Source organism: Enhydra lutris, unplaced genomic scaffold (genome assembly GCF_002288905.1).
Source record: "Enhydra lutris kenyoni isolate GAN:26980312 unplaced genomic scaffold, ASM228890v2 scaffoldscaffold9, whole genome shotgun sequence".
NCBI classification, from domain to species: domain Eukaryota; kingdom Metazoa; phylum Chordata; class Mammalia; order Carnivora; family Mustelidae; genus Enhydra; species Enhydra lutris.
In genome coordinates, this window is record NW_019154093.1 from 23994633 (window position 1) to 24059223 (window position 64591).

Here is a 64591-nt window from a genome sequence, read left to right on the forward strand (position 1 = left end):
TAAAAAAGCTAAAATTAAAAAGACTGACCATGCCCTGTGTTGGTGAGGATGTGGAGAAACTGGAACTCTCATACATTGCTGGTGGAAAATGTAAAGTGATCCAACTACTTTGGAAAGGAGATCAGCAAAAAACTAACTGCACACCTGCCACCTACCCTCCTCTCCTGGGTATTTACCCCAGAGAAACAAGCGTGTAAATCCATACAAAGACTGTAATGTTCCCAACCACTTTATTTGTTTTGGCCGCAAACTGGAAAGAGCCCAAATGTCCAACAACAGGAGAACGAATGAGCAACGGTGATGTGTCCACGCAAATTTCGAGCCTGACCAAATTCTACAGTGGAACTATGTGCCGTTTACCAGATTAGAGTTTGGAAGAAAATAATTAACAATTAAGTGCAATACAGAATCCTAGATGGGATTCTGGAAAGAAAAAGAACATTTGTGTAAAAACTGGTGAGATCCAAATAAGGTCTGTGGTTTAGTTAATAATAGGGTGCTGATGTTAGTTTCTTGGTTTTGAATATTCCACTGTGGTTATGTGGAAAATGCTAATGTTAGTGGGAGCTGGGTGAGGGGAGTACGGGAACTCTATTTGGTCATTGCAACTTTTCTGTAAGTTTAAAATTAATTCAAAATAAAAAGTGAAGAAAAATATACATAATAAAACCTTTTTAAAAGATTGCTTTACCTTTGGGGCACCTGAGTGGCTCAGTGGGTTAAGCATCCGACTCCTGATTTCAGCTCAGGTCTTGATCTCAGGGTCATGGAATTGAGCCCCATGTCAGGCTCTGCGCTGGGCGTGGAACCTGCTTAAGATTCTCTCTCTTTCCATCTCCTTCTGCCCCTCTCCATCCCCTGCCTGCAGGCATGCACACATGTGCTCTCTCTCTCTCTCTCAATCTCTCTCTCTCTCTCTCTCGCTCTCTCTCAAAAAAAAAAAAAAAAGAAAGAAAGAAAAAGATTGCTTAACCTTATAGAATAAATAATTTTTTCAAATACATTTGCGAGCTGTCCCATTACTAACAATCACTGTCAGCATAGGGCAGGTTAGCAGTTTTGGAATGCTTGCCTTTTTGGAAGAGAAACCTGTGTGACTTTAAATGAGGCAATTCCTTTAAGTCCTTTGTCTTGAGATACCCATGTACTCCTCTGAGTTACAAAAGTCACGCAGGCTAAGAAGGTGCGCCCAGCCATAACGGAGTGGAAGGTTCTCCGGCTGCCATGGAAGGCTTCCTTTCTAGGGAAGGTTGGAAGTGCCACAGGAATGAACGCCCCCCCAGGAGCTGTCCTCAATCTGACCAGTGGCGTTAGCCAACTCGCTCCTTGCAGGACACAACTCTGACGTGTATGTTTTACTCTGGCTTTGAGAGTTTCTCCCACACGATTCAATTCCCGCGGCCCACAGTGGTAACCCAGTGACAGCACACACTTTCTTGGCTGTCCCCTTTTCCTCCACCTACTGTTTTGTTTTCTTCACCACCCAAATGAACAGCTTGCGCTCCAGTCCTCGTCTCAGGGTCTGCTTCTGACCCAGACCAACGCAAGCACTAACTAATGTATTTTTCCAGCATCCCACTGTGTCACCTTGCCAGACCGCTGGCTTGGGCATCTCACTTCGGAGACTACTGCTTTCCTCCTGTCTGTCCAGCTCCTTACACACCTGCAAGACAGCCCCGTCCAGCCCAGGGCGGCCATGCCTGCAGAAGGACCCTAGGGACGACTCCCAGCTGAAATCCGGTTTCCCTGTGACCTTTGCCCTTTTGCCTGGGCAGGGCTATAAGAGACAGAGAGCTGAGGTTTGTTAGCTGGGCTCTACTGGCCTCTGGGGAAGGGGGACAGGAAGTCAGGGCTCTTAGCTTTGCCCTCCTTGAACCAAAGTGCAAACCCTGTTTGCTCTATGTCGGACTAAAAACTTGGGAGAAAGAGAGGTCCACAGCAGGGGAAAGGTTTGCCCACCTTCAATTCCAGTTCCAACTCTTGCAGCAGTCCGCAAGAGACTGGGGTAAGCCCTCTGACACGTACATCTTATAAAAGTCACCTCAGGACCTGACATCTCCCTGGTTGCTTAGGAGGGTAGCAGTTTCTTCCAGTTGAATATGAAGTCCCAGCAACTGGCCCTGAACAGGGCAAAAACTGACTTTCCTAAGCCATGTCACCAGACCTGGGACTCCAGCCCCATCCTGCAACCTGGATCTCAGGTGACATAACAATGAGTGGCCATCTCCCGTGGGCAGTCTCGTTGCTGCCAGGTAGCTGGTCGTCTAACACCCCCGCACGATCAAGCCCAGCTGGCTTTTTGCAAGAGAAAACAGGCTCAGAGAAGGGACGAGTTTCCCCAGGTTGCACAGCACGTTCGCTTTAGCTAGCAGAGTTCACAGGAGGAGGCTTTTCTTGGCTGTGTTAGGCTCTCTGTAACCGAGGGTGATGGTTTGGACCATCAGGAATCCTATCCAGTGCCTTATACCTCGAGTTCACAGTGACCCCAGGCACAGCAGCCAGGCCAGTGAGAGGGGAAGCCCCTCCTGTTCAGAGCTCACATCCTGAATCCTTGTAATAACGGGCTCCTCACTGCCTGCCCTGGGCCTCAGCGAGCCTGGCCCTTGCTGTTGGCCCTGCCATGGTCCTTTGGCCCTAAAGGGTTTCACCTTCTCTAACTTGACCATTGGCACTCCATCCCCGAACCCACCAGGAGCCCACCCAGAGTTACCTCATTGGGACAAAAAGATGCTCCTATCACCCAGGAAATTCCAAGGGATTTAGGAGCTCAGAGTCGGGAATCAGGGTGAAAGGCCAAATATTAGAATCAAAGTTGTTCCTCGTGCTCTTATCACTTAGGAGATTACAAAGGATTTTTTTCAGGAGCCCTGTGCCAAGAACTAGGGATAGAGACCATTATATATTTTTTCTATTACCTTGCAGTGTCCCATTAAGAAACTCACTCCCTGGGACTGCTCCCTAGGGAACCTCGTGGGGCAGGAGAGGTGACGGACAGAGTGGGATTCAGCTATTTCGGGGTCCGTTGGGTCAACGATCTTCACACTACCCGTCTTCAGCTGTTCAAGCTGTTAGAACAACTTACCATAGACTGGGTGAATTAAACTATTTACATGTCACAGTTCTGGGGCCTGGCAAGTTTAAGATCAAGGTGCGGGCAGATCCCGTGTCTGGTAGGAGCCCTCCTCCTGGTTTGGGGATGGACATCTTCTATCCTCACATGGCAACAATCAAAGAGGGACCTACATCTCAGAGTCTCTTCTTCTAAGGACACTGATCCCATCACGGGGAGTCCACTCTCATGACCTGCTTACTTCCAGAAGGCCCCACCTGCCAATACCATGACATTAGGGATTCCGCACACACGCCTCTAGCACCACCGAAATGCCCCTCCCTAGATCCCTAGAACTCCACAGAGCCTCACTGCTCTTTCTCAGGGCCCAGGCAGGCCCCTGAATGATCCGAGTAGTCAAACAAGATGAAACCTGTAGACCATTTAATCACCAGCACAGAATTAGGAAACCTAGTTTAAAAATCAATCTACATTTCCCTTGCATAGCGTGAGTTTTCACACTACTAAGCCAAGTGTGGAAAACCAACGGTCACTACTCTGGCGTGAATGCATGTGTGTGGACACCGTGTGTGTGGGCCGCGGGTCTGTTTAAGCAAGAGGGGCTCTGGTGGAGGGAGAGGCCCTGAGTCAGAGCCCAACGCTCCGTGCCTCCCTTCTCAGCAGATCATGCCGTGAACCCTGACCTCCCGCTACAGCTGAGGCCCAGCCGTGGGGGCTCATTGCACCATGCCCAGAGCCGGAGCCACTGTCTCAGCTGGGGCTGGCTAAGGCTCATTCCGGACTTCTGTGCTGCAAGGTGAGATACAGCTCTGTGCCCTTGTTGAATTCCATAATAGCATCCACGTGACCTTCAGGCGAATCACTGGACCTTCCTAGAGCTTCACTTTGTCGCTTGTAATATGGGGGTGTAAGCCGACCTGCTTCTGGTAGAGGATGAAGATTCGATACGAGATGGTGTGTCGTGTGATATGTAAGGCTTAAGATACTAAATTTATTTCAAGGAATGTTAAAGGTGTTTTCCCCTTTCAAGGAGAGTTCACAAAAATTCCAATTTGTGAGACCGAATGACCAGAAATGTCCTAAAGTGTTCTTCTAAAGTTAGGATGGGACTCTCATGTTACACGTATTTTAGGGAAATGTCTGTAGTGTGTATCCATGTGTATGAACCTTAGCTCTTCTATCTCTGCTTTTAGGCCTTACAACCAACTCGGGTGACTTTAAGAGTCCTAGCAAACACTCCCAAGCAGTAGTCATTCAGCTACAAAGCTCATATTTCTTGCTCCTGGAACAGACCAGGCCGGGGGTCAGGTGAGGAGCAGCTTTACTCTTCCAACGAGTGACCCTACCAAAGCCTATGGCCCGGTTATCACTGGTATCCAGCTGAGGGCAAGTGCCCAAACCTCACGTGGGAGGTCTTTCCCAATTCTGTTCACGTCTCATGAAGATAGGAGACACCTGAGTGCAAGGGAGGCTGGGGAATGCAGTTCTAGCAGCTTGAAGGAGGGGGTTTAGTGACCAAGTGGACAAGCCAGGACGACAGCTCCTGATGACCACGTCCAATGCCCTAAGAAGCTGTCCTCTTCCTGAGCTACCACCACCATTCACCTGGGCCCTTCTCATGGGTCCCCCAGCTTCTAGTGGGATCCCACTCCCACCTACACCAGGTCACACTGACCAGTAGCAGAAGTCCCAAAACGGGGAAGATTGGCCATAATCTCCCGGCCCCACCAAAGCTGGCTCTCCCCCGTGCCACCCTTCAGCCCTTGACCATTGGCAATCAGATCCAGAGCGGGGAACCCACTGGCAGCGAGGCCCATGCCTCACTCCATGTTAAGGTCCCCCAAACAGGAAACGATGAAGGCTGGTTTCCAGGTCACACTTTTATTTTTACAGAAGCAGCAGCCGCGCAGCCATGGGGACGTGCGTGTTCTGGACAGCAGGCACGGCTCCTGCGTTGCCAAGAGCCTGCCAGGGGATGCTCGGGCCCTTCTCCTTGGTCCCCAGGGTCATGGGAAACGTAAAAGCCACACACCATGCACTGCTGCATGCATCCCCCACCCCTTCCCCTTCTGTAATAGCTAAGGAAAGGATGCATCCTTCCGGCAGAAGAGACTGGCTGCAATTCGGGTTCTACAGAAAACCCGCGTGCAGCCAGAGGAACTTGGGGCTCTGGAGGGGAAAGGCCTATTCCTTTACTTTGCACACACACTCACCCCGGAGCCAAGTTTCACTCCCATGAAACCACTGCATGGACAGGGATAGGGCCAGCTACAGGACGAAGCCTGTCGTGTGGCCCACCATGCTTGGGGGTCGGACCGTCGGGGCACCAGATGACGGGAACAGAACATAAACCTGAGGCTGCTGTGATCCCGAGACCTTCCCTTCCAAGCCCCAGTTTCCGGGTGAGGTCTGTGAAGGGCAGGATTTTGGTTTTTCTAGGACTAAGGGCGATAGAGGCTGTTAGCAGCTCTGGCTACCCTCCCAGTGGCTTAAGGAGGGGGGCCCTCTGGCGGAATGCCAGGGCCTTCTGGGCTGGGCCCCTCTGCTCGGGCTAACCATTCCTCCACAAGAAGCAGGATCATCAGTTTAGCGTCGAGTGAGAAGCGCAGGAGTCCACCGGGAGGGCAAAGGCCAGAATTCACGCACTCTGCAGACAAGTTGGAGAATGAGGTTTCTTATTTTTCTCATGCCCCCTCCAGAGGCCAAATGGGTAAGGGGGGCTGTTTCCTTTGCCTTCTGAGTGCCACGAATGCACCCAGCACTCACAGGACCACATAGGGACGCCTGGCAGGGAGCTGGGCCCACGGGGGTATGGCCAAGCACCGTCGGGGAAAGCCTGGCTCCATCGGGATTCTGGCAACCAGCAGTGACAGGACGGACCCTTTCCTGAGAGCCACGGGTGTACTTCTCCCAGAGTGATGGGACAGCTGGCCTTGGACTGAAGGAAGGACCTCACGTGAGACACAACCCCCATGTCCACGTGGAGGGTGGGTGAGGGGCTGCCGCTCGGAGATGACTCGCCCACGGTCGCTGGGCTTGCTGACAAGACAGCGGGGACAGAGCCTCCCCGTGCACTGCTCACGCGCGCGCTCTCAGCATATCGCTGCTGGGCAGAGTTCACTCCATCCTCGCTCCCTACTTGACCTTCTCAGGTGCTGGGTCCTCCACGGAGGCCGGGCTGTTCTTCAGATGGACTCGAAGAACCAAACAGGCTTTCACAAGTCAGGGAGGATCTAGGGAGGCTCCCTTCCTTCTGGAAGGGAAACGGGGCTAATTTTCTCTGAGCTTAGCTTGTAAGGCACTGAAATTAACTACAGCTGAGGGCAGGGGAGAACCAAGGGAGGAGTGGTTGGAGAAATCAAGCTGCTGATCTTTCCTCTGGGCCCCACAGTGAGAACCTGCACCAAGTCTCCATCTACTTGCTTGGTAGGGTCCACCCCCTCCCCCCACTGCATGCTGCAGAGCAGCGTAGAGGCACCCCCCTCGCCCCCGTAACTAGGCAGGCTCTGGGGACTGGAAGAGGCACGGAGGGTTGGGGAGTCAAGGATGGGCGTGGGTGCTCCGGTCTCAGTTCAGAGCGGGAGCCACTCCGCCTGGGCTGGGACAGGAGCCAGCCCTGAAACGTCTTCTCCGAGGGCATGGTCCTCGCTGAGACGTGGGTGACGGCTGGGGTGGGTGTGCAAGCCTGAGCCGGAAGGAGGAAGGGGCAGGGCGTCACCAAGGACGGCAGAGGGAACTTTGGATGGGGACCTGGCTTTGGCACAGCACACTGTGGGCCTGCCTGCCCTGTCTGTTGCCCTCCGGAGACACGGGGTAGAGAGAGAGGCACCTTCCTTCCTTCTCTCTGTGAGGGGTGCTCCTGGCCGGCTGAAGCAATAGCGGGGGTGACTCTGGACCGTCCCCTTCACCCTGCCAACCAAATCTGGGCCCAGGTGACCTCACACGGGGCCCTCCTGGACTTGGTGCTGAACCCACAGCTCGCCAGGCAGACATGGTGCTGAGTGGGAGGCCACAGCTGGCACAGCAGAATCCTCAGGGTCCCTGGCGAGATGGCCACCAGTCCCGGATGTCCACGGCCGGCAGGCAGGCAGGCACTGTGACCCCGTTTCAACAGATGGGCAACTGGGTACGGAGGGGCTGGGTGACCCGGCCAGAGTCACACAGCTCACGAGGGGCTGAAATGGGAACTGGACTTAGCAACATCTGACTCCAGAGCCCACGTCCTTTGCCCTCCACTCGGCTGCCCCTGGGAGCTGGAGCTAGCCATCGGGGCAGTCCGGGTGGGATTTCTGGAAGGGGTTCTTTCTGGAAGCATGGATCTGGGAGAGTAGCCAAGCTTGAGTGAAGAGAAGATGCCTCCTGGACCTGGGGACAGGGCCCCCCAACATGTCCATTTCCGGGCGGGCCCCCGCTCAGTGCCTGGCGGCCTTGCAGATCTTGTCGTACACCTCGGGGAAGGCGTCCTGGCAACCGAGACGCTCCCGCAGCCTGTGGTACAGGGAGCCGTCGAACATCTCCCAGAACTCCTCCCGGCTCATGTAGCAGTCAGCATACAGCATCTGGAACCTGGGAAACACAGGAGGGTGAGGCTGCCTGGAGGGGAAGGGGCCAGAAAGGCCCCCGCTGGGTCCCTGACGGGCTGCAGGAAGCGCTCATGGAGGATTTCCCGTTTACCACCTGCTGCCCAGGTGGGGTGGGGGCGGGGCAGGAGTGCTTGCCCCCACATCCATCACCCCCAGACTTTGATCAAAGCCCTGTGTTGTCCGTTGCCCTCCACTGCTCAGGAGGCTCGGCTTTCTGTCACCATGGACTTGGGGCTTTCCCAGACCTGGAATCATACAGTACTCCTTTCTCCTGGTTTTTTCAGTCTGCATAACTATTCTAAGATGTGTCCACATTAAGTCCATCAAGGGTTTGTTCCAGGCTGGTTTCTGAGCTATGCTGTCCTGGGCCTCTGTGTGTGTGTGTGGCTTTCAGTCACCGCTCCCTCCCTCCTTCGCTGTGCTCTTCCAACTCTGAGCAACAGCCCAGAACCTATCTAAAACCACATCACTATGTGCCCTGGGACGCAGAGCAGTGGTCCTGGGGCTCTGTGCCGAGCACCTGTGGGATGCCGGCATGCTTACGGGAGGGGTGCAAGGAAGGGGGTGAGAAATCCCACCTGCAGACTTCCATAGGGTGCTTTCCAAACCAGAGGGCGACCGGGGCTCCGCACTCCCTCAGCAACCAGCAGGCCTGGCTCTGGGGGTGCCTGCCTTGACCTTCCTCTACACCCCCAGCAGCAGAGCCCTGGTGCTGGTGGCCTGGGGAAGCAGGCCACGCTTGGGGCCACTCACCCATGCACGCTTCGGACGAACTTCTCTAACTGTCGCATGCAGGACCGGGCTTCAAAGTGCTTCACACGTGGTTCCCCGTAGGCTCCAATGTCGACATAGAGCTCGGCCTCGTCTCCCTTGGGGTGCACCAGGCCCGGCTGGCTGGGCAGGATGAACGGGCACAGCCAGATGGGGTAGACCTGGGTGGACCAGGGAGAGGGGCATTGGTGCTTTTCCTGCAACAGGGGCCAGGCTCAGGGCGGGCCCATTCCACCCTTACCCAGGGACCCCTCCCTTTGCCCACTGCTTCACTCCCAATCCCCGAGGCTATGGCTGACAGCAGCAGCCTCCCATGCCTTCTCTCCTTTCAGGGCCATCACGGGGCAGGCCCATTTTACAGCCGGGAACACTGAGGTCCTGGGCGTCCCAACCCCTGCTCACGTGGATGTCACTGTGGAAGGTGTGCACTGCCTGCAACAGGCATTTCATGGGCACCAGCATGTCCTGGACCACGTGGTGCTGCTCATACAGCTTGCGCAGGGTCTCGCCTTGGGTCAGCTTCAGGAGCGAGATCTTGGGAGGCACCATCCATCCAAAGAGGTAGCGGAAGACGGGGTTGTTGCCGAAGGGGATGATGTCCTGAAAGACAAAGGTTGGCGGTGGAGAGAAGGGCCAGCAGGGCCGAGGGTCCCGTGGGCCAGGGCTCAGGTCCTCGCTCAGGGCTCCATGTGCACTCCTGTGTGGAGGGGAACAGTGGTGCCCAGGACTGGCCCAACTGGGTCTGGGTTTGAGTCTCAGCTCTGGCCTTTACCTGCTGCGATGACCTTGGGCTAGTGACTTTAACCTCTTTGGGCTTAGTTTCCTTATCTGTAAAATGGGACTGGAGGGAATAACGAAATACTGCCTAGAAGGCCTGTAGCCCAGTGCTAGGAGCAAAATAAGATCACTGTAATTGTGCTGTGGAGGTCAGGGTGGCTGGCACACAGAAGGCACTTCGTCAGTGGCTGAGAAATAAATGTTACTGAATGAGAAGAGCAATTATGGGAGAGCTTAAGCAATTCCCCTCAAGTCACAGCCAAGGGCTGCTCTTATTGGTGGGGGCGGGGTGGGGGAGGAGGTCTGGCTCAGGGTCAGCCACAGGCCCACTGGTTCACAGCATCTCCCGAGGGGCCCCCTCGACTCCTGTGTAAAATGTGATGGCTCCCCACCCCTCCATGTGCAAAAACAAACTCTCTGTCATCTTTCAAGGGCAAGCTTGACGGCTGTCCTCCAACCCTGGGGCAGAACAAGCCACTTCTCTCCCATGCCTGTGGCCCTTCACAGCCTGCCTGCCTCCTCCAACTCAGCTTCCCCAGAGACCCTCCTAAGCATAGGCTGGCTTCCTCTTCTGTGCTCAACCCACCACTGGGAAGGAGCCCCCTCCCTCAGCACTGTTTCTGCCAATGCCCCATGCCGCCCACCAGCTGGTCACCCTGCCCCAACAGCACAGACTTGGGGTCCCTTCCGTCACTATCCTCCTCCCTTGCTCCAAGCCTGTCTTTTGGAATGTAAAGGAATGCTCTTGGCTTCAAGAGGGCTACCCCACTCTTTTTTTTTTTTTTTCTTAACGAGGAGTGACTTTTTTGTTTTAAGATTTCATTTATTTATTTCAGACAGAGAGAGCGAGCACCTGTGCATGAGCTGGGGAAGGAGCAGAGGGAGAGAGACGAGCAGATTCTGCGCTGAGCGCAGGGCCAGATGTGAGGCTCCATCTGACGACCCGGAGACCAGGACCCGGGCTGAAATCAAGGGTCAGATGCTCCACCGACTGAACCACCCAGGTGCCCCCGAGGACATTCCTTTATTCATTAAATAATTACGAGGTGCCTATGAGGTCTGGTATGAGGTTCCATGCTGGGTGCTGGGGATACCAAAATAACTGAGACATGGTCCCTATCCCTGTCCTGAGGAGTTGAAGAGACAGGCCACACACAGGACTACAGTGGGGGAAGAGCCAGGACAAACAGACGCAGGGCCCACATCAGACTAGGGGTCGGGGTGGCTTCCCAAAGGAACCCAGGTGCTAAGCTTTGCAAGCCGAGTGACCCTCCCTCCTCTCCCCTAGGACGAGCACTCCGACTGGCAGCACACTCTTATGAGGGAGGGACCCGTCTGTGCCTGGCCCTGCCCAGCTCTGCAATCCAGGCACCTGCACGGACGCTGGCACATGACTGGAGGACACTGTGTAGCTCGGCTTTTATTGTTTCCTCGCTTGTTTTTGGAACAGCCACACACACCCACAGTAGAAATCCCAGCCATCCAAAGGTCAGGCCTCCTCTCACATCCTCCCCGTGTACCCCCTAGTCCTGACCCCACTTCATTCTTCCCCAACTCAACTTCTGTCCCCTCCCCAGAGGCAGCCGTTGTTAGGAATGATCTGTGTCCCTTCCTAGAGACACTCGCTGCGTTGACGTGTGGGTGGGCGTAGATACCGACAGCTCACAAGTGGCGGCATCTCATAGCCTCGTGCTTCTCCCCTCCTCCTGTGCCTCGGTGCATAGCCAGCCAGCACACGCTTGGTCGTGGGTGCCACCCCTGCTCTGCGGGGACCCACACACCACAGCTCCTGGGACAAATCTGGTCCACGAATAAAGCCCTGCTAGGACACAGCCATGCCCCCGCATTTCCGTGCTGTCTGTGGCTGCTTCCAGGCTGTAAGGGCAGAGTGGCCTCTGGAGAGACCTCACAGTCCACAAACCCCTAACGGTCATTTGGCCCTTTCCAGTGTGCTGATCATTGCCCTCCTGTGTGGATGGACCCTGCTGACTTAATCAGTTCTGTACGGATAAGCATTTAGAGGATTTCCAGACCATTCCAGTGAGTATCCTTTCTACATGTGTCTTAGCCAAAATCCTAGAAGTGGAAAATTCTGGTTCAAACCCTGTGTGCCATTTTAATAGGTTATCTCAAGAACGGGTGACAGGGCACACGCTCCCACACGACACCAGGGGGCGCTGTTTCCCCACGCCCAGGCCAAGCGGTGTTGTCAAACTTCTGCCTTGCGGCCACCCTGCCGATCAAAACTGGGACTCTGGCAGTTTTGTTTGGCCTGGCTTTAATGGAGTGAGGCCTGTCATCTCTCTCACGTTTAAAAGCCATTTATATGTTTCTCTTTAAAACAGTTAGCCAGAAGTATCAGCTAGAACCATTCCTTTTCCAGAATCTCAACTCAGAAAAGTTCAAGTGTTTAACAGTGAGCCCCGCGCTCCTCCTTTCGCTCCTGTCTACCCCATGATTCGTCCCTCTGCCTCTGAGTGACCTCAGGCCCTGTGTCCCTGGCTTCAGTTCCAGTCTCTTGCTCTCGTCTGCCTTTGCCGTTTACCTGTGTCCAGCCTGCTCTGCTCTGTGGGATCCCATGACAGGTTCAGGGGGCCTGGCCCAAGCCAGGCCCCCAAGCCCCAAAGGCAGGCCCCATGGCAATGGCATTCGAAGAAACCGACCACCAAGAACCCTATCTAACACTTCCTCCTGGTGCTACTTCCCTGTATTAGCCAACCACTTATGCTGGCTGGAAAGGAGGATGTAAAAGGGAAGGGAAAGAGGGAGCTGCCCAGAGTCCTCTTTCTCTTCAGTCCTTGCTTACTCACCAGTAAGCCACACTAGAGTGTTGGTAGAATGTGAATGTTACCAGGAAGGGAGATAAACACAACTGAGGTAGTTTCGTGCAGCACCTCCACTGGGCCACTAGGAATGAAACACATTCACGTGAAGAGCTCAATACTCCTATATTTCTACTGAAGGGATGAACAGTAAATTTGTTCCAATAATTTAGATTATTTTCTTGGGGGGCACCTGGGTGGCTCAGTGGGTTGAGCCTCTGCCTTCAGGTCAGGCCATGATCCCAGGGTCCTGGGATCGAGCCCCACATCCGTCTTTCTGCTCAGCAGGGAGCCTGCTTCCCTCCTCTCTCTCTCTGCCTGCCTCTCTGCCGACCTGTGATCTCTGTCAAATAAATAAACAAAATCTTTTAAAAAAATTATTTTCTTTACTTAGAACATTAAATAGCAAATTTAAGAGGGACTCTCGTAGGATCTTTGACAGTCCTCTTTCCCTGCTTTTTGCACTGGGCCCTGCAGATCATGTGGCTGGCCTTGACCCCGCCCCCCCCATATTGCTGATTAACTGAACTGGGTGAAGGAAGGCCTGGCACCGGAGTGACAGGATTGGATGAGAGGTTCAGCACCTGTGGCTGATTAAAGGGTGGATTCAGCACGGAGGAACCAGGGTGGAGGGCTGCCTGAGGGAGGAGAAGTTCACCCCCAGGGAGGGGGGAAAGGCATGTACTTGACATCGCCTTCTTTGTAGAAGTCTGGGCTTCTGCAACTCTACTGTGGTGGATGCTGTGGTGCTCCGCCCGGATGCCCTGTGTGCAAATCTCAGGTGTAAGACACCCATCCTACCAGATTCTTCCTTTCACCTCGGGCAGGACAGCCAGTGCTTCACGGCACATAAATAGAAGACAAACCTCATTATGAATCCTAGCTCTGTGCTTTAAAAAAAAAACAACACAAATTCTTACTCCTGAAACCAATACTACACTATAATGTTAACTAACTTGAATTAGAAAAAAACAACAAAACACCCACAAATGCTTTGCTATTCCTTTCTTCAAAGAGGGTGGAGTGTGATTTGCCTCGCCCTGATGCGAGCTGGACTTGCTCTAACAAGTGGCGGATGGCAGGGCTGGCAGAATGTGAGGACACGGGCCCTGTAAGGCATTGGGGCTCCTCCTCGGTCTCTCTCCTGGACGGCTCCCGCCGCCCTGTCCTGAGGACACTCGAGCAGCCCACACGGCGAGGAACAGAAGCCTCTTGTTAACAACCGTGTGAGAGAACCTTCTGGAAAATAGATCATCCCCTCGCAAGCCTCCGGATGACACTGGACTACAGCCCTGAGCTGGAGCCACCCACATTAGTTCCCCCCCCAATCCCTGACAATCAGAAAACTGTGAGATAACAGAAAATAATAAAAAGAAACAGTTGTTTCAATCCTCTAACTTTGGGATAGTTCATTATGCAGCAAGTTATAATTACACTTGATCTCTTTCTGAGTTGTGCTACTTTGGACAACCTAAGCCTCAGTTTTCCCCATCTACAAAATGGAAAAGACACAAGGACCCACCCTCCTGGGGCTGTTAGGAAATTTGAGATAATCCGTGTATGTTTGGAGTAACAGCTAACATGCAAAGCGATTACTGTGTCCTACTGTTACCTTTCCGATGTTTTTCTCGGGGTCCCTTGCTGGTCCTCTTTCTTTTCCTGTCCCTTAAATCATCTTCTTGCTCCTGACAAAAGCACACCTCCCACAATCCTAGCACTGCTCTTGGCAAGCACAGAGAGGGAATCAGGTCTTTTGCATTTGGCAAAATGCCCACCACAGACAGTGGCCAAGGGAGCTCACCTGGGGGAGGGGGGCGGGTCCCGAGCTCCCAGGCGCTGATGAGCCCTCCACCCCCCACTCCTCTAACCCCTCACCACAGCCCCACCACTTCGGCCTGTGAGACGTGGCCCAGAGTTAGGACAAATCACCTTCTCTTAGGAGATGGCCAGCTCTAACTCCTTCATGCCCGTCAGCCCTGTTTAACCTGGTCGTGGTCACGGCTTCCAGGTGCCCAGTGACCTACCGTGATGCAACACGTCTTAGTCTGACTCTACCCGGCCCTGTCCCCTTATCTCCCAAGCTGTCCTCCATGTCCTCGTGGTGTGACATCAGCAAATCCCCTCTATCCTCAGTCTCTTCGCTCGACATTGTCTCCGTCTGCCTGCTCTTAGCTGGGCCCTGGCTGGGCCCTGCAGGCCTCACTGCCATCATTTCCTCTCCCACGACCGTCTGGGGTGGATGGAGGCGGGGTGCGGGGGGGCTCCTCCTGCTACCTCCTCGCTGCTTCCGGCTTGCTGTTCCTCTCCTCAGCAACTTTGGTGCAAGTTGTACAACATGACCAATGCACTAAATACCACTAAATGGTACACTTTAAAAGGTTATTTCTAGGTTACAGGACATAGAAAAAAAAGAACCCAGGTAGCCTCATTGAGGACCCATGCTCTGGCTCTTTCTCTGCCTGGCTCATCCCCCCACCCCTGCCCCCACCATGTTCAGGTCCCTGTGCACAAGTCACCCCCAGAGAGGCCTTCTCTGTCGTCCCTCTTTAAAATGTCACTGCACCTCACCCCTCCACGCATAACAGCAAATTCTTGCTCACCTTTCAAGGCCAAGCTCGATGGCCACCTCTGACCTTAGGCAGAACGAGCAGCCTCCCCTTCTGGTTCCTGTGGCCCATCACTGTGTCAGGGCGTGTCAGCTTGGTCAGGCTACCGTATCTCAAGGGCAGAGCACATGTGTGTGCACCCAAGCACCTGGCCCGCGCCCCAGCACGGAGCAGCCGCTCTGGGACAGGCTGCTGTGTTCAAGTGAAAGTGGTCTGCTCCTCTCAGAAGGAGAGGACTGTGGTGTCATGTCCACGGGCACTCCCGGTCCCCGGGACACGGTTGCTCTTGCCCTCAGGGAGGGAGTGCGGCCACAGTGCCAGCTGCCCTGGTCCCCTGCCCGTCCGGCTGGGAAACCCGAGCCTCACCTGGAGCTCCCAGAAGATGCTGCGCGTGTGGCGGTGGTAGTAGTGTCTCAAGGGAATGTACTCCAGGCCCTCCCGGTTCGTCTTCAGGTAGTTCTCCACGTGCTTGAAGAACCAGGGCTTGTAGTAGTTGCCAATGCTGTTCAGCTGAAATGACAGAGGGCGTGGTGTCAGCCCACAGATGATGGCCGGACGCCGTCGGGCCGGAACGGTGATACCCGGCTTCGGTTCAGCACCTCTGGCCTTTCCAAAGCTTTCGTGTCTGTCACCACCCTTGGGAGTCCTGAGAGCCCGGGGAGGCTGAGCACCACGGGCACTCTCTCGCAGAGCGAGGTTTTGTGGTGTGCCCAGGGCTGGCAGCTGCCAAGGTCTAGAGAGCTCAACCACCCCTCCCCCTCAGGGACAGAACCCAGAGGGACGCCTCCCCTCCCACCCCCCGCACCAAGTCCCGTGGCCAGCAACACTAACTGACATGGTACTCCCCCTGCCGAGACCAAACCCCACGACCCTCTGGGTGCCGTGTCCCGGTAGGCAGCTCCCCCACCCGCAGAGGAAGCTCCCAGAGTGAACCTAATGCTTCCTGGCACCAGGCCCCCCCGCTTCCAATGCCTAAATCTGATAATGAGACAGCCTTCAGTCCCAAACGGTTCAGGACTTCACCTGCTGGGGGCCTCCGCCTGACTTAGCCCCTCTGGGCCTCAGGGTTCTCGTGCATGGAACGAATTCCGGGCAGGTGCCTTTGGAGAGAGGCAGAGCTCCAAAGCTGGGGCCAGACCCTGGCCCCTGTCACCCACTGGCTCTGTGACCTGAGGCCGGTCACTCTCTCAGCCTCTCTTTTCACATATAAAATGGCAATAAAACTACAGACTTTGGGGGAGGTATTCTGTGTCTATCAGAACTCACACACACATGCTGCAGACACTCAGGCCCCACATCAGACCACCTTCCCGAGGGTGGGAGAGGCTCCCGAGTTTGATGGGGCAGGTGAGATCACACCCAGCCGGGCAGCAGCACCGGGTGAAGTGGGAGCTGAGAGCAGCGGCCATGTGGCAGAGGCCGGATGCTGCCGCGGAACCATCGGGGAGGTCAGGGCAGGAGCAGAGGCAAGATGAGCTTTCCCAGGCGTAGCTAATGGAGGAGACTAATTACATCAACACACTCCTTCACGGGCTGGCGCTGGGCACTGTGTCCCTTTCACAACCTTGCAAGTCAGAACTGTCCTTGTCTCCCCGAGGAGGAGGAGGAGGTGGAGAACAATCAGGGTTGAACAGAGCGCCTGAGGCCACCCAGCTGCCAAGGGGCAGGGCAAGGACTCAAGCCTGTTCCACGTTGCACAACGAGGCCAGGGCTGGGCAGTGGGGAACTTGAACCATGCGCTCTGGAATGTGAGCATTATTAAAACAAAAAACAAAGAACAATCACTATTTTCTCCCGATTCTAAAAACAAAGTAAACGCCTCGTGGGAACTTCAAATGCTGCAGAAATACGCAACTTGGCAGGAGAGACCTTGCAGCCTCGTGGCTCCAGCGTAACTACTAACACCGATGTGTACCCAGGAGGTTTTCTTTTCTGTGCGTTCACATGGTTTTATAAACATGGGATCGTCCTGCGCAGTTTGCTGACTCGCTTGTCCTACAACACACGGGGCTGGTGCTGGGCAGGCCACTCTGAGCCCGGCTTTCAGCTCTAGCAAAATGGAGCTATTCCCAGCCCTGGAGTGGCTGCAGAGACCAGAAAAGCCGACGAGGAAGGCGCCCACCATGGCGCCTTCCCCCTGGGCACAGGGGTCAGTTCCCAGCCCTCTCCCCGTCCCCTCCCCCAGGAGCCTTTGGCCCCATCTCCGGGAGCAACACTCCAGTCCCTCTGGGTGTCCCCTCGTGCAGCAGGCCACTATGCTGGCAGGAATCTGGGGCCACGAGGTGCCAGGAAGCTGGGCTAAAGAGCCTGTTGGTGCAAGTCTGTTTGAGTACGGCTAGTATGGCAGAGCAAAGGACACTGCGTGCTGGCCTCTGCCCGCTGGTACAAGGACAGTGAAACCCAACAGGAGCAGAGCCACCTGATCTAACCCTGGGGTAGGGGGGACTGGCTGCACACCTGGCCGTGGCACCAGCTGCATAATGGAATCGAGGCTGGGGCGTACCTGGGTTCAGGCGCTCCCCGTGCTCCTCGGACTCAGTAGGAACCTTCATACTGACAAGCCCAGGAGATGCCAAAGAGCCCAGATCGTGCGTCTCTCTCAGGGCTCAGGTCCGCTGTGGCAGCCAGGTGGCCCCGTGAGTTGCAGGTCCAGCCTGAGCACTCAGGGAGCATGCCACTCCTTAGCTCTGGGCCTCCCCTGTACATTGGAGTGGGCTGCCTCCCCCAGCGGCTCCTCTGGGCCTGCAGAGGGCCCATCCCAGGGCCGGACACACCGGACAATTCCTGAGCAGCCCCCTCAAGAGGGCTGTTTGGAAGACACGCTCCTCAAATGAGCTGTCTATACGTCTAATGCATCTGCCACTCTCTTCCCCCAGCCCTGTTCCTGATGGGTGTGAGGACACTTTGTACAAGTCTGCAGCCTGGGCACCCAGCTCCTCTCCCACTGATACCAAGTGAACCCTGGAGTAAGACCTTGGTCTTCTAGGGCAATAAGGGAATTGGTTACGGTGTTCCAACATTTAACAAGTTATAGAAACCATGCTGCCCAACTATAACCTTAAGCAGCATCTAATAGAGCCAACAGGTCCCCGAAGAGCCAGTACAGTGGGGGATGAGCACAGAGAGCGGCCCCTCTAAGGGACTGCCTGGGAGAAGGTAGAAAGACATCTGTACTAGATGTCCTTCCCAGGTGACCAGGTGCTAGGTGACCCGCACTGACGCCTCAGCCTGGGTCAGGCAGAGCCAGGGCCTGGGGTGTGACTCGGCACAGGGGCTCTGTGTCCGTGTCCAGTGTTTCTGCTCCTGCTCCAGGATCCCCACCCTCCAGCCCCCACCACAGTGCCCCACCAGGACAGGTCCTCAGTCAGTGCCTGTGAACGCTGCTGGGTTATAGAAGCTGATGTGCCAGGGAACTAACACTGACCTGGGGGTCAGAGACCTGTCCCCTGCTAGCCGTTGAGTGTTCAGGGAAGTCTCCTCCCTGTCCTGGCCTTGTTTTCTTATTTAGAGACGGAACTGTACCAGATGATTTTCAAGTCCTTTACAATTTTAAAAGGTTTTAAGTATACAGGTATAGATCAAGAGCCTTAAGAGTACCTAGCCTTTGACGTACTTTAAGATATTACTCCAATTACAGACAAAAGATGTTCATGGCCACCTTAATTAAAACAAGGAAAGACTGGGGTGCCTGGGTGGCTCAGTCGGTTAAGCTTCCGACTCTTGGTTTTGGCGGAGGTCATGATCCCGGTGTCATGAGATTGAGCCCCGCACTGGGCTCTGTGCTGGGCATGGAGTCTGCTTAAGATTCTCCCTCTCTCTCTCCCTCTGACCCCACCTTGCCGTTCCCTCTCTCTATAAAAATAAATAAAAAGGAAAGACTAGAAGCAACGTGTATTTCCAACTACAGGGCCATGGTTTCGTAAATGCTAGGGCATTCTCTCAACACAGTGTTCTGCAGTCATTAACTGACAGTTTTGAAGGCCATGTAAACCTGTGGGAAGACATGGACCACCCTCGACCGGAAAATGCAAATTTGAACAGAGGGTCATAGCCGAAGACAAACAAATGGAAAAAAGCATGTAAAGAGATGCTCAAACCTCAAAGGTGACCTGAGAACCGCAAAGAAAACGTGATGCTATTTTTAACCCTATCAGATTGGCAAAAATGAAGGAGTGATCGTATCCAGCACTGGCAAGAATGTGGGAGAAACGCACTCTCCCATGCTGTCGCGGGACGTGGGCAGAAGCACCACTGTTCTGAAGGGCTGTTTGGGGGTCACTCTTGGGTGCGCACCATGCTCCGATCCTTAAGACAGGAATTCCAATTTTTGGACTCAGTCCCACAGATGTGCTTGCCCAAGAGGCCAAGGATGGATGTCAGAGAATCTTCAATGCAATCTTATTTGTAAGAGTGAAACATCTGAGGCAAGATCAATGATTGTCAGGAAGCACCGGGTTAGGTCAGTTACACAAAGGCCAACACGAGCCATGTGGGAGGAGAGGAGGGCGTGCCCACGTGTGCACACACACACCCTGAGGAATGTGCCGTTACAGGTGGCTACTCTGGGGGTGAGCCTGGGGGAAGGGACCCACTTTAACTTTTCCCTTATGTATTTCTAGGTTGTGACACTACTTTCATCATTTAAAAACTTTCACGTATGCCCTGAAAAGAGAGGAAATAAATACACCCAAGAGCCGGCCTTGGGTCATGTTTGTCGGTACAGTCTTCTTTCCTTTTACTCAGGTATACTTGCCAAGTCCCTCATAAACACAAATCCTTTCACACGAGAGGAAAAAGCTGCTACTGAAAAGTATACCCAACAAAGAAGTGTGAGGCCTCAAATCCATTGAGCAAACTTTGGTCCTGTCATCTCGTGGAAGTATACAGCACCTCTTAGGGCCTCAGTTTCCTCATCTATAAAATGGGGTTGCCGCAAGGATCAAAGTTTACACCTACCAAGAAGCACACACATATCTGGCAGACCTTCAGTGCAGAGTCAACGGATGCTTCCATCCCCGTCTAAGATAGCTCTGACTGTAGATCCTGGGCCCCAAACCCGGATGGGCCGACTGAGGCCACCACCTCAAAGAACATGGCTTCCAGGCAGGGGCAGGGTGGGGGAACAGGCTCAGCCCCAGCACCCCCCGGGCCTTCCTCCTCCCTAGGCCTTGGCCCTTGGCTGGAGACACCCTGGCCTACCTTGCTGGGCTCTGCTTCGTCTGTCATGACCCCGGTCATGATGACAGCCTCATCCAGGGAGTAGAGCAGCCCTTCCACGAAGTGATTCTCCTGCCGCTGTGATTCCCGGGTGAACTTGTCGCAGATAGCCTCCAGGCCCCGTACCGGCTCAAACCGCAGCCTGACGTACTTCTTGGCGGGGATGATGCGGATCTCGGCAGCCACCAGGAAGCCCAGGGTCCCACAGGACCACGGCACAGCATAGAACAGGTCTGAGTTCTCTGACTAGGAGGCAGAGCCAACACATGCTGAGAGCCTGCAACCCCGGGCCCCGCGGTGGGACGCACAGTCAACGGAGCTGCAGAGACCCCAAGGGCCCCAGCTTACTTCCTTCCCTGTCACTGGCTTGTGTAAACCCTAGCAAGGAACTTCAGAAACAGGACTTTCTGGGCCTGTGTTCCCTCTGCAGCTTCAACTGTCCTTTGGACCAGGGATGCTCACGGAAAGGGCAGCCTCTCCCCTCCACCCAGGTACAGTCCCCAGACCCCAGGCCACCCAGGAAAAGGCCAGGACCAGCACTGCCGGAAGAGCCAAAAACAGGGGATGAAGGGCCAAGGGTCCTAGGCCGGGCTAAGAAAAGAGCTTCCTGAGGGTCAAGGTCAGTTGGGGACATTAGATGGGCCATTACTAAAACTTATAAGCCTTTTACAGTTCATTAGCTGTGGCATCCTCCCCCTGTCCCCTAAGCCCAGGGAGAGCACTAACATTTCCACGTGAACAGTAAGGAAAGTGAGGCTCTAAGAGGTGACATGGGTCCCCCCAAGCGTCCCACAAGTCTGCACAGGGAGGCCAAGGCTCAGGCAAGGTCACCTAACTCCCGACCCAGCATTCTTCCTGCAAGACCTCAACTGGTTCCACAATCTGTTTCTAACCTTATCGTTTCTTGTTCCGGTATTTGTCTTAGAGACAGACAACCAACTTTTCATCTGGCCATTCTCATTTAGGTTCTGTGGGTCTAACAAAGCTCCTTTTGGAAAAGTCCAGCCTCCCCTGGCCCTTCCCCAAGAGGACAGTCTGCTGTGGTCTCTGTTCACGCTGCACACTGTGGTGCGGCTACAGTGGAGTGCAGGGGTGGGGGCGGGGGACTGGAGCTGGGAAGCTCTGCAGCAGGCTGGCAGAAGTCTCCGGAACAGCAGATGCAGACCATCTGGGCCCCCCTTCCTGACCACACTGCCGGAGAGGAGTAATAAGTGGGTGTCTGCCAGGTGCCCAGCTCTGTGTTAGGGGCATATGGCATCTCCTTTCTCCCCGACAGTGCATTTGTCAGATGAGGAAAACGGGTCTCAGGGAAGGGACGTCACACATGAATGTTCGTCTCCTTTCTCTGCTGGGAATAAACAGGTCAGAAAGCAGGGCCCAGGCAAGGGTTTAGGAAAATGTGCTGAATCGCTGTGAATCCTGAATGGGGGTCTCTCTTATCTGAGACTTGGGCTCTCAAGCCTGCCCTGGGCTCTCTTCTGTGAGACCAACCACCCTGCTGGCTCTCTAAAACATCTTCTTGCAAAGAGTGACTCTGTCCCTGCCACCCAGGGGCCCCTTAGCTATGCTCAGAAATCTGAGTTTGTTGCAAGTTTCCATCCTGTCCCACTCATTAGGGTAAAATGCCTTACATGTTTGCATCCCCCTTTGGGCAGCAGAATTATCATTTGTTTCTCCAAAACAGCCCCTCTTCCTGCTTTGAGTTACGTTTCCCAATACTTGGCATAGAACTCTGTGGCTCACGCCCGATGTGCCTGAGAGAGGCAGAATGCTGTAATAAATGTCTAAGGGCATTGATCTGGGAGCCTAATAATTTGGGTTTGAATCCTAGCTGTGTGATCTTGGGCAGGTTTATTAACCTCTCTGTGTTTTTAACTTCCTATCTCTAAAATGTGGCTAATAATAGAACCTCATAAAATTATTCAAGGATTAAATAGCTTAACATATAGGAAGCATTTACAACAGTATCCGAGCACATATAAGGGGCTGTATCAATCTTTGTTATTATTATGGATACAGACCCCGACCGAATAGGTGTGTTTGAAAGGAAGCATCCCCAAGGTCCCTACCTCCCCAGCCCCAGGATCCTTGATGCCCAAGGCAGGCTGGTGGAGTTGTCCCCTATCTCTGAACTCACCGGTGTGCATCGCACAAAGCTTCCATCGGCCAGGACCAGCTCATAGGCCGTGCAGATGTGTTGGAACAGGCCGTATTTGTGGGATGATGACTCGATGCCTGTGCCCATGATCAAGCCCCCTGCAGAGATATGCGTGTTAGCCAGGCAGAGCCATGGGGTGCAAGGTCAGGGGGGCTCGGGTAAAGGAGCTGGGGTTGCTCACAGCACGAGGAAGGTGTGACAGGGCCGGTCACTTGGGGTAGATTTCCATCTCTGTGGATCTGGAGAGCAGGAGAGGAAAGGAGGCGCTCAGACAGGAGCCTGGTGGCTTCCCTGAGGTAGGGGGGCCAGTGAGAGCATGTCAAGGGTGCTCACACCCTCACCTCTAGCCAGAACCCGCCTCAATGCCTGCGTGCATTCATCTTAAGAGGGACCTTGATGAAATGGGGTTGGGGGGGAGGGGCAGGAAGCTGTGTCTCGTGGGAACAGTTCCAGGAACTGCAAGTGTTCCCCCTAGAGAAGGAAAGGCACTGGGGACCATGAATCCTGTGGAAATAGAGACAGACTAGACTTATTCTGTGTGTTCCTTAAGGCAGAAATGGGAGTAATGGACATATGTCACGGGATGTAGATTAGCACCAGAGAGGTGCTGCCTGAGGTCAGAAAGGCAGGCAGCCTATGCCCTGTCTTCGGAGATGGGTGAGCAGAGACAGTAACTTCTGTCACAGAGGGAACAGCGGCGGCCCTCACACCAATAGGAGGTGGGCCACAGTGCCTCAGCTCTGACCCTTGGCCCATCTTGAGTACTCACCCACTGTGAGGTCATCGAGCTCGGGCAACACGGGCAGCGTCCAGCCAATGGAGGTCAGTAGGGCAGTCACCTGACCCATGGTCACCAAGGGCTCCACACGGACAATCTGCTGACACAAGAAGAGAGACCCTGGGTCACTGGGAGGCAGCCAGGGCTACTGGGGGCCTCTTCACACAGAAGAGGTCACCCCAGATCTTCCCACACGATCACGCAGGATTCCTATGTGCTCCTTGCAGCCTCTTGCTAGAACACGACACTGCCTTTCATTATAGTGAATGCGGTTTCTGGTGCTGAGTCTGCTAGGGTTTGACCTTGTTCTTTCAAGAATCTTTACACTTAATACTTAGTTTATGTCTCTTCCAGACTATTGAAGAAATACTGTCTTATTGATGACATATATGAAGTCATCATCCTACTTCTTCCTGTCATCTTAGTGGTCAGTGTTAATGCTGGAGTGTCCTTACGTTCAGGCTCTTTCCATCCATGCCTAAACTGTTATTTTTTATGTTGTAATATAACACACACATGCATACACACACACATAAGTTCAAGCACACATATGCATACCTTTCTGCTTTGCTTTGTAAAATTTAACCCCATGACCATATCCCTTACCATGGACTGTTCTTGGAAGCCACAACTTTTAATGGACACTTCCATGTGCCAACACATGGACTTCCACTCCTAGCTAACACGGAGCAATAGGGACTCCATTCCTCTTGCTGCCCGAAAGCAAGAAACTGACAAAATGAAACAAAGAGTTTTCAACATAGCGGGCATCAGGCAATGAAGTTAATGACCGCTGAGAGACAGGAAACAAACGAGGGGAGCTCTGTGAGCGCCTGGGCTGATTCCCTGGAATCAGGCAGTGCAGGGATCCTGGAAAGGCAGGGGAGCCCAGAGGACTCTGGGAGGAGTGCAGCAGCAGACCACGGTGAATAGAGTTTGCAGGACAGAACACTGGAGAGGAGAGACCTGAACAGAGAGAACTCTGAAACACTGCAAAGGATGCCCACTGAGCATTTAACGGAACACCGGCTGGAGTGTACATTGAAGCCAAAGCCAGGGGAAGGGTCACAGAAAACAGGGCCAGGGGCTCACCCAGGGAAGGAAAGACTATCTGTTCTCACATGCCAGACTGGAAAACCTCTTGGTTCATAAGGCAATGGGTAGAGTATGATCTTGCCTCAGCAACGGGGAATAATTACCCCTAGATTAGACACTCCTCTGACCTCACCTGAGAAATCAAGACCCAACAGGATCAGACTATTTCCCAGTAACAGAGCTGTGTCCCAGAACAAAGCTCAAGAAGATTTATAAGAATACAAAAATATGCAGCACCCAACAAGATGAAATTCACAATGTCTAGAATCCAATCAAAGTTTCCCAGGTATGCAAGGCAGGAACAGTTGACTCATAACGGGGGAAATCGATCTGTTTTGATAAAATTTTTTTTATTTATTTTGATAAAATAGGCCCAAATTTGACAGAGATATTAAAATTAGCCAAAAAGAACATTAAAATAATCATTATAAACCCATAGTTATAGGATACATTCCCCATATTCAAAAAGGTAAGTGGAGACATTAAAGTAAGATAGTAAAAAGCATCATTAAGATAGTAAAAAGAGGGGCGCCTGAGTGGCTCAGTGGGTTAAAGCCTCTGCCTTCGGCACAGGTCATGATCCCAGGGTCCTGGGATCAAGCCCCGCATTGGGCTCTCCACCCAGCGAAGAGCCTGCTTCCCCGCTCTCTCTCTCTGCCTTCCTCTCTGCCTACTTGTGATCTCTGTCTGTCAAGTAAATAAATAAAAATCTTAAAAAAAAAAAAAAGAAAGTAAAAAAATCCTAATCAAACTTCCAGAAATAAAAACAGCGTCTGAGATGAAAGACACACTAGCTGGGATTGACCTTGCAGGAGGAAAGAGCAGTGCACCCAAGCACATAGCAATTGAAACTCTCCTAAAGGAGACACACAGAGAAAGAAAAAATGTTTACAATTTTTACAGGCTATCCGTGATCTGAGCTGTGGAACAATTCCAAGAGGTCTCATATGTGTGTGACAGTCCTCAAAGGAGAGAGAGCAGGGGGCAGAAAAAATACTTGAAGAAATAATGACCACACATTTTCCAAATGCAATGCAAAGTATAATGAATCCCAAGCACAAGAATTAGGAAAAAAATGACACCAAGGCACATCATGATAAAATTTCTCAAAACTAATGATAAAATCTTAGAAGCAGCCAAAGGGTCAGAAGACACGTTACATACAGAGGAACAAAGATAAGGATGAGAGGTTTCTTTATGGAAACAATGCAGGAAAGAAGACAGTGAAGCATCTTTAAAGTATGGGGGAAAACCCCATCAACCTAGAATTTCATACCCAGTGAACACAGCTCTCAAAAACGAAGGCAAGCTCAAATGCGTTAGGATAGATTATCAAAAAGCCAGACAAAAACCCAGTAAATAACAAGTGGAAGTGGGACGCCTGGGTGGCTCAGTTGGTTAAGCAGCTGCCTTCGGCTCAGGTCATGATCCCAGCATCCTGGGATCGAGTCCCACATCGGGCTCCTTGCTCGTCAGGGAGCCTGCTTCTCCCTCTGCCTCTGCCTGCCATTCTGTCTGCCTGTGCTCGCTCTCTCTCCCTCTCTCTCTCTGACAAATAAATAAAATCTTAAAAAAAAAAAAAATAACAAGTGGAAGTGAAGATGTGGAGAAATTAAAACCCCCGTGTCCTGTTCGTGGGAGAGTAAAATGGTCCACCTGCTGCGGAAAACGGTGTGGTGGATCCTCAAGACAGATTACACACAGAATTACCACATAGTCTAGCAATTCCACTGTGGCGTATATACCTCAAAGAGCTGAAGGCAGGGCTCGAAAAGGTATTCATACATCCACGTCCACAGGAGCACTATTCACAACAGCTAAAACGTGGGAACAACCCAATGTCTGCCCACAGATGAATGGATAAGCAAAATGTGGTACATATACACAATGGAATATTGTTCCACCTTAAAAAGGAAGGAAATTCTGTAATATGCTATCACATGGATGAACTCTGAAGCTATTAAGCAAAGTAAGATAGGCACAAAAAAACAAATACTGTAGGATTCCACTTAGAGAATACTTAGGGTCATCAGAATCATAAAGACAGAATCTGTAACGGTGGTCGCCCAGGATGGGGATGAGAGGAGAATGGAGAATTATAGTTTAATAGATATAGAGTTTCAGTTTTACAAAATGAAAAGAGCTATGGGAACAGATGGTGGGAAGGGCTGCACAGCACTGTGAATGTATTTAATATCACTTAAGAAATGTGCACTTAAAAATGGTTAAGATGATTGGGGAGCCTGGCTGGCTCGGTTGGTGGAGCATGTGACTTTGATCTCGGGGTCGTGAGTTCAAATCCCATGCTGGGCGTGGAGCCTACTTTAAAAAAAAGGTTAAGATGAGAAATTTCATGTTACATGTAGTCTCTCAAAATAAAAGTTGGAAAAGATATGGAGGCAAAAAAAGAAATGTTTTCAGACATTTAATAGCTAAAATATTCATCCCTAGCAAAATCGCCATACAAGAAATGTCAAAAGAGTCCCTTCAGGCAGAAGGAAAACGAAACCAGATGGAAATACAAATCCACACAAGAGAATGAAGAAATGGTAACTACATAGGTAAGTACATAAGATTTTTTATTATTTATATCTCCTTAAAAGATATTGGACTATCGAATAATATTGCACTGTGTAGTTTACAACATATAAAACTGTGACAAAAATAGCACAAAGGTGGGGAGGAAAGAACGGGAAGTATATTACTGTAAGATTCTTAAAATATACATGACATAGGATGCTACCACTTGAAGATAGACTGTGATAAGTGAAATGCAAACTATAAATCCCAAAACAACTGCTAAAAGAACAAAATAAAGTCCCAGCTATTCAGCCACCAAAGAGCTAAAATAGGATTTTGAAAATTATTTAGTAATCCAAAAGAAAACAGAAAAAAAGAAAAAGGGAACAAAGCACAAAGGGGCAAATAGAAAACAAAGAACAGGGGTGCCTGGGTGGCTCCATTGCATCCAATTCTTTTTTTTAAAAAAGATTTTATTTGAGGAGGGGAGGAGGGAGAAGGAGACTCTCTGCTAAGCAGAGCCCGATGTGGGGCTCAATCGGGATCATGACCCGAGCCGAAGGCAGAAGCTTTAACCCAATGAGCCACCCAGGCGCCCCTAAAATATATTTTTAATGATTTTTATTTATTTATTTGACAGAAAGACATACAGTGAGAGAGGGAACACAAGCAGGGAGAGTAGGAGAGGGAGAAGCTGGCTACCCGCTGAGCAGGGAGCAGGGAGCCTCATGCAGGGCTCCATCTCAGGACCCTGGGATCATGACCTGAGAGGAAGGCAGATGTTTAATGACTGAGCCACCCAGACACCCCTCAATACCTCTTTCAATCATTGACAGAACAGAGAGAAAATCTATTATCAACCACCTTGACCATAGCGGACATTTACAGCACACACCATTCCAAAACAGCAGAATATGTATTTTTTAAAAATGCACATGGAACATTTACCAAGACAGACCATATTCTGGGCCATAAAATAAGTCTCAGTAAGTTGAAAAGTATTCTGATCATAAAAAGTATGTTTTCTAACAATAACTGAATTAAATTAGAAATCGGCAATAGAAAGATCTCTGGAAAATTCCCAAATATTTGGAAACTGAATAACATGCTTCTAAATAACCCATGGGTGAAAACAATGTCAAAAGGGAAACCAGAAAGAATTATGAACTGAATGGAGATGAAAATATTCAAAATGTGTGGGATGGTTTTAATTAGCAATAATCGCGCCTCGGATAAACCTCATTGGCTACGATACTGCCACTGCGCAAAGCTGTGTGGGATGGTTTTAAAAACAGTGCTTAGGGGGAAATTTATAGCACTAAACACCTATATTAAAAAAAAAAGAAAGGCCTAAGTCAATGACCTTAGCTTTCACTTAAAGAACTAGACCAAGAAGAGTAAATTAAATGCAAATCAGTAAAAGAAAGGAATTAACAAAGATCAAAGCAGAAGTCAATGAAATAGAAAATAAACAAAGTAAAAATAGAGAAAAACCAATGAAACCCAAAGCTACTTCTTTGAGAAGATCAGTACAGTTGATTAACCTCTAGCCAGACTGGTCAGAAAGAAAAGAGAGTAGTCACAAATGACCAATATTGGGAATGAAATACGTGACATCACTACGGGCTTTAGAGGTATTCAAAAGACAGTAAGAATATTATGAATGACCTAATGTCAATTCATTATACAACCTGAAACATACAAACACCTGTAGAGACATAAAATGCCAAAGCTCACCAAGACAAAACAACTTTAGAGCCACAGGGCTATTTAAGAAATTAATTTATAAATTAATTAATTATAACTTATAAATTAATTTACAAATAAATTAATTAATGAATAAAAACTTGCTCACAAAGAAAACTCCAGGGACAGATGGTTTCACTGGCTAATTCTGCTAAATACTGCAGGAAGAAATAAAACCAATTTTATATAAACTCCTCCAGAAAAATGAAAAGGAAGGAATACTTTCCAATTCATTCTTAGGGAGATTTATGAATCTACAGTGATCAAGACAATATGGCATTGGCATACAGATGGGCAAATATATCAACAGAACAGAAGAGTCCAGAAACAGACCTATAGATATGGACAACTGATTTTTAACAAAGGAGCAGAAGCAATTCGGTAAAGAAAAGATTATCTCTTCAACAAAAGGGGACAGAACAATAGGAAATCTACAGGCAAAAAAAATTTTTGTCACCCCTATTTCACACCATATGCGAAAATTAACTCAAAATGGATCACGGTCTTAAACGCAAAACAGAAAACCATAATACTTCTAGAGGACAACAGAATTAGGGCAAGACATCTTAAAGAAGACATCACAAACATGATCTACGGAAGAAATTACTATACTGCACTCCACCAAAATTCAAAATATATGGTTTTCAAAAGAGAAGTCAAAAACTGGGAGAAAATATTTGCAAACCGTGTATCTGATGAAGGACTTGTTTCTAGAAATATAGTAAGAAAACAAACCCAAGAAAAAATTTTAGCTTACGATTTCAACAGGTACTTCACCAAAAAAGATCTACAAGTGGTAAATACGCACATGAAAAGATGCCCGACATCATTAGTCATTAGAAAAATGGAAGTTAAAACCACAAAATGAGTTACCATTACACACCTATTAGAACGACTCAAATTAAGAAGATCGACCATACCAAGTCTACGATCACGTGAAGCCATGGGAACACCCACGGGAATGTAAAATGCTACAGGCACTTTGGAAAATGACTGAACGGTTTCTTAAAAAGTTAACTGCACACCTGTCATATGATCTAGCTACTCCACTTCCAGTTTTTTACCCCCAAAAGGGAAAAGCCTATGTCCACACAAAGAACGGACATAAATGCTCCCGCCCCTTTGCTTGTCACAGCCCCGAACTAGAAACAGCCCAAACGTCCATCAGTAAAGTGATGGACAAACAAACTGTGATCTCTGCATACACCGGAACATCACTTTCAGTAAGGCCGCATGTACTTCTGATCCATGCTTCCTCAGAGTAATTATGCTGAGTCAAAGACGCCAGACAAAATTAAAAAAGGGTACATAATGACTCCACTTATATAAAACTTTAAATACAAAACTAGTGAGGCAAAGCAGGTCCTTATTTGCCTAGGAATGTGGGCGTGGCAGGGAAGAGACAGGGAAGGGGCCAAACAGGGATTAGCAAGGGCCACAAGGAAACTTTTGGGAGCAATGGGTATGTTCACTGTCTTGGTGGTGGTAATGGCCTCACAGCTGCAGACATACGCCAAAGTTTATTATCGCTGGACACCTGTGCAGTATTGCATACCAAGTGTATGTCAATAATGCTGCGTGGATAAAAAGGAAAGACAAAGGGACATTAAGCAACATGGCCAAGGCCTCACATCAAAATGCCAGCATGTGGATATATCGTATCTAATAACTCCTTACCATTAGGATATTGTGCTGTCTTCCGTTAGAAATAAAGGTGTGATAGGAAGGAAGGAAAGAAGGAAGGGGGGGGAGAGGGAGGGAGAAGGGGGGAGGGAGGAAGGAAAGTAAGTAGAAGGAAGAAGGAAGGAAACAAGGAAGGAAGGAAAGTAGGTGGAAGAAGGAGGAAAGAAGGACAGAAGGAAGGAAGGAAGGAAGGAGTGACACAATCCCTCTGTGTTGTCCTTGATTTAAATTTATCTCCTTCTTCCTTGTGCCAGGTTTCAAGAAAAATTACTGGATAGGCCAAAGACTACACACATGTGTAAGGCTATTAACAAGTGGGTCCCCAGGAAGCCTGGGAGAAGGCCCACCCTCCCTGTCACCTCCATAGCCCATAGCACACTTCCTTACTGGGAAGGGATAAATAGGTTCCATTTTGTCTCTCATCTTTGCCCATGATTTCCCCATCCCTTCTTCCTGGGGAACTGCTGACAACCAATGAGTCTCCCTGAGTCCAGTGTGCCCACCTGGGGGATGGGGCTCTGACTGATCTCTTCCAAAGATATAAGGTTTTGAAGGAGGGCAGAGCCTTCCGTGAGGCCCGGGGTCGTCTTGGTTACAGTTGTCTCCCTGTGAGTCACCCCTGCCAGGGATAGTGGCCACCTGCTCGCAGAGCCCGGGAATTGGGCCCCTCTCACCTGTTTCTTGGTGTCCACCTCCAGAATGTCCATCAGGTTGATCATGATGTTTTTGTGTGTCTTCTTGTACTTCCCAACCCGCAGCGAGACCGTGAGCCAGCCAGGGCGTCCTGTGCACATGAAGGTCTTGCTGCCCTGCTCCTTCCATTCCCGCACCTGCAACCGGGGGACAGAGGCTCAGCTGGCCCCGGTGGGGGAGTGGGGAGCCCCAGGGCAGCCTGCAGCCCAGCTTTAAGGGGAGGGAGCTTGGAGGGATGCCCTCACGTGTCAACAAACATTTAGTGAGCACCTGCATCTTGCCAGCCCATGGAAGACCCACAGCCCTTTCCCTCTAGGGAGGCCAACAGAAAGGCTGACGGGCTGCCCCACCAGTGAGCAGGATGGAAAAGGAGTGAAAATCCAGGATCAAAGTGCTTAGGTAAACAACCTGGGAAGCTCACGAAAGGCTCTGTGGTGGTAATGATAGAGCTCTACCCGAGATAACCATCTCCTGGGTGCCCCCCACTGTAGGCACCCACTGTATATTGTCTCTTAACTTCTCACAACAACCCCAGGAGCAGGGGATGGCCAGCCCCCTCCTCTAGGGGAGAAAGCTGAGAAGCAAAAGAACTTGGTCACTCAACAAGTGAAGGAAGGGGCCCAGATTTGTAACCTGAGCTGCCTGACTCCAGGCTTGGGAAGACAGACGGGCTTGTGTTAATAGTCAAGTTAATAGTCAAGAACAGAGTAACAGTCACCACTTACTAGGCCTAGGTGCCAAGCCCTGTTCCAAGCATGTGTATGTGTTAATTCGTATGTCATTTGGAAGGGGAGAGACGGGGCAGGGAAGGCCCACCAAGCCGATGGAAGGAAGAGCTTTTTTGCAAAACCTCCACTGTAAGTGCCCGGGACACATAACGCAGAGAACAAATGGCCTAGGAGATGCCAAGCCCGTCAGGAACACAGGAGAAAGTGTTCCCTTCCTGTAGAGATGGACATCTGTTGCTGTGGCCTCTGACCATCCGTCTCCTCTTCATATGCTTCTAATAGTCCCATCCTCCTTCAGTCCAGGGGAAGCTGAGTCTCCTCCTGCCCCAGAAGGTGGGCCCATGACTAAGGTCTGATTTCATCCTTCTGGCCATAAAGGATGGGCCCAAGGGCCAAGTCAAGACAATAAGGCCAGTTCTAGGAGAGGCAGTTTCTTTTAACTGGGATCGCTGAGCTGGTTGGATGAAACTGCTGGGGCTTCCACGGGGAAATGGGTTTCCCTGAGAATGAAGTCAGCCCAGAGGAAAGCCGAGCCAACAGATGGTAGACAGATGGAAAACTAGAGATGGGGGACAGGGGCTCCTGGATCCAACCATACCTGAGCCAGTTTTATTCCTGGGCTTTTTAGGACCTGAGTCAATATAATCCCTCTCTGCTTGGGCCAGTCTGAGTTGAGTTCCTATCACATGCAACCAAGAGTCGTGAAGGAGAATGTGTTGAAGCTGATAGGACAAATAGGTCAACATGGGGGACAGCTTTCCTAACCTTCAGAGGCCAGGGTGCCCTGTGGATAGAGGTGTACGAGCACAGGAGGGTGACTGAGGAAGATTCCTGTGAAGGGACCAGAAGGCAGATTCCATGATCATCTGGCCCTCGCCTGACTCTGCGATCCCAGGGATTCATACGTCCTCAGTGGTGTGGGAAATGGATTGTGGGTGCTGCATTCCAGCTGCTGGGTGGGCCGCATGAAGGCAGTATGGAATCCTTAAAGCCTGAACCACCGGTTGGACCGGATCCTGATGGGAACCGAGCAAGACTTTGGGCCAGGAGGCAAGTTGTACAAAGTCCCTCTTGAGAGTACATGCAAGCCAGAGAGAGATAGGGAGGGCCAAGAAGAAGGGTAACAAGTCAGGGGCTATTAGCACAGGCCAGGTGTGAGGCAACAGAACCAAATCTGCTGGGTGGAATGGGAAGGGATGGGAAAGGAGAAAGGTCAGAATTCAGGTTCCAAAACCAGGCTGACCTGGGTTCCAGCCCCATTTACCAGCTGGGATCACCTTGAACATGTGACTACCGCTTCAGCCTCAATTTTTCCCATCCGTAAAACAGGTACATCTTCCCGTCCAGTGAGAACGTTTGGCTTAGTTTAGGTAAACAAGGGCTCCTTACCCACTCAATAGTGTGGGGAATGGATTGTGGGGGCTGCATTCCAGCTGCTGGGTGGGCCGCATGAAGGCAGTGTGGAACCCTTAAAGCCTGAACTACCGGTTGGGCTGGATCCTCATGGGAACCGAGCAAGATTTGGGGCTGCAAGAATGTGGGCTCCGAGGCAATGTTGTACAAAGTCCCCGGGCTGCTCTGGCCTAGACCCCAGGGGCCAGAGGTGAGTTTGACAACGGTCCCTGCCTTCCAGAAGCTCACGCTCCGACTGGAGGGGAATGGGGGAACGACAAACAAGTAAATGGGAGAATCTGAACCCGTAGAAAGAGTTAGGAGAGAGGATGCAGCAGGGGAGGGAGAGTAGGTAGGGCTCTGGAGCTGTGACTGTGACCAGCTGAACCCAGGGCAGCCCGTGCAAAGCACTTCCACACGTTGCGTTCTGCCACCAGCCCAAAGTCTTGGCCCTCCTAGGAGCCCCCCTCCTAGGGGTGGCCGGCAGCATCCGTCTTCCCCCTCCTGCTTGCAAAAGCGCCCACAGAACATGGAGGCGGCTACACGGGCGTTGAGAGCCTTGGCAGGAAACAGAAGCCCTTTGCAACCTGACACTCCTAAGAGGAACCTAAGGAGGGGCAGAGGGAGCCAAGAAAATGCCCAAGCCCCGAAGCCCCAGGCCAACTCTGGGAGCGGAGCACGAGGCCCCACTGTGAGCAGCAGCAGGGCCCAGGCTCGGTGGGCGGGGCCCCCGGGGGGAGGGTGTACAGAGTTAATGGGGATGCCTCCTCAAGGACTGAGGGGGAGCGGTGGGGGGGGGGGCAGGGCTGCGAGGCTCTTCACCCAGGCTCGGGGCTACCTTCTCACTTTTTTGGCCTTCCTTCCAAATGAGTCAAGCGTTCCTCCTCGCTGCTACAGAGTTAACTCTAAACTCATGACCCCAGTTCCGAAGGGACTTTCCAACCCTTTCGCCCTCTGGGGCTTGGCTCACACCCAACCCTTCACCTGACACACCTTCCTCCTATCAATTCCCCTACTTCCCAGTCTCTAGTGCCTGCGCCACCTCCCTGAAGCCCTGCCGCCTCCGAGATCGCTTGGGCCCGCAGGCAGTCACCTGTGCACGGCTCGCCCTCCCGGATCTCCTGATCCTTTATATCCCTCTGGGCAAGCCGCAAGTGCTCCAGAGTAGACACTCCGAAAACACCCAGCAACGTTTCGTGCCCTGAACGCCTTCGCTCACTCCGTTCCCTCCCCGGGAAGCCCCCACCATCACGCTCTGAGTTCAAATCCCCCTTGAACGCCGCCGTCGCCGCCTCGGCGAAGTCTGGGCTCCCGGGGCGCCGCACGCCACCCCGCGCACACGGCTGGCCGAGTCCCGCGGAGCCGCTCCCGCCCCGCCCGGCGCCGCTCACCTGCTTCTGGATGTCCCGCACGCGCTGCCCATGCAGCCGAGGCGCGCTGCTGAGCTTGAACACCACCCAGGCGCGCACGTAGTAGTAGATGTCGAAGATAAGCGAGAGCGGCAGGAGGAAGAGGCACACGAACACCCAGCGCTGGTGGATGAGCACGAACTCCAGCCCCTTCACACGGACCCAGAGCAGGAAGAGCAGCGCGCACACAGCCAGCGACACGGCGGGCTCCATGGTGGGGCCGGCGGCGCGCCGCGCGAGGGAGGGGGATGCCGGCTCGCGCCGCCTGTCACCGCCACCCGCGCCGCGCCCGCCTGCGCCCGCGCCGCCCGCCGCGGGTTCCCGGGGAGTCGGGGGGGTCGTCTCGCCGCCTCGCGATTGGCTCGGGTCGCAAAGGTTCGGTGGGCCGAGACCCGGCCGGCGACCAATGGCGAGCCGCGCCGGGGATCGGACCAGGAAGCCGCTGCTTTTATTGGCTGCGGGAGTCAGGCCGCTCCACCCTCTCCTCGCCGACGCGCGGGGAGGGCTGGTTGGGAAACACGAGCGCTGGTGGGGTCAACTGCGCCCTGCGGCGAGGGAGGCTGCGGGGGCGCCGGTGGCCGCAGTGGAGGGGCCGCGTGCTGCAGCAGTTCCTCCTTGGGTGGCGCGTCGTGCGGTCACGCGTTGGGTTGGTTAACTCCGAAGGGGTGCGCTGGGGGCGCCCCAGGGGCCAGGTCAGTCACCCTCAGCTTGGCGGAGGACTACTGACCCGACCAAGGAGAGTGCAAACTTGGCCCTGACCGCGGCAGTCAGGTCACTGTACCCGCAAGGCCACTGGGTGCACCTTTTCCATTTCTCGAGGCGCTCTCTGTAGATTCCTTTGAGTTCTACGGCAGTTCTGGACGGTGGGCACCTTCCCCTCTTTTCCACTTGGCTGAGGCAGATAGGGAGGACCCCCAGCTGGCTCTGGCAGGCCACTGTGCCGGACAGTGTGGAGGGGTGGGGGTGGGAGGGGTCGGGTACGGGTAGGTTAGGGTGCTCCAGGGCAGCCAAGACCACGGAGCAGTGACTTACCAGCAAAAGGTTAAATCCAGTGTCATTTGCGTTTCACCTCCATTCTTAGACCCTCACCTCTTCTGAAATTTTAGAAAGTGTAGGAGGTTTTTATTTTAAGAGCTAAATCTGGCTAATCAGGTCCTACACTGGCTTTGCCTACATAACCATTTTCTCTCTTACATCTCTGCTGGAACACGCACTGTTAGGAGGTTCCCTGGGCCCCATGATCCCTCATTTTTTTCAGTGCCTTTGCTCCAGCTGGCACCTCTAGAATGTCCTTACCCATCCCCTTCACAGAGCTAAACTTAAACATCCTCAAAGCCTGCTCAGGGCTACCTCTAGAACTACATTTATGGCACTCCCTCCCCTTTTCAGGTGCTCATAAAATAAAGTGCATCCATCATGATTCTTACATCTTATTTTGTAATTGTCTCTTTATGTGTCACCCTGGCCAACGGAGCTTTAGGGCACAGGATGTCTCCTCGTTTGTTCGCTTTTGTGTTTCCAGTTTCTAGCACAGTGCTTGGTTCCAGTAGACACCCCAGGGTTTGTTGACCAACGAATGGATGAACAATGTAGGCAGAGGCTCAAATATTCGATAACGATGAAAGTCCAGATGGCATGGGGCTGTTTGGATTGAGTTTTAAAAATGAATAGTCTTAGATCTGTGTTGTCTTACGCAACAGGCACTAGCTGCTGGCATGTGGCTAATCTAAATTGAGTTGTACTTTTAAGTGTAAAACACACTGGATTTCAAAGGCAGTACAGAGAAGAGAAGGCAAAGTATTTAATAATTTTTATATTGATTATATGTTGAAAATGATGATGTTTTGATGTACTGGGTTAAATAAAATATTAAAGTTGATTTCACTTGCTGTGTTTACTTTTTAAAGGTAGCTACTAAAAAATTTAAAGTTATAGATCTGTCTCAAGTTATATCTCTAGCAGTTCCAATCAAGAGGGGGCAATTGGAATGTAAAGAGGAGAGCTGCTCTGGAAGATGCCTTTCCCCTGGGTTCTGTCTGAATTCAAATGTTGGAACATTTGAGAGAGGGCTTTGCTTTAAAAGCTTAACCATTCTGGGGGCCCTGGGTGGCTCGGTCAGTTAAGCGTCTGCCTTCGGGTCAAGTCATGATCTCAGGGTCTTGGGGCCAAGCCACCCATCTGGCTCACTGCTTAGTAGGGAGTCAGCTTCTCCCTCTCCTTCTGCCCCCCCCCCCCCGCTCTCTCTCCCACTTGCCCTTTGGGTTCGGCTCAGGTCATGATCTCATGGGTCATGATCTCATGGGTTATGAGTTCAGACTCGTGCTGAGCAGGAAGTCTGCTTGAGATTCTCTCCCTCTGCCCCTCCCCTCCACCCCAGGCACATGCTCCCTTGCAGGCACGAGTGCTCTCTCTCTCTCTCTTTCTCTCTTTCTCAAATAAATCTCTCTCTCAAATAAATGAATAAACCTTAAAAAAAAAAAAAAAGCTTAAAAAGTTTAACTTTTCCGAGTATTATTGAGCTATGAGGTAATCTGGAAAGTTAAGTTCCACCTGAAAACCAACTTTGGACTAAAGTGTTCAGTGCCTTGTAGGAGCAACCATGAAATTACTGGTAATTAGAGTAGTTTTACCCTTGGGAAGAGGAGGAGGACACCTCAATAAGTAAATAAGACTGAGCTTTAGGGGACAACTCTCAAAAAAGAAAATCAGTGAAAAAGTTGTCAGAACAGTTGTTAACCCAGCTTGCACGTTCTCAATCTCTCTTCCTGCCTACCCACCTGCATCTTTGATTCTTCTTTTGTGTCTCCATAAACCTCAACCTTTTGGGCTACTATTGTTGAGGTAAGAAAAATAGTAACCTCAGGTTGGGCCAATTAATTTTATCTTTTAAGTTAACATATAGTGAAGGTGCTTATCGTTTGCATACATTTTATGAATTTTAGCATGCATAAGCGTTCTCATAACTACTGACACAATGAGGATCTAGATTAGTTCCATCATCCCCAAAACTCCCTCCTTTGAAGTCTCATCCTCCCCCAACCTTTAGCCCCTGGAGACCACTGCTCTGTTCTCAGTAGGATAGTTTTCTTTTTCAAAGGTCGAGGTCATAGGAATGGAGTCATGCAGTTTGTTATCTTGGGCCCATTTATCATTTTTAATGGATTTCTCATAGCGGTGAAATACACATAACAATGATCATTTTAACTACTTTTAAGTGTACAGTTCAGTGGTATTAAATACATGCTTCCTAACATTTAGGAGATTGGACTGAATTTATATTGACTCTGAAACTTCTCTAAGAATATTCTTTTTTTTAAGCTCTCTTAAGAGGTTCTTTTCCCTTGCAAAGTGCCATTTTCACCTAAAAGTTTATCCATAAAACTATAAGCTAACTTCCAGATAGTCAAGATTTTATGGTCTTATTACCTTGACTTTCTTAAGAACAGTAAGCAGTTTTTCAAGTTTCCGAGACAAGACCTGAACTTGATGGTAGGGGAGTTGGCTTTCTTAGGCTAGTGGATGGAGCAATTCATTCATTCACTCAGTCTCTCACTGGTGATGCTTTTGGCTACATATAGCTCAAATGCTGCAACAAGAGGGGTGCTTACATTCTCATGCAGCAGGAAGTCTGAATGTAGATTGACCCAGAGTTGGCTAATTCACTGGCTCAGTGATATCTTGAAAGACCCAGTCCTTCCTATCTTCTCAGACAGAGTCTGAGAATGACCCTGTCATTCTCAAGTTAGCTTCTGTGTTGATGGTCAGAGTGTCGGCGGTTCCGGCAGACACAGCAACATCCAGCAGAAGAAGGAGAATCACTGTAGGTGGAGATTAACGGTGTCTATAGCCATTCATTCAGTGATTACTGATATGTAGGATCTGTGAAAAGTACTGGGGATACAGTAGTGAACTAGATGCCATCCACACTCTGACAGACCATTGTGGGAGATCTAGACCAATCAAGAAGCAATTATAAACCACTGTAAGTACTACGATAAGGAGTTACTGGGTACTAGGGAGGCACGCAAAGAGTCATTTATATACACGGTTCAGGAGGGCTTCTGGGAGAAATTGATGACTATGTAGACACACCGTGTGATGAAGAGGATGAATAAGAGTCAGCCAGGTGTTATTTGTGTCCAAAGGAATGAGCGATGTTCAGGAGAGGAATGCTGTCCAGAGAAACTAAAGTCCACATATTTATGGCCATACTTCTAGAAGTATCTTTAGGCCCATGCACACATACTGAAATGACTTTACAAAACAAAATCAACTCAACATGAGCCTCATAATTTGCTTTTTATAAACTTAACCACATGCTATAGACATTTTTAATGGCTTCTGTGTATTCCAATGCCTATGTGTGTGTGCCTACATAGGCGTGTGGTGTGTGTGCCTGCACGCGCGCACATGCATGGGTAATGCTTAATTTATCCAATCAGAATGCTATTAAAGGACATTTAAATTGTTTCCAAAGTTTTGTTATGATGGGCAAAGTTCCAGTAATTTTTCATTATCACACGTTTTCGAACTCATGAAATCTTCTTAACTTTCTTTTTATATTTTCAAACTGCCAAATTGTGCTCCAAAAATGCTATCCACAGAGTATAAGAATAGCATTTTCCCCACGCCTTTACTAACATCATGAAATGTCATGGTTACTTTCAAAAATTTTATTTATTTATAATCTCTGCACCCAACACGGGATTTGAACTCACAACCCCAAGATCAAGAGTCTCACTCTCTACTGTATGAGCCAGCCAGGCGCCCCCATCATGGTTATTTTGACTATAATAATTGCAGACCAGTGGCTGGTGGCACCATTTGGCTTGTCCCATGTCTCCCATAGCACACATCCAAGCACTTGGCTTAAGACCAGCCCACTACACGGACATTCAGCCACCGGGCTCCTTTGCCAGCTTGCCGTCATGACCAGTTCTCAGTGCTTTCTAGATAGGAAGACTGAAGCCAATGTCTCAGGCTGACCGGTCTTGGCACAGAACTGAGAGCATTGCCATTTCGATCCTTGGCACCAGCAGCCCAGATCACTCCCACACTTTACCCTCATCCCCAAGGGCAGCCCTCCTAATCTCCGTGTGCCCAGTGCCCTCACAAGGCCAATGTTCCCGTCATCTGATTCCCAGCTTGATCCTTGAAAGAGAATAATTTTGATTTCTTCGAATATCAGAACACCCCTTAGACGAAAACCATCAGCAGATAAGCACTGCCTACAGACAGTAACACCCATATCTCTTCTCTATTCAGTGGCCAGGCTTTAGCACCTCACTGTTGCCAACACCAGCGGACCAGAGTCAAGGTTAGCAGTGCCCATTTCATTCCAACAGTCCTATTTGAATCCTGACTCCCATATATTAACCCTGGGTAAAGTTACTTCACCGCTCTAGCTAAGTGCTAGCATGTTGTGAGTTTCCAGGGAGAATTATCTGTCATTATCATTTTCCAGCGGGTAAGGGCAACTCTCTTTGATCTTTTATTGTGTCTGTGCCCTTATCCCTTGTAAGAGATAAATGGTTTCAAAGTCACAAGCTGTTGACTTAAATTGATGTGTAAAGTGAAACCATTGATTTAATAAATTTGGTACCCTGACGTTCTTTGGACGATGGGCAGAGGAGCAAGCTGATACACAAAGGGACAGCTGTGCAGTGGGAGCAAATTGCAGAGGTGTTGGGATTGCTACACGCGAACAGAAAAAGCAGGCTGGGCAGTTTAATGAGGGACAAACAGTCCTCTCTAAGTAGCTTTCCTGAGGGCATGGTTGTGGGTCTGACAGATCTTTATGGTAATAGATGTGCTTAATGATCACTGGAAGCGTCAATAAAAGGTCAAATATGTTCTGAGCAAGCTATTCAGCTGGACAAAGTGGTGTGTAATGCCTTTTAAAAGACACCTGAGTTTCAGTTTGGAAGGGATCTCTTTGAGAAAACACTTCGTCTAAACTCTTACTCGCCCAGGGGCAGCGTGTCCTCGATTTTAGAAGAAATGGCCCAAAAGATTGTTTAAAAAAACTGACGACCATCCCCCAAGTTGCCAGCTTGGTATTCTGCCCTGTGAAGAAACCAACGAACCAGGCGCCCAGGTGGCTCAGCTGGTTAGGCGTCTGCCTTTGGCTCAGGTCATGATTCCGGGGTCCTGGGATCAAGTCCTGCATTGAGCTCCCTGCTCAGTGGAGAGCCTGCTTCTCTCTCTGTCCCTCCCCTCCTGCTCTCTCTCTCTCTCCCCCCTCAAAATAAATACATAAATAAAATATTAAAAAAGGAAACTGAAGAACCACCACCTCTTGTCCTCCTTACACAAAAGAAAAAAATTTCAATACCAAAAAAAGCCAGAAGGTCATAGTCTCAGAATGGAGAACAGTCCTTTGAACTGAACACATTTAACACTGTGAAATGCTTGATGTGTTTCACAATTTCTCTGACTTCTGGAAGCATTGTTATGAACCAGGCAAAGAGGCCTGGGATGTAGGAACGACTTTCTTGAGGGAGTAATGTTCCTCAAAACGTACACCAGGATCCATGGCGGTATCCCCTGGGGACTGGTTACAGATGCGAAGTCTCCAGCCTACTCCAGGTCTTATGAGGCAGAAGTTCTGGAAGCAGGTCCATCGATCTGTGTTTTAGCAAGCAGTCAGAGTAATTCTTACACACCCATGTGGAAGAGCTTCCATCTTAAACCTCCCTTCTAAACGGATTGCGCATGTTTTCTTTGGAAACCCTCTAGGAACACAGTCCCACTGCCTCAAAAGGAGCCGTTCTCCATGTAAGTCACCTCAGGTGGTTAGAAACCCTGCAAATAGCCTCCTTGGTCCCGGTTCCCCGAGTCACACAGAACGAGTCTTCCGTACATTGGAAGGTGACTATTGCCGTGGCTGTCCTCCAGGTAGAAACGGCCAGGGCTCTTTACTGGTCCTCACACAATGTCATCTCTAGTCCTTTTGTTAGCCCGGATGCCCTCATCCAAAGGCCCTTTTACTATTAACAACCAGCACTTCCTGAATACCCCGTCTGAGGTGTTGTGTACCGCCTAGGAATATTCCATGCACTGCCACGCTGAAGCTTCCCTCAAAAGCTTGTTAATTTAGGGGAGGCTGAGCCAGGAGGAGAGGGCCTTGAGGCCTGGGTATGTAACATGTGGGGAACAGCACAGACTCTGGAGTCAAACAAATCGGGGCTGAGTTCCGTTTTCTGCAGATGCTAATTATATGACCTTCGGTGTGTTTCCTATTTGCTCAAAGCCTTTATTTCCCCATCTGTACAATGAAGGTAATGATAGTTTCTACCTTCATAAGTCTGCTATGCATAGAAAATGAATTAGTGCTTATAAAGCACTAGCAAAGGGCTCAGTATGTAGTCAGGACTCAGTAAATATCTCTGTTATTACTGAATACATGTACTCAGCAATTATATAATTATGATATGGATGGGTCAAATTGAGACACATGTATAAATCCCTGTCGTCTTTTCAACTCCACGGAACGCCCACTTATTTCCAGCCCTGGTCTATCTCAGCAACTTCCTAACTGGTCCTCCGCCTCCAGTTTCTCACTTTTGCACCAACCTCCAGATGCTGACAGGTGCAGCTTCCTACAGACCAGCTCTGATGATAGGTGTCCTCTCCCTGCTGAAACAGCATCTGCAAATTAAGTTCAAGTTTCTCTTCCAGGCTTTCAAGGGTCTGGGTATGATATGGCCTTCCATTCTCACTCCCTCTTTGTCCCCACTGTTGCCCCACAGGGACTCTGGTTCCAGCGGAGCTGAATTCTGTGCCTTTCTTACACACAAAACTCCTCCGCTGTCTTCTCATCCACAACGGCCACCGTCTCCACCAGACGCTCCCCTGCCCCGTGGCTTTCTGTTCACGTCTTCTCACCGATCCAGTACAACTGCTTTCAGGAAACTTTTCCTACACACCCAGAGAGATGCGGGGAGATTCTTCCTTTGAACCCACCTGGCCTTTATTTCCTCAATTAGAAGAGTGTTAGGAAAGACCTTAGATCCTGCCACCAGATAGACCTGGGTTTCGACTCTGAATCTTCCTCTAATTAGTATCCTTTCCCTGCGGTTAAAGTTCCTTATCTGACGATCAAAGATAGTAAAGTCCTGCTCACGTGGTGTCTGTGCCAATGAAAGGAGCCTGGGAGATGTGAGGCCCCTGCTCGGAGCCAGGTCCCGATACGTTTCCTTCTCCCAGACACGTATAACGTGACTTCTATCCCCTATTGGCTGACAGCAAGGACCTCGTCTTCACCAGGTGGTATCGCTCAAGGGGCTTCAAATAATTCTTCAAATACAGATGCTCAGGAAACACATGGTAAACGGAACGAACTGCTTCTTGCTAGCTAAATGGTCTCAGTTCCCTTAACCTCCTGAGCGTCAGTACCCTTGTCCTTAAAATGAGTGATATTAGCAATAAATCTTTATGTTCCTTCCAGCTATGCCATTCTTTCATTCAAAAGCTGCCCCTACTTCGTCATCCCTCTTCCCACCACAGCCTCACGCTGGTTCCCGTGGCCCTCTCCTGAAGGCTTGCATTAGACCACCTGATTTAGAATTGCCTGGTCCCTTTTCTGTACTCCTCCTTGAGACCCTGCCCCCTCATTGTCCCGGACCGGGGACCCAGCAACCTCCTTTCACCAGTCTCAGTGCTCAGCCTCATGCCTGGCTCTGCCTGCGCTTTGCGCTCCACAGCCTTGGTGTGGCTCAGGTCACTCCTTGCTTCGTTGAGCTCCCACTGTTCAGTAACCCCAGTCCCGGTGCGACCTTGCTCACGGGCTCCATGCAGAGACTCCCAAGCCTTTCCAGACAGCAGAAGAATGGCAAGGCGGAAATGCAGTTTTCAAGCAAAATGCCTTGGTGGTGACCTCCTTGGGTCTGTGCAGGGTCTCTGGACTCAGGCTCAGGCATAAATCACACTGGTCTGGGAAGAGAGGCTGTCACAGGCACAGGAGAGAATCTGAAAGGAGCATGGGCCAATTTATATAGGAATTCGCCACTCTTGGGGAGAAGAGGGCCCAAGACCTCCAATCGCCCCCCCCCACCCCCGCAGCCCTTGTCCCTGAGGTCTGCCCTTCCAGACACCCAACAGGTGGACACCGTGATCTTATCCCTGATCCTAGAGTTGGTGGAGGGGCACTAATGCCTCAAAAGACAGCACACCACAGGGGTCTGGTGGCTGAGCATCCACGGATGAAGGCCGATGGCTCGGTTCTGGGCAGTGCTTAGCAATGCCGTTCTGTTTGGGGAACGGGAGGAGAGGATGGCCTTTATGGGCTGCCGCAGGACTGGTGTTGAACAGCGACACCTTCTGACAGTGATGAATCATTGCAACAGTGAAGGGAGGAATCCTCAGAACCTTGGAATTCTTGGCTAGTTGGGAAGGAGGCAGGTGTCTTAAGAGAGAGACTGGGCTTTCCGTTGAGAAGGGCAGGTGAGGGCTTGAGCAATTAATCTGAAGCACAAAGATGTGACCATATTTTTACACTGAGCAGTGAAGTGGGACAAATCAAGCACACATACATTAACATAGCCTGTTTTCATCCTATACAGCCAGTCCTACAAGACATCTCTACTTGGAGTGCTACAAGAACCTCAAATTCCTTCATGCCCCAGTTCCCACTGTAAGCTACTTTATCCTCCTAATGGTCCCATTCTGGATTACGGCACAATCAGTTTCCCAAGCTGGAAGCATTAGAGGCATTCTTTAAAATATAAATCATTACACAAATACCTTTTCATGATATAAGTAATGTCTATCATGAAATGATTCCATTTTACAGTTATGGGGACTGAGGCCAGAAGAGGAGTCATCATGATGTCAAAGTCACATGATCAATACAAAGCAGTCCTCCCTTCCTACTTCACTATCTAGAGCCAGTTCTAGAGAAGAGAACACATGTTTGGCGTTTCCAGATTTTTTTAAAAAAAGGTCTTTTCAAATTCCAGTCTCTTTGTGGTAGGGGTTTGTCTGCTCATAGCCTCTAAATTCTTGGAGACCTGGCTTCGGGGTTACTCCTAGGAAGCCTACCCTGGTGCCCTGACCCATACTGATTCTATAACACCTTCTACAAGGTCATCTTGAGCCCTGCGCGTGTTGGGAACATTTACATACCTCACCTCCTTTCATCCTTAACACGATCGTATAAGTTTCAGGGAATGCCCCTCCTCCCTGCTGCTTTTTCAAATGAGGAAACTGAAGTCGAGAGAAGCTACGGGGAGAACAAGGATTTAAATCAAATCTGTCTGACCATAAACCTCACATCTTTCTCTTGCATTGCTATGCTCACCTGCCGTGCACTTGGTAAGGAGGGACACTTAGCACAGCTCTTCTCAAACTTGAGTTTGTGCTGGGAATCTTGCTGAGATGCACAGTCTGATCCTGGACGTTGGGAGTGGGGTCAGAGACTCCTCATTTCCAACAAGTCCCCAAGTGATTCCGATGCTTCTGGTCTGAGAAGCACAGCTTGAAAACTGGGAGGTTAGCGCTCCCCTCTCATTCTGTGGCAGAAGAAATGGAGGCTTAGAGAAGTCAGTGGAAGGGGCAGGGGCAGGACTGGGGAGCCGGCTTCTAGCCCAGAGCCTTCCCTACCTGGTGTGTCAGTTAGTAAGCTGCTGCCTCTCGTCTCTAGCCCTACATTTCCACACTCTTTGATGCTGGACTTGGGTTAAGCAAACCACATTGTTCTGCTTTGCCTGCTGGCCCCGGGTTAGAGTCTGTGCACATGCTCCTAGGCAACTGAGGAATGGGAAAAAGAGACAGGAGAGCGAGAGAAGGAGGACCTCCTCGGCCATCACTGGAGTGGGTCAGGAGGACGGACTTGCTCCTCAGGTATGCTTCCTGAGGACATCTGTGCACTTTGCTCTTCCAGTGAGCCTCACCCCTGCAATACCTCTGCTGGCCTAACCACTCCTTCCCTCAGTGGCAGCTGGATCCTGTTGGTGGTTTTTCTGTCTTTGAAGAACTCCCATGCCTCTACCTCTGGGGCACCCCTTCCCCAGGGCGTGGGTCCCAGGCCTGCAGGGCCCTTCTCCAAGATTTATGTTTAAGAATTCCAGCCTCCTCCCTTCGCCCACCCCCAGCCCTAGGAATGAGGCGGCTTCAGCCCTTAGTCCCTCCATGATATCTCAGTGTTTTCTTCTTGGCCTTTCAGTTCCCAAATCAGCAACTTTATTTTATTTTAAGATTTTATTTTTGGCGAGGTGGCGGGGCGTGCCTGAGTGGCTCAGTTGGCTAAGCGGCCTACTGTTGATTTTGGCTCAGGTCATGATCTCAGGGTCATGGGACAGAGCCCTGCCTCTGGCTTTGTACTTAGCGTGGAGTCTGCTTGACAGTCCTTCCCTCTCCCTCTGTTCCTCCACGGGCTTGTGTGCTCTCTCTCTCTCTCTTTCCCTAAAATAAATAAATATATACATCTTTAAAAAAAAGATTTTATTTTTAAGTAATCTCTACACCCAACATAGAGGGGTTGAACTCATAACCCCAAGATCAAGAGTCATGTGCTCCCCTGATGGAGCCAGCCAGGTGCCCCCTGAGACAGCAACTTTAAACCAGCTTCCATTTCTTTATACTAAATTCTCTGTTAAAATAGCTGGACCTTGGGGTGCCTGGGTGGCTCAGTGTGTTAAAGCCTCTGCCTTCAGCTCAGGTTATGATCCCAGGGTCCTGGGATCGAGCCCCGCATCGGGCTTTCTGCTCAGCAGGGAGCCTCCCCCTCTCTCTGTCTCTGCCTGCCTCTCTGCCCACTTGTGATCTGTCTGTCAAATAAATAAATAAAATCTTAAAAAAAAAAAAGCTGGACCTTGACCAATATACTCTATGATATGTTCAATTAAAAATAAACCAAACATCCCCACTAGCCTCTGAATTCCTGGAGGTAATTGTGGTGATTCTAGCATCTGTGGGAGTGAGCACCAGGTGCACAATAGCAAGGACCCAGGCTGGTGTCTGCGTCTGCATGTGTATGCACACGCATGTGCGTGTGCACTCATACACGTGTGCACACACGCACACGTGCATGCTCACACACATGCACAAGTGCACGCGCACACACTCACACACACACACACAGAAGGGATGAAGCTGGACTTTTTATTAAACATACACTGACCGAACTGAAAAGACATTTTTGGCGTCCTCCAGGTGGTGAGGAGGGAAGAGAAGCCAGGTCACAGAATCCACAGGACTTCTAATTTCGGTTCTTCATTTAGCGGGCAGGCTTCCTCTCCATTGCCCACTCGGGAAGACGGAGATGAGAATCTCTGGGCTGTTGCTCGAGTGAGAAGTCAGGGAGGGAAAGGGCTGACGCTGTGTTTGGAGCATGCTTGGAGCGTGGCCAGGCACACTGTGTTAACCGGGGTTAAGCAGAGGTCCTAATCCGGCTTCCGGGGGAGAATAACAAGAAGCACACGGGAACTAGGAGGGTTCAGTTGTATATGAAGACCAGAGAGCCAGGAGGTGATTTTCCAGTGGAGATGAAGCCTAAAAGGCTTCTTGGGGAAGGTTGTGGGTTTATGAGGAGGCTGGTGACAGGAGGACCACATGAGGACCCCTCACGTGCCAGACCCTTGCAGGCACTGGGGCTGCAGAGATGGATGGTCGGGGCAGGGCAGTCCTTTTGGAAGCACACGGTCCATTCTATCAGTTCCTGCTCCTCCCATCACTGAGCACTGGGCCCTGGGCCAGGGGCTGGGGCTACGGGGGTGAGTGAAAGCAGACTCTGACCTCAGGAATTCAGGATTTCATAAGGGGCATGGGAGACCAAAGAATCACAGGCTTGAAAAGCTTGGAGGGTGCCCTGCTGTTGAAATAGCCTCCTGGCCTCCTGTGTCTCCCTCTGCAACCCATCCCGCTCACTCCCCATGCCTGGGTGCACCCCGAGGGAGAGCTCAGCGCCTGAGAACTCTGCTTCAGGGGACAGACCCAACTGGGTTCCAAGGCTTCTTCAGCCCCTTGTTACTGGTATGGACTTGGTCAAGTCAGGGCCAGATTTCATCTGTGAAATGGGGTAGCACCTCGCCTCGCAGGGATGGGGTGAGAGGAGCCTGGCACATATTAACGGCTCAGTAGTTATTAGCTACCTTTTATTACAGGCCTATTATGTGATGAGTGCTTTAAGTCCTTTACCTCATTTAATATTCAGATACTCATGTAATATTCAGATAGTCCTCTAAGGTGAAAATTATGCATCTACTTGAGAGAGGGGGTCTCCATCTCAGTCCCTAAGGGTGTGACTTGGCTGGGAGGTTTTAGGGAAGGAAATGAATGAGGGGATCTCATTTTTTGGGAGGGGCAGGGAAGCCCGTCCTTGGCATATACAGTTGTCTGGCTTCAAACCCATTCCGTCCCATCATTGGACGCTGCCTCTCTCTGCTCCTTGTCGCCTCTCACATCACACAGCAGCTCAAAACCCTTCGACGGCCCCACTGCCTACAGACTAAAGCAGCGCCTCCCTATCCTGGTGTTCAAAGCCCCCTGAATGGGCCCCGACCCCACCTTTCCGGCCTTTATTCTAATCTACTCCACAACTACATGCCTCTTGAGCTCAGGGCCAGCCTGGGGGCATGGCCCCTTCTCTTTCTCTCCCCTGCATGGTGCACTAGTGCAGCCCGAGTCCTCATGCCAAAATTCTCTCGCACTGTTAACCGCTGACGCCTTCCCCAGCTTTTGAGTCCTGGAGGGAGGCAGGGGCCATATACAGAGGCTGCAGGCCAGATCCTCCCCTTCCCAGCCTTCTGTGCAGTTGGGGCTTTGAGGTCAGGGGCATCTGCCTCCCCAGCCCAGTCCAAGTGGCTAGGGGCCAAGGAGGCAGGGACTGTGGGTTTCTGTCGTGGTGAGAGGGGTGACAGCGGCCACAGAAATTCCATTTGGTTTCCCGAGACAACGTGGGGTTTCATGGTGTGGGCCAGGCAGGCCAGGGTCACTGTTCTGTGGCCTCAGCAGGAGCTCCGAGGGGCCTTGTTCAAGGCCATGGACCCCTCCAAGGCTGGCTCTCCAGGCCTCCCAGAGATTCACTGAGATGCTGAAGATCCCTGAATGCATTGCTTTTCTGTTTAAGTATCTGGAGCTGGTTTATATTGCTTGCAAACGAATCTCACTCTCCATGTGTTAGACACTGTGCTGGGGATAGAGCATGAAGAAGGCTTGGTTTCCGCTCTCAAAGACATGCAATTTAATGATGATGCGGGGCAAGACATAGACAAAGTCATCTTGTTTTTATGAATTTAACTCATCTGTTTTGCAAGTCAGCTCTGTGCTAGGCCCTTGCAGCATGAACGGTGCCGGGGCCAAAATAAAAAATAAGGCAGAGAAGGGACAATAAATCTACTCTCTCCTCCCATCCAGCTGCCCTAAGGGAAACCTTGCCTGTTCCCCGAAGTAAGCTCAGTTACGGACAAAGCCATCTTTGACCGGTCCCCCTGTCCCACCTCATTTAAACCCTGGGTGTTCTTTCTATGTCTGTAAGCAAGTTATCACACAGGCCGCTGGGGGCAGCTCTGCACACACTGAACAGAGCACTGAGTGCCAGGCACCATGCTAGACCAAAACAACAGGACATGCTGGATACCTGGCCGCCGGGAGCCAGCCACGTAATAGGCATCCTCTCACTGCTTCTCCCAGCTGTTCTCTGAATAGGTGCTATTAATCTACTCATAGAGATGAAGTGCGAGCCCGGCTCAGAGTTACAGAGCTGTTTAAAGGCAGAGGCAGGAAATCATTGCCCCCTGCACCTGCTCGGCCCCCTTGCCTCCCTACCCGGCCAGAGTGGCCTTGATGATGACTCCCACCTCCAAACCTGGATGGGTTGGCACAAAGCGAGGGGCCCCGATGTCCGTGCCTGCCGACGACGAGAAGCTGCTGCTCCTGTCTACTGGCTGGGCTAGACCAAGCCACCAGAGTTCCCGACATTCCCTGGCAGCTGCCCCGGGGGGCCAAGCAGCACGATGTGGCCGTGCAGGGTTTGTGCCCAGAGAGAGCATGAGAGGGGAATAATCCAGCCAATGAATCACTTGCCCCGTGCCTTGCATACTCCAGGACGGTTGTGAAATAGAATGAGTCCGTGTTAGTCTGCTCGGGCTGCTGTAACAAAACACCGCGGTCTGGGGCTGACACGGCGGACATGGACTCTCTCACAGTTCTGGAGGCAGGAGGTCTGAGATCAAGGTGCCAGCCGGGGAGGTCTCTGGGAAGAGCTCTCTCGCCGGCTTGTAGAGGCAGCCTTCTGGCCGCGTCCTCACACGGCAGAGACAGCCAGCCAGCGCTCTGGTGTCTCTTCTTACAAGGGCACTAATCTCATCGCGGGGTCCCACCATCGTGACCCCATCAAAACCCAACTCCCTCCCAAAGGAATCACCTCCCAATTCCGTCACCTGGGTGGTAAGGGCTTCAATATATGAACTGTGGGGACACAATTCAATCCACCTGACTCTGCGAGGGAGCCCCTTGTATCCACCCACCCCCCTTTCCTGCCTCATTTCTCTGCCCCTTCCCTCTTGCTTCCTGGGAACTGTCCCCTGTCCCAAAGCTTTTGCCTCAGGGTCTCTTTGTAGGAAACCTGGCTAAGAGAGCCATCCATCGCCGTAGTGTGACAGGTGGAAAACAAGACTGTGCAGGGTACAGAGGTAGCGTAAGCAAGGCAGGGTTTTTCCTGGTGGGGATGGAGTTGAAGCAGCTAAGCTCCGATAAGGAAGGAAGAGTCAGGCTGGGATTTGAAGGACGAATTCACTCATTCGGTAATGACTATTGGACACCTGCCTGCCAGGACTGTTCTCTGTGCTGGGAATACAGCAGTGAACAAAATGGACAAAACCCCTCCCTTCAGGGGACTTACATTCATGTGGATGTAGCCAAATGACAGACGGATGGATGGACGGATGGATGGATGGATGGATGAAAGGACAGGTGATATGACAGATAGAGAGAAATAAAGCTGGGAAGAATAAGGAGGGCTGGGAAGGAAGTTTTAACATTTGGAAGGAGGTGAGGGAGAGGGGACTGGAAGTTCACCATGTAGAGGGAGAGAAGGTGAGTGAGAGGTTCCCACATTCTGGGCAGAAGTCACAGCAGGTGCGAACACGTAAATGAGTGCACTGTGCTCTGAACGCAGGGCGTTCACAAGAAGCGGCCCCGCAAGGAAGCTGCTCTTCAGGGCCTCAAACGCCAAAGCAAAGAGTTGGAACTTTCCCAGTATTTTCCCCTATCTTTCCTTTCCTCTCTCTTCCTTCTATCTCCCCGCTTCCCTCCCCTCCAGTCCCCTCCCCCTCATCCCTCTCCTCCTCTCTCCCTCTCTCATCTAACACACATTTCCTGAATGCCTACCACGCATAGGGGACTGGGCCAGGTACAGGGGTGCTGAGTCTAGTATGACCTTGTTCGTGCCCTCAAGAAGCATGTCCTCAAGACCTGTACTACGAGGTGGTGGGCCAGTGTGACAAGTACAATGGCAGTGGCAACACACACTCTGGGGGCACGGGAGAGGCTCCTGGGGAGGGGGGTCATCCCCACAGCAGTGTTTGAAAGACAAGTGGGAGTGAGACTGCATGGGGAGGGCCCTTCTGAGTGGCAGCAGGAAGCAGGGTGCTGGGTACCAGCCGCAGAAGGGGTTCCGGGAGAGGACCAGCAGGGTTGTCGGGGTACAGCAGGGGTGGGAGCAGCTGAACGTAGCCCAGGTGTAGGCTGTGATCACCGCCATATTTTACAGATGAGGAAACAGGCACAGAACGACGAAGTAATACAGTTACATGGTGACTGGCAGAGTAGGGGTTCAAGCCGGGGTGCCTGAACCTGGGCTCTGCTCTTAGCAGGTATCCTGTGTGACCGAGCACCCAGGGAAGTCTGCTAGGAGGCTGGGTCATCGTCTAGGCAGGAGTGCGGAGGCCAGACCCAGGAACCACGCAGGGAGGGCAGCCCTGAGGACTGGGATGGGTCTCCTTGCTCTGTCTTCAGAATATTTTGCCTTGGTGTTCCTGTCTTTAGAAGCTCTGTTCATGCCGCCTCTGACCAGGATGTTCCACTCACCCTCAGTCTCCAGATCTGCTTCATCTCCCCAGTGTAGCTAGCTCCTTTCACCTTCTAGAAACTTCTGTCATCGCTACCATCCAAGCGGAGGGTGAGAGGCAAAGGGCCGGGGAAAGAGCATCAGAGCACCGTGGCATCAGAGCCCCTGGCAGATTGCCTAATCTCTCCAGCCTTGGGTCCTTAACAGAGAGTCAGGAAGGAAGAATTCATGGGGCTTCCACAAAGACAAAATGAGGTAATTTACCTGATTGTGCTTCCTGACGAAGAAAGCTCCGTACTTTCACGCACTTAGCGCCTACATCACACATTCTCTTTCACACCCTCGCCTTCCAGAGGGTTTACGTGTAGTGAAAATAGCATGGATTCTGAGTTTAGACAGAGGTGAGCTTGACCTTAGTGCTGCTCTTACTGCCTGTAGGATCTTGGGCAAATCAAGGGAAAGGGGGCACAAGGCATGATCTGACAGACTTATGCCTTCTTGGTGGCACAAAGCACGCTCTTACCTGCAGGCCCGCCTGGGGGTGGGCGGGAGGGCTCTCCTTCCTGCGTTCTGCTTCTCCAGCCGATGCTCTCCTGCGTCAGCCCCTGTCTTCCCTCATGTCAGAGCCCCAGACTGTCAGCTGGAGCCGATCAGCTGTGGGGTGGCCCCATTGCGAGAGTCACCAAAGCTCTGGTCGTCTCTGTGCATGGCCCATTGAATGCTCGGGAGCACCCTGGGGTCCTTGGAGCTGCCCCCCGGGAGGGCTGATGCTGCTTGCTACCTACCACCACAGTCTCCTCAGCATTTCGGCCGGCAGCCAGGCCCCAGGTCACTTGAGAACAACTCTAGGTGCCTCAGAGGACCCCAGAAGTTCTCTTTTCCGGAACTGAGGTGAAGGAAATAGCCCAGCATGCCAGCAGCTGTCCACAGAGAAAGCTCTTGTGAACACTCCTTCAGAACCCACTCTTTCCAACCCTCCTGTGGCTACCTAACAAGGGATGCCATGTGCAACAGCTTCATGCCAGACAGACATGTTATGTTACAGTTCTCATAGGCTACACGTCCAGCAGGGCTCCCCTGGCTTCTCGGCTTCTGGTCCCAAGAGGCCAGAGTCAAGGCGTAGGCAGACTGGTCTCTTGTCTGCAGTCTCTGGGGGAGAGATCACTTCCAGGCTGGTCTTTGGCAGAATTCAGTTCCTTAAGGACTGTAGCATCAAGGAAAGCCGTGTCTCCTTGTGACTACTGGCTGTGGCCTCTCTCTCAACTCCTCAGGGCCACCACATTCCTTCTCACCCGGCACCCCCATCTTTGGCAATGATGAGTCAACTTAGTCTTTGCTCTTCTCTTCTGCTTACCAGCCAGAGAAAACTCAGCGGTCACAGCAGACCCACCCTAGGACTCTTCCAAGGTCAACCGTGCTATATAATACATAGCATAACATAATCACGGGAACCATATCTCCTCACAGTCATAGGTTCCAGGAATTCCACAATGGAGGCATCTTTAGAATTCCCACCTTCAAAGCAGAACTGATATTTCACAAACAGATGCTCACAAAGAGAAGATGGGCCAGGCCCATCTTCTCACAGTTCCGGAGGCTGGGAGGCTAATCTCAAGGAGTCGGCAGGGTTGGTCTCTGCGAAGCCTCTCTCATCGGCTTGCGGGGGGCCACACCTTCTCTCTCTGCCCTCCGATGGCCTCTCCTCTGTGCTCCCACGGAGAGAGACAGATCTCTAGTGTCCGCTTCTCTTCTTGTAAGGACTCAGTCCTGCCGGAGTAGGGTCCCAACACCGGGACATCATTTAGCCTTAATTAAGTCTTTCAAGGCCCTGTGGCCATACTGGGGGTGAGGGTTCCAACATATGAATTGGGGAGACAAGCCGGTCCCTACCAGCACTGCTCTCTCTGTTCTTACTCATTCTTGAGAATGCCGCTCAGAAGTTACGTCCCCAGGGAAGTCTTTCCTGCAAGCCCCTGAACTAGACAGATGCTCCTATAATTTTGCTTTGATGGCTCGGTGTACATGTTCTTCAGTGCATTTATCTTGGTTTGAGGTCATGTATTTATGTGGGTTTTTGGCTAAGCCTTGTCTCTGCCTACAGAGTCTCAGCCCCCTGAGGGTAGGGGCTAGCTCTGTTTTGCTCTCCCTGGGTCCCCAGCCCGAGGACAGTCCCTGGAACAAAGCAAGCACAGCTTGAACTGCCTGAGCTGTTTAATCTATGCTATTGTACACTCTCTCCAACCTGGAAAATGGGCCATCTCCAAAATCCCAGAAGACATAATATAAACCGTATGCTTATCCATAGGAGGGAGTCGTAAGCTACCAAGAACATGAAGGATTGTAGTTTTGGTTGGAATTGCATCTCAGTGTGGGTGTACTTGTGCTCTCTAGTGGACTAGCACTTGATCTTTTATTAGTGAGATGGGAAGGTCAATTTACTATGATTAAATCAACTCAGACCAGTTTTACCCCAAATCATTTAAAGCCTTAGCCCTGTGGATGAAAAATCACAGACGCTCTCTCTGTGAGGCCACAAGGTGGCAGCACAGAGTAGCAGGTGAAGGCATGTACCGCCAAGGTGTTCCCCTCCTCCTCCCTCCTAGGAGCAGGAGCAAGCAGGGACCCTGGTCTGGCTCTACAGGGAGCCTTAAACTGGGAAGTCTGGGCTCTGCCATCATTGGCTTTATCCCGGACTCCAGGAGACAGACCCTCAGCTGCCTCGTGCCCCCGTGTGTCCCGCCCTCAAACTGGAATCATTTAAGTAAGTATTAAGGCAAGTGTTCACTCATTCTTCCCCCACCACTTGTTACTCCTTTGAGCCCATATCCAAGCCTCCCAGGTCTGGCTGGGCCTCCGGGCCCCAGCGTGGGAAGCGCTCACTTGCACAGCTCAGGGGCAAGGGGCAAGAGGAACAGAGTAGCAGAGAAGGAGGGCGTGGGTGTGGCAGGGGACTGTGCAGAGGGCGGGAAGGCTGTTTCGTTTCTTAAATTCCACATATGCGTGAGATCATAGGATAATTGCCTTTTTCTGTCTTATTTTGCTTAGTGTAATACTCTCTAGATTTCATTCTTTTTGATGGATGAGTAATATTCCACGATTATATATATATATAATATATAAACATAATAATATATTACTATATTATAGATTACATAATATATATTATAATTATAATTATAATATTTTAAAAAGCAAGCACAACTTGAACTGCCTGAGTAAACTTAGTCTTTGCTCTTCTCTTCCACTTACCAGCTGGAGAAAACTCAGCAGTCACATCAGACCCACCTTAGGACTCTTCCGTTCAGAAGGTCAACCGTATATAATTATAATTATATAATTATAATATGTAATATTATACGTTTATATTTATATATTATGTTTATTATGTTTATATATTATGTTTATTATTATATATAAATATAACATATTATGTTTATATATTATATAATATATAAAATATATATATATATGTATACCACAATTTCTTTACCCCTTCATCTGTCAATGGATCTCTGGGCTTTTTACATATTCTGGATATTGTGGACATTGCTGCTATAAACATTGGCGTGCAGGTGCCCCGCCGAATCACTCTGTTTGTATCCTTTGGATATATATCTAGCAGTGCATTTGCTGGGTCGTAGGGCATTTCTATTTTTAACTTTCTGAGGAACCTCCACACTGTTTTCCCTCACAGTGGTTTTGATTTGCATTTCCCTGATGATGAGTGGTATTGAGATTCTTTTCATGTGCCTGCTGGCCATCTGGAGGTCTTCTTTGTAAAAATGTCTATTCAGAACTGTCCATCTTTTAATTGGGTTGCTTGGGGGTTTTTTGCCGTTGAGTTGTATGAACTCTTAATATATTTTACATATGAGTGCCTTATCGTATATATGATTTGCAAATATTTTCTCCCAGTCAGTAGATTGCCTTTTGTTGAGGGTTTCCTTTGCTGTGTGGAAGCTTGGATGTAATTTTACTCATTTATTTTTACTTTTGTTTTTACAAAAACCATCTCTAGGACCCATGTCAAGGAGTTTACTGCCTAGGTTTTCTTCTAAGAATTTTGTGGTTTGGGTCTTATGTGCAAGTCTTTAATCCATTTTGAATTAGTTTTTGCACATGGTGTGAGAAAGTGGTCCAGTTTCACTCTTCTGCATGTAGCTGTGCACTTTTCCCAACACCACTTACTGAAGAGACTGCCCTTTCCTGGTTGTATACTCTTGGCTCTTTTGTTGTAAGTTAATTGACTGTATATGTGTGGGTTTATTTTGGGGCTCTCAGTTCTGTCCCATTGATCTGCATGTCTGTTTTTATCCTAGTACTATTGCTAATGCTTTAGCTACTATAGCTTCGTCATACAGTTTGAAATCAGGGAGCATAATGCCTCCAGCTTTGTTCTTCTTTCTCAAAGTTGCTTTGGCTATTCTGGGTCTTTTGTGGTTCTATATACATTTTAGGATTGTATTTTTTATTTCTGTAAAAAATGCCACTGGAATTTCAATGGGGATTGAATTGAATCTGTAGATTGCTTTGGGTAGTGTGGACATTTTAATAATATTAATTCTTGCAATCCATGAGCTCAGAATATATTTCCATTTATTTGTGCCTTCTTTAATTTCTTTCATTAATGTCTTGTACTTAGATCTTTGACAAAAGACAGTGCTGGTCCCAGATGCACTTTGACAAACAAGGGTTTTAGTGGATACATGCCAAGCACTGGGTACCATTAAAAATAACTTGTTGGGGCCCCTGGGTGGCTCAGTCGGTTAAGCGTCTGCCTTTGGCTCAGGTCATGATCTCAGGGTCCTGGGATCGAGTCCCACATTGGGCTCCCTGCTTCCCCCTCTCTCTTAGCCTGACACTTCCCCTGTTTGTGCTCTCTCACTCTCTCTGTCAAATGAATAAATAAAACCTTTAAAAAAAACTTCTTTACATATCAATTTTTCCATCCTTTATATATCCATTTGTACATTTCCCCTACTTTTGCCCCCTGGAGGTTTTCTACAGAGACATTTCCATCGCTCAGATTTCCCTTCTAGAAGGTGGACTCAGGTCATAGTTCAGAGAGCAAGTGCAGGCATGGTCAAGAGTGGAGGTGGGGAGGCCTTAGAAATTGTCCAGGGCGGAGATGGCAGTGGCTTGGACTAGAACAGTGGTGGGAAGGTGAGAGAAAAGGAGGGATGCCCATAATATTCAGGTGTGGTAACTGGGGTAGGATGGGAAGGTGGGGAGCCCCGGGAAGATCTCCAGTGTGGAAGCAGGTGCAATTGATGGGCATGGGGGATGAGAAGGAGGGAAACTGAGTCAGGGAGGGGAGAAGTGGTTCTGGCAGAAGCTCAGGACCTGGATCCCCAGGATCAGGGACCACCAGGTGGGCAACTGACCCCATCATGCCTGGGCAGTGCCTGGGGCCTCAGCTCTGGGCCATTAAGGACAACCGGTGAACTCTCTGGGCCTGGGAGCTGGGGCTTCTGGCTCTGGGGACACAGCCATGTGGAGGTCACTGGAGCCTTCACTTTTTCTGCGGCCCGTGTGTCCTTAGATGTCGAAGCACCACATTTAGACACAGGACAGTGGTTCTCACCGCAAGGTGTCACTTAGAGGCTGTCTTGAGTTTTAATTTCCGGCCCCTCCAGGGACCAACTTGGGGTTCTTGCTGGCCCAACTGAGCCCTGACGTAGTGGTCACAAGCGAGGAGGCCAGCTCTGGGTGCTGCTATGTCTCCTGTCCGATCATGCTACAACCTGGGAAATGCAGCCCGGGAAGTCCGGCTAGGATTCTAAGAACAAAACAAAGGTCCTCATCCAACAGCTCAGTTTGGATGGCAGCCACCAGGGGCGTGACCTTGGGCACATCATTTAACTTTGCAGAACCTGAGCGTTCCTAAAATGGGAAGTCGGGCTAAAGATCACTCCTTTCTCAGATAGTTGTTGGGAGGACACATGGAAGCAGGTTGTATTATTGTTATTATTTTTCATCAGAGCCCCTCAAACCCGGCATGGCACCCTCACCTCCATCGGATTCGTCCAACGTTTACAGAGTCCCCACTCTGTTCCTGGCCCTGTGCTGGCTGCTGGGGGTGTGTCGCCAAAGTGAACGTGGGTCCCATAGCCTGGGGGAGTCTCCCATGAGGACACATCCTCCCTAAGCCCAGGATTGTCAGTGATGCCCCTAACGCGTGGCCCATCTGGGGCTGGGGCCTGAGTGTCCTCCCCACCAGCCCAAGATGACAGGAGCTCAGATCGGTGACTTCAGCCCTCGCAGGCGGAACCAGGTGTCCTCCAACACCCACCCAGTGCCTGTTAACACACCAGCATTGGGCTGCCCGGTCCTGGTGAGAGAGGCCCCAGCTTGCACTCCAACACTGGGATTTCCAAGGAAGTGGAGTCAACTTGGTTCCAGAAATGACATGGTTTCCTGTAGGTCGGGGCCTTTGCAAAACCATAATAGGAGCCATTGTGCCCTTGGTGACTCAGGGCCTCCTGAGTCATGTGATGGAGGGCCCTGGTGGAACACGTGATGCACTTGTTCTGGAATAAAACTTCCAGAAGATTCCCTTCGTGTGGATGCTTTCGTCTGCTTTTTCCTCTTAGGGAAGAGACGAGTGAGCCTGGCTTTTCCTTGCTGTCTGTTGAGCCGGGGAATGACTGGGAATCTGATTTGACTGTCACCAGCTCTTTGCCAGTGCCTGGCCCCCATAGCTCTTTCTGTCCCTTTTCAGCAGGCTCTGCTGACTTAGAGGTAGAGTGCCGTGGTCATGAGCACAGGACCCTGGAGCCAGACGGTGTGAGTTCAAATCTCAGCTCTGCAACTTGCTAGCACGATCAGGTGACCTAACTTGGCTACAGTTTGATGTCCCCGTCTACTATGAGGGCTGCTGGGAGAATGCCGTGAGCTCACTTTGTAGAGGGCTTTGGGTGGTGCCTGTCATGTAATACAGGGCTGTGTCAGTGCGAGCTATTACCTGTCTTCTTCACTTGCCTTGTTGTGCCCTCTGTCGACGGGGTGGCAACAGAGAGCACGGTTCATTGTGGGGAAGTGACAGATGCCAGGTCACCTCTGAGGTTGAGGAGTGACTGAGTCTCCAGCCCCCAGCCTGGGGCATTCTCTGCTGTCCTCCTTGTCTCTGGGCACAAGCCCTAGGCCCTCAGCTGCCTCACTCGCTCGCACAGCCCATGTGCGCTGGGTACCTGCTCCACATGAAGCACTGTGCTAGGGACTGGGTATAGGGGTAGAAAGATCTTGCCTCTGATGAATGTGATCTAAGTCATGGGGAAACAGAGAGAAGTGGCACTCTTGGGGGAATCCAAAAACAGGGGCACTCATCCATTCTGGGAATTCTTCCTTGAGAAAACGATGTGCTGGCTGGAATGGGAAGTATGAGAAAGGCAGGGCTGTGCCAGCGAGGGAACAACATTTGCAAAGCCCCGGCCCCAGGAGAGGCTCCAGTTCCTTCTTGACTATGGCCGAGGCACAGAGTCCATGGGGAGGGACTGAGGACCTGGTCAGGCATTGAGTTAAAGTACAGCCTGGTGGGGAGGAAAAGTGTCAGGCTTTGAGTCAGCCAGCTCTGCCTCCTCTGTGTGGCCTTGGGCGACTTACTTAACCTCTCTGAACTGTTTGTTTCCCCTGCTAGACCATATATAGGGATAAGGAATAATACTAATTAGGAATTATTATTTAAGAGAAGGAATATAAAATACTTGCATGTTATCTGGCACAAAATAAGCATTCAAGAACTATTTCATCAATTCCAAAGACCCATCCCACCCCCACCCTCACCCCCCAGCAAACGTTAACATCTCTGATACTGGGATTCTTCATAAAGATCTAATTAACCGTTTCATTTCTTTCTTGGTGGTACACAGCTAATGGTGTCATACAACTGATGACATCTTACTGTCAGGGAAATATGGTGGCTGTTTGGACTATCTAGACCAGAGGTCAGCAAACGTTTTCTGCAAAGGCCCAGAAGGTGAATATATTAGGCTCTGGGGGCCATATGGTTTCTGTCACAGCGACTCACCCCTGCCATTATAGTATAAAAACAGCCAAGGACCATATGTAAATGATTGAGGCTGGCCGTGACCAATAAAACTTTATTTACAGACACTGGCTTCTGAGCTTCATGTAATTTTCATGGGTCACAAATATTATGCTCCTTTTGATCCCCCCCCCAACCATTTTCAAAGGTAAAAACTGCTCTTTGTCCACAGGCTGTTCACAAACTTAGTTCCTAGGACAAAAAACAGGAAGCTGGCTGGATTTGCCCCATTGCACTCAGACCACAATAATATCTACGGAGACAAGGTCAAGAACAGCTCTTCATAAATATCTGTGTTTTATGCGTCTGTTCCTATCTGGAAAGTCGCCAGACTTTTTCAAGCTTTACTAGGAATTATGTGTGATGATGTTGGGAGTATCTAGGAGCAGCTTGAATCTAGAAACCCAGCTTGGGTAGACTGGAAACTGGGTTGTTTGGCTGGAGGAGATGACCCATGAGCTGAGTTTTGCAGAATAAATCAGAAGTGTAGTGTGGGAATGGGGGGGGTGGTGCAAAGTAAAATGTGAAGCTGACTGGTGCGTGTGAGAAGGAATAGGCACGGCTGGAGACTAGGTGCTGGGGCAGGGGGAGACGCAGAGCAGGGATGCCAGATCGTGCCAGCACACCAGACAAAGGACTTTCATGCCAAGTCAAGAGTTCTTTTTTTTTTTTTAATTTATTTTTTAATTTTTTTTTAAGATTTTATTTAGTTATTTGACAGACAGAGATCACAAGGAGGCAGAGAGGCAGGCAGAGAGAGAGAGGAAGGGAAGCAGGCTCTCCACTGAGCAGAGAGCCCGACGTGGGGCTCGATCCCAGGACCCTGAGACCATGACCCGAGCCGAAGGCAGAGGCTTAACCCACTGAGCCACCCAGGCTCCCCCAAGGCAGGAGTTCTTAACTCGAAGCCCATAGACTGAGTTTTAGAAGGTTTACAAATCTCAGTCTTCTTCTTCTTTTTTTTTTTTTTTTAAGTTTTATGTATTTAAGTAAACTCTACACCAAATGTGGGGCTCAAACACATCCCAAGACCAAGAGTCACATGCTCCACTGCCTGAGCCTGCCAGACAGCCTTAGATCTCTTGAAATGGTATGCAGAATTTTGTGAGGATGTGTATTTTTTTTTTTTTAGGAACGTCTATGCCTTTGATCAAATTCTCCAAGGGGGCTGTGACCCCCCAACTGAAAAATAAAAGCAGCACTAATATGAGTTTAGAGCCATGGTCAACAGACACCATCAGTCAGACTGGCGCCTGCCTTGCTCAGCTTTAGTTTTTCTCTCGGAACGCTCTGATAGGCGGGGATGGGCCCTCTGAGAAACAGGAGTAAGTTTCCTATAGGAAACGGGAATAAGTTACTTTCTTTGTAGAACTGTGGTAGGAATTACAAATAACCAATGAAGTTCAGACAATCCCTTGTTATCTGAACTCTGGCTACACAAATACTTACTGTGATGGCTAGCAGAATTGGTACCCGAGAGTCGCGACCCTAACTGAACACCTGCCTGATGAGTTGGCGTTTCCACCAACGGAACACTTATGTGATGGGTGAGCCCCAGCAAGCATGTGTGGTATGACCGAAGTCCTTTTTGAGCCTTTTCTCCATGGATTGCGCCCCTTTATTGCATTGCCCAATGTATTGGGCATTAGTGCTGACATCTTTGAGCAATCTTGCCCACGTGTTAATTGTAAATACCCATGAGAAATCAAAAAGCCTGTGATGACAGTGGGTGAGGCCAAGTGGCCTACAAAGGTCCTTCATGAGCTGAAAAAGCAGAAACGATAAAGAGTGTTGAGAGTAAGGGGCACATGAATGGAATGAGCTTGGCCGTGACCGTGTGCCTGTCAGGGAAACAAACTGATCGTGATTACTAGTGAGTGTGGTCCTGACATGAGCTGACGTATAATAGTTAAAAATGCAATAAAGGGAGCATGGTCCCAGAGCTGTATAACACAAAAGCAAACGGATGTCCACTTTGATTTATTTTATCCTGACGATTCATCTATGGCTTCAGATACAGGCTGTTCATTCCCTGAGTCCAAAGTCTCAAGAAGGGAAGGGCATCTTCCAATTCCTTGGTCTGGACACAGACCAGTATCAGGTACTCAAAGTGCCCTCTCCTCCTCTCGCCCCACACCTGACTCGGGAAACTCCTATGGGTTAGTGTGAATATTCAAATTGGATATTTTATTATGTTAAGTGGTGTTTGTATTCAGTTACATATCTAATGCACCATTTCATTATAATTTACATTATAGTACAAATCCATTGATAGAAAACAAAATGCATACACAACACTATAGAGTGTCACCATATGTCAATAACAACGTGTGTCAATAACATCCAACACTTCACATTATGTAGAAATCCTCAGTGACTTACTTGTTAGCTAGATGTTTAAGAGTGTTTTAGTAAAATTCAGAAAATCAGTTGGGCTTTTGAGATGGGCTATAAATGCAATAATAATTTTTTTACTTAAAATAATGGAATATAGGGTTACCAGTCTGGCTCAGTTGGTAGAACACGTGACTCTTGATCTCAGGGTTGTGAGTTCAAGCCCCACGTTGGGTATAGAGACTACTTAAAAATAAAATCTTTGAAAAAATAAAAATAAAATAATGAAATATAAGCTCCTGCTGGCCAAGTTTTCTCCACCTGCCTGGGGAGCCACGGTGATTAAGGCGCCTTCAACTGTCTCACAGAACAATCTGGAAGCTTCCAGAATGATGAGAGGAGCTAAACGTATCCTGGAATTTTAGCTAAATGACCCAAGGGGCTTAGACCCAGAGTCTCAGAATGTCATAAGCAGGAAAAGAAAAGATGGGCCCTGGGACAGCAGGTAGGCCAACCTTCCCCATCCGATGCAAGGGGAAACTGTGGCCTGACCTGGGAAGGGACTGGCCCAGGACCACCCAATGAACTGATAATTAAGCCTCTAGCCTTCAATGTCAGTGCTTTTTCTGCTTCTCCTAGTCCAAAACTCATGTGATCCAACCATCTCAATTACTGATGTGGAAATAGGTCACAGAGAAGATTGACTTGGCCAGGGTCACTTCACAGGCTAATGATTTGGAATAAAATCTGAGCATTTGGCCTGTAGTAGCCTTAGACACCATTGCATGCAACCTTCAATTAACTGTTGAGAAACCAAGCCCAGAAAAGGTAGCAAGTGATCACATTTCTGTTGATATCTGGCTTTGCTGCCACTGGCGAGTGAGAGTGCCATTCCCTGAGCACTGGCCTCAGGAGACAGGGCAGCCTAGCAGGGAGATGGTGATTTGGTTTGAACAGACCCAGTGGAAGGTTCTCAAGGAGCCCAGCTGTTGGGTAAATGGGGCTAGGGCTGGGAGTGGCTTGGCACAGGTGGTAGGAAATCCTGAGTTAGAGACAGATGATTCCAGAAGGGCCTCCGTATACCTGTAAAGAAATCATTAACACTATGAAGAATCAGAGTCCGGGATTTTTTTAAGACTTGGATGGGAACTAGTGCACTAGGGAGTTCTTCAGAATAAGAGGAACAAGGAGAGGAAGAAAGAGAATTGAGCCCCAGAATAGAGTCCAGAGGCTGGAAAGGAACCCCAACTTTTTACAGGTAGGGAAACTGAGGCTGAGAGGGGCAGAGACTTGGCCAAGGCCACAAGGCACAGTCAGAACCCAAAGCAACCCTGGCTGTCTGCTAGGGCGGGTCTCTTCCCTCAATCCCATTTCAGCATATTGAAAGGCAGGCTTGCTGTATCTTTCTGAGGATCTCTGGAAGCGGAGAGAACAGCTGGCTCTTTCCCAGAATCCGAGCCCTTTTTATGTGTCTTCCCAAGCTCCCAGAGGTCACCCTTGGAGTAAAGGCTGTCGCCAGCCCTCCATCCACAGACTCTCCTTGCTCTCAGCCCTTTGTTTTGACTCCCAGACAAGATTTCCTCCTCGGACGGGAGGGCGGGGGGGGGGGGGTACACTGCCGCACGCTCCAAGGCTGCCAAGCCCATTCTTAGCCATTCCAGAACAGAGGCCCCAGAATAGCCCGGGGTCCGTCTCAGTTGGGCAGAAAATGTCTTCCAAGGAAGCTGAGGCCTTGAAGTCCTGATCCTTTTCTTACCCACGGTTTCCTTTTTTAGAACAGGAACTTGGAGGACACAGCTCCTTGCCTGTCCGTGAATAGTCTCCCAGGCATGGAATTCCAGGAACCCACGTGCCACTCGAGAGACGACAGGGGAAGAGCACGTCCCTTGCAAGGTGGCTGGAAGCAACTCCAAGAGTCTGAAAAATTCATCCTGGCACCAAGTCTGGCACAACCGTGGTGGGGATTTTCCACTGCCTCACCCGCCCACCTCAAATCACCCACACTGACTCCTCCCCTTCACTTGACAAGGATGTATTGAGCACCTACTATGTGTTGAGTGTCTTCTAGGCACCAGAACTTTTTTAGACATATCACGGAAAATGGACAAAGATCCCTGCTGTCAAGAAGTTACTATTTTAAGAGGGGACTGTTCCTAGACCTCCGTATGATTTTGTATATTTATAAAGCAGAAAGCAAAGAGCTTTGATGTTGGATGGGCCTGAGTTTGAACCTGCTTTGTTCTCTGATCTTGGGTGGCTGTTTTAACTTCCTTGAGCCTCAGTTTCCTCAACTAAAGTGGAGGTACAAATTCCTCCTTTATCCTCGGTTGGTTAAGTAGAGAGTTACCATCGATTCAGCAAGCCCGCTCCTGCTCATATACCCGGGGGAAGTGAGAACATACGTCCACACAAAAACTCGCCCACCGCAGCTGTATTCAGAAGATCCAAAAAGTAGAAACAACCCAAGTGTTCATTAACTGATGAACAGGGAAACAAAATGGGATATATTCAGTTAATGGAATATTTGGCAATATTTGGTAGGAACAAGTGACTGCTAGCATGTCGCTGCAGGACGGACCTTGAAAGCATCAATGCGAATGAAAGACGTCATCACGTAAGACCACACAGATGTTTCCATGTACATGGAATGTGTGGGTTAGGCGGAACCATGGACACAGGAAGGAGATCTGTGGTCGCTCTAGGGCTGGGGGCAGGGAGAAGGTAGATTGTGATGTTAAGAGGTACAGGGTTTCTTTAGAAGATAATGAAAATGTTCCCAAATTCATTATGGTGATGGACACACAACTCTGTGCATAAATTAAAAAATGCTGAATCGTACACTTCAGATGGGTGAGTTTTATGGTATGTGAACTATATCATCATAAAGCTGTGAAAAAAAAAATGCCTACCATGGAGGGCCCTTTGAGGGTTATGACCCAAGTATACAATGTCACTAACGTGGTGTCAGCATTTGGTAGGTGGTCAGCCGATGCTACCTTTGTATTGGGTTGTAATCTTTAACAGGCTGGTTTATCCAAAAGCTTAAAAATACGTCTGGGAGAAGTAGCAGGCTGAGACTACTTCAGGTAGCGGGAGATCAGCTAGATAGTTTATCTAAAGATTGCAAACACCTACAAATCCAACGGGAGATCGAAGA

The 64591-nt window shown here is 50.3% G+C and overlaps 1 protein-coding gene across 1 annotated transcript; it reads right to left on the bottom strand.

The window, feature by feature from the left end:
- Positions 1-4947: 4947 nt before the first annotated feature.
- On the bottom strand, positions 4948-34321 carry LOC111143075 (24-dehydrocholesterol reductase). The gene is made up of 9 exons (XM_022496531.1): positions 34031-34321; positions 30501-30656; positions 22774-22879; positions 21984-22102; positions 19829-20092; positions 14996-15139; positions 8827-9024; positions 8407-8585; positions 4948-7636 (listed from the first exon to the last, which is right to left on the bottom strand). The coding sequence occupies exons 1-9, from the start codon at positions 34259-34261 to the stop codon at positions 7483-7485; spliced, it is 1551 nt and encodes a 516-aa protein (XP_022352239.1). The 5' UTR covers positions 34262-34321; the 3' UTR covers positions 4948-7482.
- Positions 34322-64591: the final 30270 nt, after the last annotated feature.

Bases quoted from the DNA above. Each gene is read 5' to 3' on its own strand.
- LOC111143075 (XM_022496531.1), bottom strand. From the start codon at position 34,261: ATGGAGCCCGCCGTGTCGCTGGCTGTGTGCGCGCTGCTCTTCCTGCTC. The intron at 30,657-34,030 runs GTGAGCGGCGCC...CCCCGGTTGCAG, and splicing joins TGCGGGACATCCAGAAGCAG to GTGCGGGAATGGAAGGAGCA. The intron at 9,025-14,995 runs GTGAGGCTCGGG...TTTGTCTTTCAG, and splicing joins GCATCTTCTGGGAGCTCCAG to GACATCATCCCCTTCGGCAA.